Source organism: Lissotriton helveticus, chromosome 3_1 (assembly GCF_964261635.1).
Source record: "Lissotriton helveticus chromosome 3_1, aLisHel1.1, whole genome shotgun sequence".
In the NCBI taxonomy this organism is placed as follows: Eukaryota; Metazoa; Chordata; class Amphibia; order Caudata; family Salamandridae; genus Lissotriton; species Lissotriton helveticus.
Genome location: NC_136061.1, coordinates 737,230,504 through 737,302,592, shown reverse-complemented (window position 1 = coordinate 737,302,592; position 72,089 = coordinate 737,230,504).

Here is a 72,089-nt window from a genome sequence, read left to right as displayed (position 1 = left end):
CAGGAAGTGGAAGACTCTGGGGCACTTCCTTCCTCCCACCGCCCCCCCAAAAATGGACTCCTTGCACAAAAAAGTGCAGTCAAATGTCAATCTGAGGATTATTCTGATCAAAATCATGATTTTCAGAATGTTTATGCTGCCTGCGGTGGATTTCTTGTGCAGAATTGCAATTTTTGCAAGTTTGGGAAAGCGAGCTGTTCAAATCTCCCGCCGGAAGTCAGCTGCGCGCCGCATCTACGTGTTCGGCATTGTTTACTCCCGCGATGCGTGATCGCGGGCCCTTATGACGCATTGTCAAACTCTCACTGTGCAAGATGGCGGACCGCGATGACGTAATTGTCGTCGAAAAACTCTCGTGCGATCACGCAGCAAGATCCAAAATGGCGCAGCACACGCAAACCGGGAGAAAACATCTCGGCGGACTCAGAATCACGGTAAGTCAACGCCGCGCGTGCGATATTGTATTTTTCAAGCGCGACCAAGCAAAAAAATCCGCAACTTGTGAATTTATGGATTTTTGGGCAAATTCGCGGGATTCGCGGACCGCGAAATTGCTAAAAATCTGAAAATTCCGCGAACGAAACGGATTTTACGCCCACGCTTAGAACAGAGTTGTCATGTGCAGTTGTTGCCAGAACTGTTCACTCCCAGTTTAGGTTTAGAGGGTCGAACAGTGGCACTGCGAGCTAGCTGGTCCAAGGGACCACATAGCCTTTGTGGGTGCATGGAATCAGTCTAGCACCATCCTAAGATTATGTTGTCCACAAACGCGCAGTTCCTACTAATTGGTGGAAACTATACCTCCAGGTGGCTTCTGTTTTACGCCACCTCCTGTATCTGTGCTGCTACTCAGGGCTAGAGCAGTCACTGCTTTTCCTTGGGCACTCTCATTTCCTTAGCTTAAAGTGGCCACCGTCCTCTTGTCCACTGCTGCTCCATTCCTATCTGCGCTGGATCCTTTCTTGCCTTCCTCCATATGTGTCAGCTTCCCTCTCACTGCTGCCAACGCCTCTGCCTTTCCCCCGCCAGGGGTGCCTAGTTACCCCATGGTCAGTACTCAGTTCTCCGCTTCTCAGACATCACATCCAGCACCTGTTCAATGAGCCATTGACGGCTGCGCTGCCCGGCCGCTTCCTCAATCTGTGTGATCAGCTGGTTCAGATCATCGTTAGTCGTGCTGGTGTAGCCAGTTGTGACTATGTTTTCTGAAGTCTCGTCACCCGGGCTCCTGGCACAGCAGTAGATGAGCTTGGTGCCAGGCCATCTCCTCAGCCCTCTCAAAGGTGAGCAAGCTTGCGGCATGACCTTTTTACCGTCATCCCGCCCACCTTGCAGGGGTGTAACCCAGGCCCCCGCAGCCCATGCGGTGCAGGGGGGCCCCAAGCGGCCCCCTCGGCACTGAACTCTGGCCAGAGAGCTCATGATTGAGCCCGGAGGGGGCCCCTCTATGTACTGTGCAGGGAGGCCCCCTCAGTTTTCGTTACGCCAGTGCCACCTTGTCTGCCACTATGCTCTTCTGTTCTGCGCTGCACGTAATGAGGACCTTCAAGTACATTAGCAAAAATGTGAAGAGAAATAAGGAATCCATCAAACAATTTCTTGCCAGCAGTGATCATTTGGTTCAGATCTGCAGAGGTGTCGATACAGTTCCTCGCTTGTATTGTCTTGGGCTACTGCATCAGGCAGTGTTTCACACTGCGGTATGTGACATGGGGATCCTCCCTTCTCTTTTATAACCCCTGGACCGCAGTAGAGTGCAACAATCATGGCAATAGATTTAGTGAGCCATCCGATCACTATTTTTATATGTTGCTATTTACACCTCGGGGCTGGGCTCAGCCTGGAGGGGATATAGGTGCGTACGCCACTTGTGGCCAGTTTATGTACCGAAACACAGAGTGTGGTGTGTCTTAATTTATACCTAAAGCTGGTAGGCCCTGTTACCCCCACCACCCTTGGGCAGTGGCAGCTCCTCCACTATGCTGGAGGAGTGCAGCCACACTGCTTTCAAGCAGTGCAACATAAAGGAAATATAAAATGATAAAAACTTTGAGTCATTATCATTTTATGTTCCGGGCGGGTGGGTGGACACGGCTGCTTGGCTCTCGGAGCAGGGCAGGGAAGGAGTGGTTGCCCACTACTAAGCATACAATAACTGTTTGGTCCGCCCTCTGGGGCCACCCAAAACAGTCATGCGCACTTTCCATGTTCTACATGAAGGCTGCTTTACAGAACATGCACAGGCCCCATTCCCTGGCTGAGAGTCGGACCAGGACTCTCAACCAATCTCAATGTTGCATTGCAGCGTTGTGATTGGCCAGGGGAGCCTGGCTGTGCTTCCTGTTCTTCGAATCAAGACAAAGAGAGCAGGAGCAGAGACGAGAGACCCACCACCCACGAGTCATGCTAGCTGCTACTGACCTTGGGGTATTACCCCTCTACAACAATGTTATGCTGCTACTCTCTGAAGCCTTATGTTGCATTCCGACCATGCCTCTTGCGCGGGGTATTGGTTACTTTGAACTCCTATGGTCAGTGCTTAAAATGGGCTGGTACTGTCTGGAACAGAGTACTGGCACTTTTTTATTTTTTGAGAGAAAGAGTATGTGCACTCAAGCAGGTACTCTGGTATAGAGTACCTCTATTTTTCCTCACTGAAAACCGTGACTTCAAGAAACGGTTCTCATCCTCTCTTTCCTCTTTTCGTTTATTTGTTCCCCTGTGAAAGGGATCCAAAAAGGAAAAATACTTTTGCTGCAAATGTCTTTTTTTGACATTATTCTATAACAAAGTACAACCTTTGGATGGAGAGAAATAAAAGGTTCAACTATAAAAAATAAATAAATAACTAAATAAAGTAAGACAGTGTTCACAAAGCGGCCAGATTGATTTTATTCACACCCAAACACATTTTTTCCCTGAATGAGGTAGTGCACCATTCCTGGAGATACTGCATTGCCAGATTGATTGGTGGATTGGAAAACAAAATGCGTACCGCGGCTCAGTGTTCATGGATCTGGGCTTTTTAAACCATACTGCTTGCGTTTTGTAAGGATATAATCAATGGACTTTGAAGCAGGTCCCTTCCGGGTCCTGTAGTCATGTCCTTAACTATTCAGGCACAAGCACTCACTGATTTCTGAATAGTGAGTGTAAATGTGTTAAGTTATCCATGTTGTTCCTGCTTACATTTCACATGCTTAACTTAATCTTGCATTCCCTATGAGTATTTTCTTTTTTCAGGATGTTAAATTTTTTTTAGGCAGCGTATTGCTCTTATCTAGTGCGTAATTGGAACTGAGTCGCATCCAGGTATTTATAGCAGGGCACAATTGGGTTGCAGTTGAAGGCTGTGTGACTGTCTCTCAGTGGGGCAGTATGGTGTTCAGTGTGGGAGAGGATGTGGCACTATGGTCAGAGCTGCTGAATTTGGAACAGGGGAACCAGGTTCAGCCTTCATGACCAGTACCCCAGACCACTCTCCCGAGGGAGCACATTCCCATGCTAGCCCTAAGAAGGCCCCGCAAGACCATAGAAGCCCTGGTTCCTTAGCAACAGCAGGTTTACCCTAGAAGTGTGGGTTAACATTGGAGTCCTGTCCACCGCAATCCATACTGAAGTTCACCTCTAGTCTTGCGGGCAGGATTATGAAGCAGCACTCCCTAGAACAACAGTGATTCTGTCACTGAGGTCACAGGACCATTTTGAGAAGTGCCAGCTATAGGTGGTGCAACCGGTGTGTTTGCACCAGGTGCCTACTTGGGTGGCAAGTATATTATGCTTTTAAAAGTGCTTGCTGCCTCTTTCCTGGCCTCCTATGAAGAACAAGGGAATCCAAATAAAGTTGGTCAGGGACCTTGGTTAATTAATAATTTCTAAAGACAGTGGTCCCTATACAAGGATCAATGAGAGCAAACAATGAATATAGACCCAATCAGTACTATATTTTACAGCTGTCCAGCCGGACAGGTGTTTTTAATATATAGTTGCTTAAAAATACACAAAATTCAGCAAGAAACAAATAAAGTGGGACACAAGCCTGTATCCAACTTAGTGGGAAGGACGTACAACATGAAACAAAAAGGCTCAGGCAGAGTAAATTGTTTGTATGAGACACATTTTGGTAGGACAAACAAATTATAGTGGAGACACCATTACACATAATAAGGATTAAATAAAGAGGTGTATATGGCGTACAACAACTCAACGGCGTTTTGATCCTTACAAAATATATAAGATCATCATCAGGACATTAACAATGGTATGCCTGTATACATTTTGTCTGCAATAAAAAGAACCGTAGGGGGGAATAAAGGATGAAAAAAGAAAAAGAGACATATGAAAGTTAGCCGGTGCAGAAAACAATTTGAAAACAACGTGGGTGCTGGTGAGGCCAGTGTATGTCAGACCAACGTAAGAGGATCACACGTGAGTACAATGATACCGGAGAAGTGAGCAGAACATATAAAATTGCTAAGCAAGAGTAAAAGAATTATGCAATAATGAGCAATGTTTGCTAAAAATCATACTCATACGCGTGCGGTGATAGAACGCGCAATACAGTAGAGAGCTCGGTGAGTGGTGAAAAACCCACGAAATTAGTGGAGTGCCAGTAAAGCAGCAGTGTTGAAAGCAAAATGGGCGTGGGATTGCGTAAAAAAAACAAGGAATAATTTAAAAAGTGGCAAATGCCTGCAGTTGTGAAGCACGTGTGAAAACAGTGCCAGTGGGTAGAGTGCTTGAGGACAGCGAGCAAAAGATAGTTAAAGTAATACCTAGATCCAGGTCAGAGTGATTTGGAGGAGGTTTGTTTCAGGCTTCTAGGCCAAGTATAAGGAGAGTAAAGGATGCAGACAGCCGCGGCCGCGGTCTGTGCAGTTGGATGCTGGGTCAGAGTCGAGCTAAATGAAAAATGGCAAGTGATGTGGATCTAAGAGAAGTTCATAGAGATTGGCGGGGTGCCGAAGGAGGAAAGGAGCTTATCTAATAAAGGCTGTAACAGCTTAAACAAGGCGTTTGAAATGTTCGCGCCGCAAAGCGGTCTGGAAATCAGAGTGGCCTAAATGAAGGAGAGTGGCCAATTAAGAAGGATGAGATCAAGGTGAAACAGTACCAATTGCAGGCGCAACAAGGCTTATTAGTAACCCAGGACACTCGTGAGAGGTTTACTGGTGTTTTAAAATTATTTTAACTGCTGCTATTTGCACATTTCTGCTTTTAACTTCACTGCTTCTTACTAATTCACGCGCGGTGCTCCTCCACCTGGTATGAGCTGTGTTCAATGCTCTGGGGGTGAGAGGGCCTTGCGCTTCACTACCGCTTTTGCACTTTAGACGCACAACGCAGCAGTCTAGTTGCTGTTCCCTGCCCCGGACAAAGCTGCATAAAAGAGCCTGATGACGCAACCGTGATCAGGCTGATTAGTAACCCAAGACACTTGTGAGAGATAGAGTGGTTTACTGGTGTTCCTCTGTTTTAAAAATTATTTTAACTGCTGCTATTTGCACATTTCTGCTTTTAACTTCACTGCTTCCTACCTGATTCATGCGCAGCGCTCCTCCAAGAGCTGTGTTCAATGCTCTGGGGGTGAGTGGGCCAGGCGCTTCACTTCTGCTTTTGCACTTTAGATGCACAGGGCAGCGGTCTAGTTGCTGTTCCTGGCACCAGCCACTGCTTTTATTCCAGGTGAACTGCTGAGAGCCACAGATACCGACATGGGTCTCTGCTCTCCACTATACCCTTCAGCAGTCCCACGTCATCTCTCAGACAGGCAAAGATCCTTCCCACTGTACATTCTGCATCTTATTTAATACAATTTCATCTCCTAACCTTTCTTTTAAATGAGACATTTTATTTCTAACTACACACATAACATGAACTGCAAAAGAATCTTCTTTTAATTAAGCAAGAAACATTAAACTTGGTAATGCACTTTTCGTGATTTTCTACTCTCACTAAAGCAAAGAATTAAATGAGGATTTGTTCAACATTTCCAGCAACTACAGAGATAAAACTCAGACTGAGGTCACAGCTGCAAATCATGCCACTGTTCTCCTCACACAGAGAGCAAAACATTCCTTTAGTTATCTTTAAGTTCGACAGAAACTAACAGAGCAAGCTGAATCACGAGCTGGTTCTATCGTGCTAATTCAAATGCAAGTTATTTTCTTTTTTTTTAAGTTCAAGTTTATTGAAGCCAACAGAAAGTACAAAAGTGGAAATGCATTACGAAATAATAATATACAAGAGAAATGGAATGTCATAATGCCAAAGAAAGAAAGCGGATTCAATAAACAACACACTCTCGTTCATGAAAAAAAGAAGGAGGGTGCAAAAAATATAAAAAGAAAAAAGGGAAATAATAAGAAGAAAATGGAGTAGAGTAGCATATGCACAAATTACATTGAATGCGAAAAAGTAAGTGATCAGATATTTACAGTTGAATGAATAAAACACTGAAATGATAGGTAAAAAGACAACGTCAAATCCTCAAGGTGGTTTACGAACTTCATCAGATGGGTTAATGGGAACAGTGGCGACTGAGGGGGGAGAGGGAGAGGAGGAGAGGTAGTCGGTGAGTGGAATCCAGAGTAGGTCACGCTTGATGGCAAGGGAAACGGGGGAAACATAGTTGGTATCAAGTCTGTGATTAAAACAGATAGCGTTCCACCAGGCAGAGTATGTAAGTTTTGAGGAATCTTCCAGTTGGAGGTAATCAAATGGAAGGCAACTGCAATAAAAAGATCCAATAACTTATAGTGAGAAGGGGATTGAGGCAGCTCTGGGGAGAGGGAGCCAAGGAAAATGGTGGAGAGGGAAAAGGGGAGTTGAAAGTGGAAGATAGTGGAAATACGCAACCAAATTGCATGCCAAAAGGAAGCAACCTTAGGACAGTGAAATAGCATATGAGAGAGGTCAGCAGAGGGGAAGGAGCAGGACCAACAGGCCGGGGAGAGATCAGGGGAGAAAGAGGATAATTTAGACGGAGAAAACAATAATCTTTGATAAACAAAATAAAGGGTTTGAGTGGTGTTGGCAGCCCGAGAGGTTTTGTGGATTTTAATCCAAAGCCTATCCCATAAAGAAACGGGCCATGTAACTGACAAATCCTGTTCCCAGGCCAATTCAGTGCGTGATTTAATGCGTTCAGAAGGTGTTATCAGGCAGGAATATATGCGCGAAGCTGAAGGTGAGGAGTGCAAAAGAGGAGATAAAAGAGGGTAGAGAGGAGAGAAGTCAGAAGAGAGTGGGAGGGAATAAAGAAAGGAGAGGAGAGCAGGGAGTAATAGGTCATACTGTTTTCTAAAGGAGTTAGGGAGAAGAAATTTAGTTTGAAGTTCAGAAAAGGAGAGGGGCACTTTATCATGAAGCAATTGCGAAATCCACTTCAAACCTTTGGAACTCCAGGATTTCCAGCAGAAGGAGCGATTCCTGATACGAAGCAGTTTGTTGTGCCAAATGGATTGATGAGATAGAGAGGTAAGGGAAGGGTAAGTAGAAGGAATAAGGGGAGCGAGGATGTGGCGCGAATGCGCGATAATAGGAGAACGTAGAAAAGAGGTGTGGGCTGAAAAGGCTAGAACTTCCAAAAAATCAAAGGGGGAAATGAGGGATTTCTCCATGGACAGCCATACAGGTGGATAGGTGAGAGGATCCAGACATAACCAACGAATAGTTTGTTTCAGGGAAAAGGAATAATGGTAAGATTTAAAGTCGGGGAATTTTAGTCCTCCGTGAGACTTATCTTTTTTAAGAAAGGAAAGCGCAATTCGTGGAGGTTTATTTTGCCAAAGAAATTTAGACAAGAGAGAGTCTAATCTTTTGAAATAATATTGAGGAATGCGGACAGGAATCATGGAGAGGGAGTATAAGATGATAGGAGCTAACATCATCTTAATTGAGTCCAATCTCCCCCACCAGGAAAGGAACAGTGGATTCCATTTAGTGATGGAGTCAGAAAGTTTCTTGGAGATATAATCAAAGTTAAATTTTAAAGTATCCGAAATGGAGGGGGAAAACCAGAGGCCCAAATATTTAATCTTGGTAGGTTGCCAAGAGAAACCAGTGTGGTCAAAATAGTGACGAAGGCAGGAGACAGTAAGGGGTAGGATCTCGCATTTATCACGATTAAGGCAATAGCCAGATACCAAGGAGAAAGCTTCGACTTGACGGAGATAGGAGGGAATAGTGGATTCAGGGTTGGAGCAGTAAAAAAGAATGTCGTCAGCGTAAACTGAGAGTTTGACTTGATTGGGACCAGGGTTATAACCAGTAATAAGACTGTCCTGTCTAATTATTGTCAGGAAGGGCTCGAGTGCAACGATAAACAGTAAGAAGGAGAGGGGGCAAACTTGGCGGACTCCTCTAGAGAGAGAGAAATAATTGGAAATAATTGGAAACTTTGCCATTGGCGAAGATAGAAGCTTTGGGTCCAGAGTATAGGAGGGCAATGAGAGAGATCAACTTTGGAGGAAAGCCGATCCAGGAAAGAGCGCGAAACATACACTCCCAGCTGATACGGTCGAATGCCTTTTCGGCATCCAGTGCAATAGCTGCCAAAGGATATTGGATGGTAGAAGCCTTACTGAGGACATTAAAGAAAACTCTCGAGTTATCTGAGGACAAGCGGCCTTTGACAAAACCGGATTGTTCCGGGCCAATAATTTCAGGTAAAATGGGATCTATACGTAGGGCAAGTAATTTGGCAAAAATGTTGTAGTCTGTATTTACAAGGGAGATGGGTCGATAGTTTTTACAATGTGTAGGATCTTTATTGTCTTGGGGGATGAGGCAGATCATTGCTTCCTGAAAGGTACCCTGGGAGGAGCCATCATCAACAAAAGAATTGAAAAGAAGAAGTAGTTGAGGTAGGAGTTGTTTGGAGAAGTGGCTATAAAATTCAATAGTAAACCCATCAGGGCCAGGGGCTTTGCCACGTTTAAGCACTGAAACCGCATGGGAGATTTCCACTAGAGTAATGTCAGAATCGAGTGGGGAAAAATCAACATGGGAAGAGGAAGGGGGAGTGAGAGAATGAAAGTAAGATGTCAAGTCATCAGGAAGAGGAGGAGATTCGGGAGTACATAGTTGTTTATAAAAGGAGACGAAATCATGGAGAATATCTTCGTCTTTAAAATGGGAAACTCCATTCACGTCAGTTATGGAGGCAATCCGAGTCCTATCTTGACGAGTTTTTAGGTAGTTGGCCAGGAGTTTGCCCATTTTGTTTTGACCCCCATAATAGCGGGCACTGCATTTCAGTAGGTAAGAGGCTTTATTAAAAGCAACTTTTGCAGAGATAAGATCTTTAAGAGAGGAATCAGAGGGGGATCTATAATATGAATATTCCAATTTTTTAATTTTTGCTAGGAGAAGGGAAGATTGACGTTCAAAACGTTTCCGTTTTTTAGAAACGTAATTAATTATAAATCCTCTAGCCGTTGCCTTGAAAGCGTCCCAGACCGAGACAGGAGAGGAATCAGGGGTGGAATTAGTAATGAAAAAGTCAGTAATGAAAGCATTGAACTGGTCGGTGAACTTGGAATCAGCCAAGAGGGAGTTATTGAATCGCCATCTGCCTGGTGAGGGAGAGAAGGGTAACAGTTCAAGGTCTACTAGGATAGGGGCATGATCGGATATGAGGATGGAGCCAATTTCAGATGCAAGGACACATTGGGTAAGGGATTTGCTAAGGAAGAGGTAGTCGATGCGGGATTGGGTTTTGTGAGGAGGGGAAAAATAACTGTATTCTTGGAGGTCAGGATGACAGAGTCTCCAAATGTCTGTTAGGGAAGTGCGTCGAATAGCAGATGTAAATTGATTATGCATTTCGAATAAAGGTAACTGGGGAGTGTCTGTCAAGGAAGGGGTCATGAATTTGATTACAATCGCCACCAAAAATGATGTAATTGTCATTGAGGGAGATTAATTTATCAGAGATAGAAGGCCAAAAGGTGTGGTCGGCAGTAACTGGAGCGTAGACATTGAAAAGAACAATAGGCCCATTATCTACAGTCAACTTTAAGATTATAAAACTGTGGTATATAAATAATTTAATACCGGATCTATTTTTCGGAATAATCAATAAACAGATAGCTCAATAAATAAGAGTCAAGATTCGAGGTAGCTGGAGTTTACAGGCTTTAATCAGACATAAAGGACAGGAACAGGACAGCCTGTACGGGAATAGGATGGCAGCTGCCGGGGGCAGGATCTGGGAGCATAAGGGAGGAAGGGATAACTTTTAGTAACAGTTCACAGTATATATATCAAAACAATTGCATTACATTCAATACAGTAGGCGTAGCAGTAGGCGTGGTTCGTAGCAGTCGCGAAAGATAAGGACAAAATGAAGTAACAAGAAGGCGTGTACAGGGCGTATACATAGACATGTGATGTAAACGTAACAGAATATGTCATAAACGGGGCGGAAACATGGAGGGGGCTACCTGAGCAGCTGGGACCTCTAACCTAGTGGTGCGCGCAAATGGGCAATGACGTGTTACCAGGGAGAACTGGGGGGCTATGACTTCTGCGCTAGAAGAGGAGACTAAAGTCTGGAGTGTCAGAGCGACATGTACCCAAGGCATATCTAGTATCTGGTGTTTAGAGTACATGTTGATAGAATCCAAAAGTTATCAGGGCAAAGGCTAATAGACTCTAAGACTGGTGCATGCATAATTCTATATGTAGTGCGTGTGCGAGGAATATTCTATGAATATTAATACAGTATTTCTCTTACATGGAGACATAAAGGCTAGACCATGACGGAAACTATTGATGCGATTCAGTAGCTTAGGAATGCAGAGAAGGAGGGCTGGACTGATAACTAGAAGCATAACATATTCTTGGCAGACTGGGAGGCAGAGCCAGGCCGGGCCGGGCACTGCGTGGCAAGAAGTAAGCTAAGGGTCAGGGATGCAGGTGGGGGCTGTATCGCTCCTCGGAGAGGGTTCAGGAAACAGGAGCTGAATCTGAGTCCGGGCCCTTTTGAGGCCTAGAAACGGGGATGATTCAATGAATTAACGTGCACACTGTAAAATGTGGCAACGTAGATTTACATAGGCCTAATATTCGTTGCTTTCACGAAGACTGGAAACTGGCATACTAGAGATGGACACAACTATAATTGCGTCTTTAATCGATCAGAGGGGAATACATGCATATCGATCATACACATATAACATAAGATGGGGAACACGTAGGCACATACAACATGGCAAAATTTACTTTTCCACATTCCCTCCTTGTGCCCTACGTTTCCATCAGGAAACATCAATATTCATGATACCATCTATCATTTCATATAGCATCATTTGCTCGTCTCGAATTGTCTTGGAACGGGACTTAGGACTAGGAATACAAGAGGTAGCGCACATGCCGCAAATCGCAGGGCCACATTGTATACAGAGGCAGCAACTAGATATTATCATTACTGCAATACCTAGGAATGACAATACTTTCCATCCCCAGGCAGATATAATACTCCAGAGCCAACCGGACCATGTCCAGGTGCCTGGATTCTGGTGTAACTGATGGGCAATTTTATGAAGTCTGGTTATAGCTGAATAAACAGACGGCGCGTTATTAGGAATGAAAATGCAGCAACTAGATCCGATGACTCTACATGCTCCTCCTCTATCGGCCAGTATGACGTCAAGAACGAGACGATTTTGGAGCACGACAAATCTCATAGCAGATTGCTCTTCGGTTAGGTTACCTAGAGCGGAAGTAGTCTCATTCACTACTGCTTCAAGGGTTCTGGTTAACCTACGTATTAACTTACTATTCTGGATAGGTCCTATGAAGAAGAAGAAACCTTTATTGAAGTCTTGATACTGTTCTAGAGTAGTTTCAGTTTGATCGACAATTGGGGACTCGATCTCCCTTCTATGTCTGACGTGTACTAGATGTGTGTTTCTGTGATAATCAGATGGGGCTAGAAAAACTGGTGGCAGTAGGAAGGCAATGTAACATGTTCCATCCCAATCGAGGGGCAGACGAACATATGCGGTCTGACCACACACAAAATAAGAATGACGTGAAGCTTTGAAAATAGATTTCCCACTGTCACTATACTCGACAGTAGTAATACAATCACTATGTCCTACATGTGCGGAACCATTCTTTCTGACACATAATTCGCCTTTGACTGGTAGTACTGAAATAGCAGGTAAATCTGGAGTAGTATCGGACTGAACATTCAGGACCATAAAATTCGAAGAATAATTACCTAAATCATATACTTCATTTTCTAGATCTAACCCTGTTCTATGGGAGAGACCTTGCTTGTCTGGAAAACATGTTCTATTCAGAAGGGACATATCATTTGAGGATGACGTTAACGTGGACCATGCTCCACACGAACCATTATGTGAAAACGGATAAGGAAAGAGTGGCAGAACTCCCTTCGGTGTCTGGAAAGGGGGGAGTCGACCACACACCCAACAATTAGTGGCATTGCTGGTCTGGTGTGAATAGTGTAACATTCTAATGAATGTATTATTGCGCATAGCAAGACGATAGGATAGCTCGTGAGGAGGCAGATCACTAAATGTGTGCTCTACTGTAACATTAGAAAACTTGTTTGCATGTGAACTTGGAAAACATAAATGTAATGCATAACTTGTGCAGGTAACCATTAAACTTAGAAACAATAAGAAACTTAGAAAAACGATACATCTTATAGAGTTTTGACTAACTCTCTCACTATGGGGGTCTATCTCATACATGTCAGAAACCTGTCTAACCGTTTCACCCGAGAGGGACTTAGACAATTAAACTGGCTGACTTATTTTACTAGACCGGAGCTTCAATTTATACTCCTGTTGCGGAGTTTTCTCTAACAGGGGTACTTTATGTTCAGAATCAAGTTCAGAGTCTGGTTTCAGGCAGTCTTTAGAAATGTCCTTTGAAAATGTTTTTTTACGAATTCCATGGAACTTCTTTATATGGGACAGATGGACCCACCCCTTGCGGCCCTCCAACTTCACGGCCGTGCGGGTGGTCAGGAGAACAAGTCGCGGCTCCTTCCAACGAGGCTCCAGCGGGCTTGAACGATCAAAGTTCCGTACTAGCACGAGGTTGCCTGGAATGACTTCATGCGGTTTCACCTCGGTATTGTCTGGAAATGCGGCGGCAACCTGTGAACGACAAGAGTGTAGGGCAGACATCAAGGAAGCTAGGTAATCTGTCAGCATATTACTGGAAACATCTGTAATACTGCGGGGTCTAGGTGTACCCCACATATTTGGGGGGCGGCCGAATACGACCTCATAAGGGGACAGACCTGATCTGGAATGTGCAACCATCCGCATATAGAATAAAGCAACTGGCAGGGCAACTAGCCAGTCTACACCTTTCTCTTTACATATCTTGGCAATACGGATTTTCAGGGTCTGATTATGTCTCTCTACGAGACCGGCTGCTTCAGGATGGCGCACACAATGGAACTTCCACTGGTACCCTAACAAAAGGGAAACTTGTTTCATGAGTTCAGATGAGAATGGCTGGCCGTTATCAGAATACACGACCCTAGGGAGTCCATAGCGGGGAAAGAATTCACAAACCAACTGCCTGGCAGTGGTCGCTGCTGTGTAATCTGGAACTGGATATGCTTCTGTCCACCGGGACAAAGCGCATACAACTACGAGGACATACTTGAAACCTCGACATCGCTCCATCTGAATATAATCCATCTGGAGGACTTCAAAAGGGTGGTCAGGGGGTTGGAATCCACCTTGTTCCACCGGGACACTTTTACCTGGATTGAACTGACAACATATCATACAGGTACGGACTTTCTGCTTGGCTGCAGCTCGTAAATGTTTGTTGAACCAAAGGTTCTGAATACTGTCTAACATAGCTTTCTCTCCTAGATGTGCTGGACTTTGTGCGGTATTGATAATGACTTGAACCATAGAGTCGGGGAGAAACCATGTGGCTTTTCCCTTCGTCAACCATCCTTGATCTGTCTGGACCCCTCCTTGTTCGGACCATTTCTTGATTTCACCGGGAGTAGCATGTAACTGTATGTCTATGACATCTTGTGTAGGGTCCTTTACTGTCATACATGTAGTCGGATCTGGAGTGAATGTCTGTGTCGGAATGTCTGGGGTCTGAGCTGTAAGCTTGGCTGTTCGATCTGCTAGATCATTACCTTGGGAAATGATATCAGTAACTTTCGTATGTGCTTTGCACTTCATGATAGCGATAGCTGTCGGTAAATGTATTGCATCTAACAGAGCTTGAATGAGGAGACCATGCTGAATCTTGGTTCCATGAGAAGTCATGAAACCTCTCTCCTGCCAGAGTACTCCAAAGTCGTGTACGACTCCGAATGCGTAACGTGAATCTGTGTATATGTTTACTTTCAGGTTCTTAGCACGTATGCAGGCTTGGGTCAGAGCGACTAGCTCTGCTGCTTGAGCAGACAGGGTGTCAATACGATGTGTCTCTATAACTTCTGTGTCAGTAGTCACTGCATACGCGGCTACTAGTTCTCCTGTACTTGTTCTCATACATGAACCATCCACATAAAGTGTCAGGTCGGGATTAGGTAATGCAATATCTGTCAGGTCTTGTCTTGGCTTTGTCATAGTGTTAACAACTTCCACACAGTCATGTGTGGCAGGATTTGAAGTAACGGACGGTAACAGTGTAGCAGGATTTAGAATGTTGCAGCGTCTGATTTCTATGTGTGGCTGGAACAGTGTCAGTTCATAACCTGTTAAACGTGCAATTGTCAAGTGCTGAGTCTGTGTTCGGTTTAAAATAACTTCCACGGAATGTGGAACTTGTACTGTCAGGGAATGTCCTAACACTATGGAATCACTTTGTCTGATTGCTAGAGCTGTGGCTGCAACTGACTTGAGGCACGCAGGCAACGCCTGGGCTACTGGATCTAATGTGCTTGAAAAATAAGCACAGGGCTTGTACTGTCCTGCTTGATCTTGTGTGAGAACAGATAATGCAGTACCATCACGTTCTGTGACAAAAAGTGTAAAAGGCTTACTGTAGTTCGGTGTAGCTAGAACAGGTGCTTGACATAAGGCTTTCTTTAATTCATTAAAAACAAGTGTATGTTCAGATGTCCAAGGGAGGACAGTCGATACGGCTGCCTCTTGTGTCGTTAACTGTATCAGTGGCTTGGCTAGAAATGCATACTGAGGAATCCATTGTCTGCAATAAGAAGTGAGGCCAATAAAAGCTCGTACCTCCTTCTGTGTCTTGGGCTGTAGAAGACTCGCTATTAACTGGATACGGTCTGGTGTCAACTGCCTACCCCACTTGGACAGTAAGTGGCCTAAGTAGGTCACTTGCTGGACACAGAACTGAAGCTTCGAAGGGGACACCTTGTGCCCCTGCTCGGCCAGGAAATACAGAACCGTAAGTGACGCACGCTCGCAGTCACGTTCAGAACGGGCTGTGATCAGTAGATCATCGACATACTGGAGCAGGGCAGTGTCAGTTGGCATGTGAATATTGTCTAGTTGTCTCTTAAGTGCTTGACTGTAAATACTAGGACTTTCTGTGAAACCTTGAGGAGCTCGTGTGAATTTATAGCTCCTTCCATTTAAACAAAAACCAAAAAGGTACTGGCTGTCTGGATGAATGGGGACACTGAAAAATGCGTTCTTGAGGTCGATAACAGTGAAAAATGTAGCTTCGGAATCAATGGCTGTCAATAGGGATGAAATATCTGGGACTACTGGATACTGGGGAATGATACATTTATTAAGCTCTCGAAGGTCAATCACTAATCGATATACTGGAGGTGCATTTGGATCAGTACGTTTCATGACTGGAATGATAGGAGAATTACATACATTGGAGTCAGTTTCTACAACCACTCCTTGAGCAATAAGCTCGTCAATAATTTTGGATAAGGCTGCTACAGCCTCAGGTGGCAATCTGTACTGTCTGATTCGTGGCAAAACTATACCTTGTTTGAGAGTCACACGATGGGGTGTGATGTGCATACATCCTACATCAGTTGGACCTTGCGCCCATAAATGCTGCGGGACATTCAAGAGTCTTGGATCAAAATCACGTAATACATAGTGACCTTTGAAGTCACGTAAAAACAATCGGATTCCTTCTGGGGAACAGCAAATTACTGCACCTAATTCTTTTAATGTTTTAATGCCTAACAAATTTTCTGGACATGACTTCGTAAGTAACAAATCAGTAGTTCGGGACAATGGACCAACTTCTAGAGTAACTGGTTTTGAAATCTCATTAACAATAGGCTTTCCTGAAAATCCAAGGGAAACATTTTTAGAGCCTGAGAGCGGAGCCCCTGGAACCTCGTCATGACTGATAGTAGTCCTACTTGCCCCTGTATCAATCAGAAACTTTCTGTCTTTCCCTAATACTTGACTGTGTACATAGGGACCCTCTTGATCTACAGGTATCTCGATGAGAGGCAAGCCTACCTCCCTCTCTAGGCTGTTTCATGAATACTGTTGATACTCTGGATACTCTGTCTGGGCATACTGGTACATCTGCTGTGTAACATGCTGTGTTGCAGCGATAGGCTGCGGTGCTGGAACTGTCTGTTGTGCATTCTGTGGTGACTGAGAAGTCTGTGAAACTTGTTCTTGTCTAGGCGGACGTGGTCTTTCTTTAGTTTTACCAGTGGCTATGTTGTGTTTCAGAACTGCACACTCGTTTATGAAATGACCTGGCTGTTTACAGTAATTGCATGTCCCTTTAACGGGAGCTGCAGGATGACTGGCTTGATTCGGACCCCTCTTCTGACTGTCTTGTGGAACAGATTGTGCAACTAATACTTTCATTTTCGTATCTTTCATACGTCTCCTTTCATGTTCTTGCTCTTCCCTGATTCTGTTCTGGTGATACTGGAGCATCTGGAGCATTTGTGACGGGGTATTAGCTTGCCAGGTACTTTCGACTTTCAAAACTCGATTTTTAACTTGTGGACTTGAATTCTCGACTAGTTTAGTAACAAAAAGATGAGGGTACGACTCGCTACTTGTCTTCAAACCACTGTTAATAATAAAACATTTCTCAAATCTAGAATAAAAATCACTAGTGTCTTCATCCTGTTTCTGTTTGCATGCTGAGATTGCATCCCAATCTTCCTTTTTCGTGGCTAGTAACCTTGGCAAAACTTGTATCAATAACTCGGGCAATTCTTTACATTTGTCCCCAAGACCGGTACCTGGTACTCGTATTTTATCTTCAGCTTCTAGAGCTGTCCAATCAATCTTTTTCTCTCCCACCTCCCATTCTTTTTCCTTGAGTTTTTCATATACCCCTGCGGGCAACAGGACCTTTAGCATTTTAATGATATCTGGATACGTGTATTCTCCCATACGGAGCATGTCTTTTAATTCTCGATGGAACCCTGCTGGATCTTTGTCGTGACAGGGAATTAATTTCTTCATCTCTAAGAGTTCCATCTTTGTGATAGGGGTGTAAACAAATACTCGTTGCATTTCACCACCCGCTGTCCTAACTGGGTGTACTTCTCGTAACGGATGCTGTCTATCTATGTAAAATGGTTTACTTTCTGGAGGTGAGACATGAACAAAATGCGGATTCAAAAACGTTCTATATTTGTGACGCTGTTCTAGAATGACACTAATTAAATCGGTACCTAAACCTCTCCATCTATATTGGAGTAACTCGTTCAGAACATCATGTAACGGACCTGGATCAGAATGTTGACCCTCATACAGTGTAATGAGGTGCTGAATCATATACATACCCACCAGTCGCTGCTCGGCTGGGGGCAGTTTCAGAAACATTTGTGCCACTATTTCGTCTGGAAAAGTGGTAGAATCAGTAGTCCATCGGACTGCTGATCGGGCTAATTCTTGTTCATGCATGGTACTAAGTTCACTATAACCGATTCGTGATTTCAGAATGTGATCGGTAGCTTGAAATACTTGCTCAAGAGAACCTTGTTCTGGTGTTGGAAGAGGAAAAACTTTCTTGTGTTCTAGGCATGAATGTCAGTCGGGAAGTCTAGTTTTACCTACATACGCTATTCTGGAGGGATTCTCGTCGTCTACCTCTTCAGTAGGAGAGTCGTCTTCTTTCTCGGACACTTGTGCTGCTTTGCGTTTCTCGTGTAACTTTATTATTTCCTTACGAATTTTCTTGTACATACTCTCTATACTACCTAGTGTCTTGTGTCTTCCCTCGGCTATATGATCACTCCACCTTGTCAGGACTTTCATTTCGGTTGGATCTTTAGTTGGATAATCTTGTTCCCTTATTAAACAATTAATTAGAAACTTTAATAGCATGAGCTGAGTCTCGGCTTTCCTTTGAGACATGGCTTCACCAATACTTTCTGGATCTACTCCTGTACGGATGAAACGATATATTCTGTCTAGGTCTTCTTTCATATTCGGTAGGGTGTCCAAGTACTCGGTCACCCGTCTTACACGCAATGAATATATAACCATATCATTATCACCTGGGACTGGATCATAACGGCATTCGGTAAGGGCTCGCTTGATATCTGCAACGGACTGGGGTCTGGGCGTACGCTGTAACGCACGTTCATGTAGCTCAAGTAATGACAGACGTTTGTGTTGCGGCGGGGTTCCAGGAGAACTTCCCCCCCCCGCGGCTCCTAAACTAGAATCGTCGACTGGTACCATTCGTGCTGGCAGAGTGACTGATGTAGCGGGTACTTGTACTGTGGGCTGGACCGGGGGTACCGTAACAGGTGCTGCAACGGGTGCCCCGGTGGCTGGAGGGACAGGAATTACATTATTTACAGGAGCTGGCGGAACAGTATTTGCATATTCTGGGACTGTGTCATCCAAATAGGACGAGAGAAAAATATCAGCTGCGGTCGGTTTATGACGTAGCTTAATCGGAACTAATGTCGGCGGAAAATTACATGGTGCTTCCGGGGTTGCTTTCGGCAAGAAGAGGATACATACCCTTAATAAGGGCATTTCTCTGTCTGTCGGACTGTTCGGCTTTGACTCGTTCACCTACTTCGATCAATTCCCTTTCTTGGGCTTTTTCTGAGGATTCTCTACTTAATTCTGTCTTTCTGATTTCTTTTTCTGTTCTTCTATGAGATTCTTTGCGCCATAACTCGATGGCATCTTTCTGGGACTGTCTGGATTTCTTTTTCCATAATGCTTCTTCTACTCGCATGATACACTCGGCATCCCATGTACCTGACACGGGCCATCTATATTTCTCTTCTAATTCCTTGGTGTACTCCACCCATAAGTCTAGATATAATATGGCACTTATGCCATGCTTATGGTACATAAAATGACCTGGACTGTCCCTAGGCGGGACAGGAACTGCTTCCTCGAGCAGACCTTTTCTGGTTCTTAACTGACGTAATTTCGAGAACAAAGGCATAATTTAGGCTGGAGTCTGGACACAATACAATACACGATAAACACAATAATAACTGAAAAACGAATCACTCATACCACGACATTGAAAACACATGGAATAACATTTAGAATAACAGTTCGAACAGAATATTACCTGGAATACTGAGAACAGAACCACATGAATTTCTCGAGAACAGAACTTACTAGAATGACTAGATGCACTGCTAAAACAGTACGAAACTTACCGGTCCCATAAAGAGACACGTCAGGACCCGCATCCACCTAGGTGGACACTTCGTGTTGGATCTGTGTACCCAAACCCACGGACCAGAGACAAATTACTTGACCCTGTCTAGATACTACCCCAGCAACGGTACTCACCGGGCAGCAAGAACGGAAGGCCTCGGACTGGACTGGACTGCTACGACGACGGACTGACGAACTTCGGACTTCAGTTACAGGTGGGCCTCCGGATACCTCGGACCTTGGACTCTCGGCTTGGGCTCTGGTCGGGACTCGCCGCGTTCCTCACCGCCTCGTCTGGACGCTGGACCGCAACCTCCGTCTCCTCCGTGGGCCTGAGGGATACTTGAAGCAGAAATATCTGCACGTGCACGGTATGGTTCCGTCACGGCTGCAGAGGATCAGGGGGCCTGCGTGGCTTCTCCGGCGCGTGGGGAAAGGGCAAGTCCCTGTTCGGGCGCCATTATGTGGTATATAAATAATTTAATACCGGATCTATTTTTCGGAATAATCAATAAACAGATAGCTCAATAAATAAGAGTCAAGATTCGAGGTAGCTGGAGTTTACAGGCTTTAATCAGACATAAAGGACAGGAACAGGACAGCCTGTACGGGAATAGGATGGCAGCTGCCGGGGGCAGGATCTGGGAGCATAAGGGAGGAAGGGATAACTTTTAGTAACAGTTCACAGTATATATATCAAAACAATTGCATTACATTCAATACAGTAGGCGTAGCAGTAGGCGTGGTTCGTAGCAGTCGCGAAAGATAAGGACAAAATGAAGTAACAAGAAGGCGTGTACAGGGCGTATACATAGACATGTGATGTAAACGTAACAGAATATGTCATAAACGGGGCGGAAACATGGAGGGGGCTACCTGAGCAGCTGGGACCTCTAACCTAGTGGTGCGCGCAAATGGGCAATGACGTGTTACCAGGGAGAACTGGGGGGCTATGACTTCTGCGCTAGAAGAGGAGACTAAAGTCTGGAGTGTCAGAGCGACATGTACCCAAGGCATATCTAGTATCTGGTGTTTAGAGTACATGTTGATAGAATCCAAAAGTTATCAGGGCAAAGGCTAATAGACTCTAAGACTGGTGCATGCATAATTCTATATGTAGTGCGTGTGCGAGGAATATTCTATGAATATTAATACAGTATTTCTCTTACATGGAGACATAAAGGCTAGACCATGACGGAAACTATTGATGCGATTCAGTAGCTTAGGAATGCAGAGAAGGAGGGCTGGACTGATAACTAGAAGCATAACATATTCTTGGCAGACTGGGAGGCAGAGCCAGGCCGGGCCGGGCACTGCGTGGCAAGAAGTAAGCTAAGGGTCAGGGATGCAGGTGGGGGCTGTATCGCTCCTCGGAGAGGGTTCAGGAAACAGGAGCTGAATCTGAGTCCGGGCCCTTTTGAGGCCTAGAAACGGGGATGATTCAATGAATTAACGTGCACACTGTAAAATGTGGCAACGTAGATTTACATAGGCCTAATATTCGTTGCTTTCACGAAGACTGGAAACTGGCATACTAGAGATGGACACAACTATAATTGAGTCTTTAATCGATCAGAGGGGAATACATGCATATCGATCATACACATATAACATAAGATGGGGAACACGTAGGCACATACAACATGGCAAAATTTACTTTTCCACAAAACGACCATCAGAATCAATGTCAAAATGAGTATCAGTAACAGCAAACTTTTTATGAACTAATATGACTACACCATTCTTTTTTCCCAAGGAGGGGGAGGAAAAAACATGACCGACCCAAAGTCTCTTCAATTTAGAAGATTAAATGTCGTTAAGGTGGGTCTCTTGTAACATAGCAACGTCAGTTTTTAGTTTAGCCAAATGAGCTAATACTCGTTGTCTCTTAATAGGACTATTTAACCCTTTAACATTACATGAGGTAACTCTGAATGATATACAATAGAAGTTTTAAATGTCAACATAACGCAAACAATGCAATAAAAAAGTGCAAACAGAAGAATGTGAATAGAAATAGAATACGATTTATAAAAACCAGATGTAAGAAAGAAAGAGAGAGAGAAAGATATCAAGAAGGATGAGGGAAAGGACAGGGGAAGAGGAGGAATGGAAGAAAGAAATGAGAAGAGAAGCATACGAAAGGAGAGAAGTAGATAAAATGGAGAAGGCAGCAGCTGAGAAAGGAACAAAAAAGGGGTAGGAAGCAGGAGAGAACAAAGAGAGTAAACAAAGAAAACAGAATAGAACAACCAAATAATAACATGGAATTGAGACATACCTACAAGGGGGAAGATTCAAGATACAAGGGGAGAGGAGGAGCCAGACGGACTGACGACGCGAGCAGGATCAAGCAGGGCGGGAACTGGGAGGCATCACGTGAAGGGAAGGGATGAACTGTGGAGAAAATAAGGAAATAATGGTCACAAGAGAACAACAGAGAATACATGTGGCAACAATACGACTAACGAACGCAACAAGGCGAGGAAGTCAAACAATTAAGGGAAAGAACACATAATCAGCCAGCATTGGAGGATGAGGCCTCCATGGGATCCATGTGATGAGCGTTGATGAAGCTGCGAAGGCGGAGAGGGTCCTCAAATGTCGTAGTCTTATTATTATAGGTTACTTTGAACAGGCACGGATGAAAAAGTCCATACCGAGCACCCATGTCTCGAAGAGCAGGTCTTAAGTCCAAGAAGGCCTTCCTTCTGTTTGCAGTGGCCTTGGCGTAATCCTGAGCGAAGGAAAGGGTAGAGCCGGACCAAGTAATCCGCTGGGAGGATTTCGCTGCTGAGAGGACTTTTAACAGGTCCGTGTATTCTAGGAAATACAGGATTACCCCTCTAGGCTTCTGTGAGGGGGAGGTCGATGAGGGAGGATGACCCAACCTGTGAGCTCTTTGAATATTTAGCATGGTGCCTTCTGGCATACGGAGGACCTTGGGGATGAAGGATTTGAAGAAGGTAATGGGGTCAGACCCCTCCTGTCCTTCCTCAAGGCCGTAGATACGGAGGTTGTTGCGCCTGTTGCGGTTTTCAAGTTCCTCGACTTGGCGCTGAAGGGTAGAAACTTGAGAGTGGAGGGGAGAAATCTTCGCGCAGTCAACCGTTAGTGAAGAGAGTGATTTCTCCACAGTAGTGACTCTGCCGTCGAGTTGTGACCAAGAGTCAGTGAGAACTTGAAGTTTTGCATTAGTGTCCTCCATGAAAGGACGCAGAGCTCTAATTTCCTCCAATAATAATTCCATCGAAACAAGGGAAGATGATTTTGGAGGTGAAGGAGGATTTTGTTTGAGGCGTTTAGCGAGAGATTTTCCGGTAGCTGCTGTTGAAGTCTCAGACGCCGCCATGTTGTCCTCAGGAGGGGAGGGTGGAGCAGTTTGAGTCCGGGAAAACTCGGAAAATATCTTCGAGTTTTTGATGAAAATACGCTTAGTAGGAGGAGTTGCAGATAAGGTGCCTTTAGACCGACCCATAAAAAGCGGCAAAGAGATAGAGGGCGACAAATGTCGAAAAAATGTGAGAAAGACAAAATGGCCGCCGAAGTAAAAGTTAGTCAGAGTAGGCACATAAAGTGCTCAAAAATGAACATAGAGTGAGCACAGACCTGCAAAAGCGGAAAGGATGGCGAACGTGAGAGCCAAGTCGCCACAGACTTCCAGGAAAATCATCGGTGCGATGACACAGTGCAGCTGGGGAAAATACAAAATGGCGGTCGCAAGGCAGCGACGCAGCTGAAGAACTTACATAACTCGTAATTCCAAAATGCTGCCGCCAAACGAAACACAAAGGTCGGAAAGGGAGGAGGAGATGTTCCGACGTCCTCACATCCCAAAAGTAGCGCTTGTCAAACTCAGGAAGGATGCCGTATTCCGGGCACACCGAGGAGCTTCACCCAGACGCCGCCATTCACGTCGGGCGCCAAGCCACGCCCCTGCAAGTTATTTTCTACTAATGCACATTTAACACTTTCACAAGTTAGAGTCACATTTTCATAGTGAGAACAACATCTAACTAAATACATTTAAATCAAACTATGAACTACTTGCACATGGGTTACATAAATTGCTAAATAAAAGTGTCTGGCTGAAGTCTGTGAATTTCAAGAGCTCATGTTTTCAACCTGTGGCACAGAAATGTATGTGTCACATTTCAAATGCAGTTCATTATTTCTGAAGCAAAGGCAGGGTTTCCATTAGTAAAGAAAGCACAGGTTTAGGCTCTTTCACCATTATTGAAGTGCTTATTTTTACGAAAGAGCCTGCCTCACTCTTTCTAAGAGACTGAATCCAGAAGTATTGCGTTATTTGTGGCTATGGCTGGGCACCTGAGATATATGAGCCTAATCTGTCCTGTCATAAAACACACACAAAATAATAATAATAACAGTTCACTGCAGAGGCTTAGCCATCATTAGTGTGCAGGTGCAATGGCGCAGAGCCTCAGGAATGTGAGAGGCCAGAGCACCCAAACTATGGGCCTCATTTATGAGGTTTTGCAGTAGGGAAGCGCAGAAGAAAAGGCGCAGGAATGCGCCGTATCTATAAGATACGGCGCATTCCTGTCCTTTTTTCCTGGGCTGGCGCACAATGGGCTGCCTGCGCCAACGCAGGCACCTTTGCACAATGGTGCAACGGTGCCTGAAGTTGCGGAGATGATTATTTTTGTAAAGGAAGGGAAACCTCTCTGTAAAATAATAATCACAATAGGATTTTCCTCTTTCTATGTGTGCTGCAGAATGCAACGAGGAGAAATAAAGATATTTCTCCCCGTTGCGCCTCCCTTACGCCTCCCCTGGGGATGCGTAAGCTTTTGGCACTGCCTCAGATTCATGACCTCATAAATCTGGGGCAGTGTCCAAAGGCCATTGATGTTGCTGGGAACGCCCGCAGTAACACCCATTACATGCCCCTTTAACGCAGAACACTGCGTTAAATGGCCTGATATTTATCAGGCAGCATTAAGCAAAAAAAAGTGGCTTAGTGCTGCCTGATAAATATCACGCAGGCTTCTGCGCCACGGAATGTCACAAAAAGTGACGCTCCGATGATGCCCTGTGTCTCTTTTTTACTACCCTACCAAGGAACGGGGAGGGGCATTTTCTTTCCTTGGATTAGGTCCTATGTCACGCTTGCTATGCAATGGTTTCAAAAGATTTAAGTGAAATATAAACAAGGACCAACAAATATTCAAAGCTTCAAAAATTAATAAAAAGTAGAGTAATCCTGAATCCACACTGCACCTTTCAGCTGCAGAGAGCACGATTCTTCCAGGAAGCATTTAAGGCATTCAACTTTTTACTTCACTCTTAATAATATAGTCAAACCTGTGTGCAAGGTAATTTAGCTTATGTCTTCAGAGGTTATGTGTTGTGCATGATGAGAATGTCAACAAAAATCACCTTGGAATATTCCTCTTTAAAAATTTGATAAATGAACTTTATTGGTCCTAATTATTAGTACACGGAGAGCGTATATCCATTTCCTTATTGTGTTGTCTTAAATTGTTCTGTGACTGCTTAAGAGACTATTACCAGTCGGCCAGTTTTCTGTCTGGTATTTCCTTCTCTACATTATCCACACCAGGCGTATTGGTAAAAAGGAATAAATAATCTAGGTGACAATATTTTCAGGAATGAAATACAGAAACAGCCACCTTGAAACCCTCCACACCTCTAAGAAATGAGACAACTCTCTAATAAGGGAGGTGCTTTCCAAAGTATTACCAATAGGATCAGGCTTCAGGAGAGCCTCTAGCATAAATTTGTCACACCCAGAGAGAATCAAACCACACTTTCAAGGGCACAAAACCATGTTAAGCCAGTCGAACTGCAAAGACTATTGTTTATAGCCCAACTAAGAAACCCCCTTGTTCTGTTGATAATATGAACCAGTTCCTCACGCCTCCAAAGAGGAATATCCCGAACACATCATTTTCAGTCAACCCTGATCTTCTTAAAGGCAACACACTCGAATTAAAATGATATTGCCTCACCTTCAAAGCCAAAGTCATTGACTATATGGAACAAAACCCATTCACCACAATAAACTGTCTTACTTATTGAAATTGCTCACAATTGTGAGTGGGATCGAGGGTTCAGAAGTCCAAGCTCCCTACAACTTGATATATCAAGATTTAAGCCTACTTTCCCGTGAACCTCTCCTTGATTGATGCTACAATTCCTGCTTGCAACTCTTTGAAGGTAGACATCAGAACAAAAACCGCCCATCTCACTTTAAAAAAACACCTACAAACTTAGTGCCAGATGTACACGCATTAGGAATACTGATCTCCTAATTGATATTCTCTCCAAATTGCAATTAGGAAATTGGTATTCCTAATGTATGAACCTCACTGAGTTTCATTTAGGGATTTCTTGTAGGTTGCAATTCGACCTACTTCATGCATAATAATGAGGTAGGTCACAGTTTGGATCCATTAGAAATCCCAACCATCACAAGGAGGGTGACATGCTGAGGTCAGCTGACCACCATGTCTGTGATTGTTTTTTAATAAAACTTTTTTTTTATGCAGCACATTTTCCTTAAAGGAGCACAATATGCGTTTAAAAGAAAAAAATGAAACCTTGAAGTTTCCGTGGGACCACTGCCTGCTCTTTTAAAATAATATTGCTTATATTTTGCTCCAAAACATTAATACATAACATACCGATTCAGTATTTGGATGGGACGCAATAACCACACCCCTTCCAAACACCGAATCGCAAATGTAAATTGCAATTTGGTAACAAGTTACCACATTGCACTTTGCATTTTGTAACTCTGAAAAGGCATTTTTCGGTCAAAAACTGCATGATTCTGCAAATCAGGCCATTTGAAACTGTAAAAATGCTTTGTACAACTGGCCCATAGCTCTTTCTAAGCTTATGCTTCACGTTTTATGACAAATCAGTTAAAGTGTCTTTTCACTGGATTTCATGTTTCCTTTGTTCTTGTACAAAAAGTTCTGGTGAGCTTTTCATTGGCTCTGTTGGGATTTAGGGGTCTTTAGAATCCCTTTTTCTTACCTTCTCTTCACACTGCATGTTTGACCACGTACACATGCGGTAGTTGTTAGCAGGCTGGCGGCCGGTATTTAAGACGCCACCTGCTTGGCATCATTGCTTGGTTTCTCTTCCGGTTCTGGTATCCAGAAGGTCTTCGCCAGCGGTCTCCTGCTACGTTCGTGTCTCCAAGACTGTCAGTCACCAGTGGATTCATGCATTAGGATAGTGGGACTTTGCAGCATCAAGACTCTTGTTCAGACGTTCCTTTCTTCCCCTTCTCATCCTCCGGTTATTTTCCAAATAGCGTTCTCGCCTTGAAGTCACGGATTTCAGGTCAAGAAACGCAGCTGCGTTCTCGTTTTCCCTTTCAGTAATTTCCTGCATTTGCGTAACCTATCTAGGTTGGTATGGGCATTCTCGGGTGATTTCATGAGTTGTCCTGACCGGTGGTCTAAGGGTTCTCTATTTTCTATATTATTGTTTTTTGTTTTTTTTTTTGTCTTAGTTAGCCTTTTTCCCCCTTGGGTTATTTTTTTTTTAACTAAGAAGGTGTTGTTGTTATGGTACCAAGGAAATTGGACTCTAATTCCACTTCCTCTATTACGCAAGGATATTCAGCACAGCTTCCTGGATCCAATTGTTGTGTTGAGACTTGCCCATTTCATGTGATCACCCTCTCCAGGCTATACATCTATCGGAAAGGGGTAAGAACAACATTATACCTGCAATAATGTGTACCTGATCAGGTGTGTTTGCTGTGTATACTTAGTCTCCTGCTAATCTGTGTTTTTGCTATTTTCTCCTTTGAAGGTCGACAGAACCTTCCATATATTTTTTTTTTTTTTTCTTCCATATCTGGAGCAGACAGAGAGGGAAGGTACGTCAGAGTAATGATTTTTCTTGGTTCCCTTGTTTCCCCCACCTTCTCCCGGCACCTTTGTTAGCCATCACCTTTTTTATATTCGGGTGGTGACAGCCAGGGCAAGGGCAGAGGAATAGGACTCTCTTCGCTCATGCAGTGTTGGGCAAAATCTGTGATTGATCCTCCGGATGTCTGTACCAAACTAATTGATTTGGTAGTTAAGCTGAACCACCGGTTGTCTGAAAGAAGAGGTGAGAGCAATCGATTTCAGGCATTTTGTGTAGTGGTCGTGAGAGAGGATTCAAAGGAAACTGTTGAGATGAAGCTGTAGTGTAGTTCCTATTATCCCAATAGGCTCTGCGCATTGGAATAATACCTTCAATAGTATAGGCCTAGACCAGACGTTAACTAGGTCTACTACTGTCGATATTAGACTTAAAGTTTTGGGTTTGCCAGCTAGCTCAGAGTTCACTAGAAACTTTCTCGAATGTTCAGGAAGGAATTAACTTCCCTGATTAGACAAGAAGGGATTTAGTTTCTGACAAACATAGAACATGACAACTTTGCTCTCCCCTAATCAAGAGTGTATCTCGAGAGTCGTGTGAACAAAAGGCAATTTATTTTACTCAGTCAGTACGTGCATTCTTAGTCTCATCAGATTGTAGAGAAAAGGAAGAGACGGGCGTGTTCAATAAAAGATGTTATTTATTGATCAGTCTCTTTTCTCGTACAAGAGAAATGGATCGATATTATTGCAATACTTATCGTTAAGTAAAGTGCATACATTAAAAGCAGAAGTATAAAATAATACTGTAAAAACATTGATATGGTTTCTAAGCCATATGAAGGTTTAAAATGAATAAAATATATTACATACACATATACATTTGACTAAACGTACTCAACTGGTGTTTCTAGATACGCCTACCCCGTGTACCTGACCTGAGCCTAATACGTGGGCGGGAATAGAAAGTTACAGTTTAAGTTAAGTTTGTTTTTGCCAAGTGACTGACTAAAGAATTCTCTGTGAGGGGTTATTCAGTTCTGTACCTGGAAGTTAGGATGAATGAGGGATGGTATCTCTCTCTCTGCTCTCGATATTCCAGGCTGCCTGCGAGGGTTACCCGGAAACGCCGGTGCTGGATTTCTCGGCAGGAGAAAGCAGCGCGTCTCATTCTCAGCGCGTCAGGAAGGCGGGGCTGTGCCAGCGGGGTCTGCTCTGATCTGGGCTTCGGCAAGTATGGCTGCTCCGTCTCGTCACCACCGCGTGTGTTTGCATAGGGCAATATCGGTAATATTTATACCTTTAAGGTGCCGAGATTGACGTAAGGATGGACATAGATACGTCAATAAGGATGTCACACGACCAGGTCGTTAGCACATTCTTTTGCTGAAGTTCTTGGTGAAATCAAAACAATGGCCGCAGGGGTTTTTCCCAGGTTGTCATAGGTTTGATTTGTTATGAGAACTCCGTATGCCTTATCAGGGGCTGGAGGAATATCGCTTGTCTAATTAGATCGCAAGCGTTATGACCTAATCAGATAACACGTTCCTGTGCCGTAGTGTGGCTTCGTCAGATAACGGTATCTGCATCATGGGGGTTTGCTGCCTCATGGGCTGACTGCTAGTTAACTTGTTGGTTTGTTAACCAGAATAGGGTCAGGAATAGGGGGATCGATTCAGAACCTATAGGAATACATCACACCCACTCCACGCTAACTATGGTCATATTTACTAATCTATGCATAGTAAAACATAGTACAATCTATTTATAGAGTATTGTGTATACCTTACCACCCCAAAATACATATATGCATTTTGAAATTTTCAAATATACGGAAGAAATGCAGTCATATGTATAGTATGCACTCAAGCTGTAGAATAATGCTAAAGTAATAACGCATTTGTATACATTAATGCTATTTGGTATATGAGATTTACACATGAAATGGCTCTTAATACAGAAAAAAGTTCGAGACCACTTCATCACAGTATATAATACAATGAACATACCAGCGGGCAGCTAATGTCTATAAGCTGTCTAAAAATAGAAATCTTAGTTCTCTAGGAATAGTCTCTTACTTTAAGCAGAAGATAAGTGACCCGAAAAAATTGTAAAAAATAATTTGGGGCTGCTGAAAAAATTGCTGTCCGTGAACTGGAGGGAAAGCTGTTCATGTGACTTTGTTATTAAAGTTGAAGGCCAAATTCAGGGAACGCCGTGTACGAGTTTGTTCAAAGGTCCCTATTTCTGTTCTGGTGAGAACATCATATCATTTAGGCTTTCGAAAAAGTTGTCAACAGCTTCCTGGGAGAGTTCCATTAACTCGGAAATAGGTGTAACCATGCATTCATGTGCATGATTGTCTCCATTGACATTCTGATTTGGATTGCTGACAGAAGGTTGTACCTGATCGATGCTGCTTTCATCTTGTACTTCACTACCCCTTAATCGTAGTGGTGAAGCTTCCACGAATGCTGTCATCAGGATTGGTAGCCTTTGAGGGCAGCACAAAGCATGAGCCTTGATCGGACTCAACAATGTTTCTGCATCCATTGGCGCATCCGATTGTAGCGTCAGACAGGTGTCTAACACGCATTCTTCTCCGCATAGCAGGCACCTTAATACAGGTAAAACACATCGTTGCCACATAGGTCGAAAGGATAGAAACCAAGTCATGTTCAGGTCTCTAAGCCGGGATAGTCCCAGGATTCTTGATATCCGGTCCCGGTATCCAATGGCTAGGATTGTTTCTTCCCTTGTCGCAGGTGTTTTGTCTGTGACATGGTTTGCCATAACGAAAAATAAGGACTAGGAATAGGATTCCTGCAATCAGTCCTAAAATGAGGGGGAGTCCGCCAAAAATCGAATGGACGAAGTCTGGAAAAATACCCAGTATGGCTTTGAATGGTGTTAATGCCATCGAAAATACTGTCTTAAATACTTGTGAGACCCCACTGGTATCAGAAATATTTAAGATTTCATTCAGGATTTCTGCGAAATGTATGGGGGAATTAGTTGATAACAATGAATGTATCTCTGCAGTCGTCCTTGCGACTTGTAGATCATATGTTTCTTTTGATGACGTGAGCCTGGTCGGCGTCTGAAGAAGCACTGTTTTCATTCTGCTTAAAGTATCTATTCGAATAGAAGTAATTTTCAAGTTGGGCCATGCCCTTGCCTCCCTGTCTGGAAAGGAGCTGGGGAACAATGAGTGTCCACAGCACTTGACCTTCGCAGTCGTAGTTACGAGATAAGGAGTCCCGGGCATAAGACTACAACATCTTTGATCTACAATTAGAATGTAACTCCCATTATAGAGTCTTTGAAAGAATGGTTCTATCTCTGTTGCAGGTGCGCCTTGCTGGTGACATGAAAGGTTATTTGAGTTCCCTTCACAGGCTCCGTGCAAACTAATTCCGTTACACAGAAGTGTACCGCTTAGTGACATTGCACAATTATTGCCACTAAGAAACACTTTCTGTCCTTTATTACTGACACATGCATGTGAATAGGGCAGGTCCCATGTTGTTTTAATGTACCCCTTTCCCAATTTTTCGTACATGCCAGCCTGTATATATTTTTGGCAGTATTGAAACCTGAAGGTTGAAATTGGAATATTTATTATCCCATGTATTATCCATTCACTGACAGGTCGTTCTGACATTGTCATTGGTAATCTCTCAAGTTTCTCAATGTTCAGGATTGTATAATCAGCTCCCTTTTGGGCCATACTGATTTGTCTATCAGTAAGGTTAAAGATATAGAATAGTGACGTTGTGTTGATTAAACGCCAAGGCACATAGCCTGAACGCAGATTTTGTAACGTCCAGCCAAGCTGTACAATAGAACGCAATTGGGACTGACCGTGTTGTAATAACAGTAAGTCTTGCGATAATATGTCGATTGCTGAAGACACAATGCTGTCCAAAGAAAAAATTCTGGAGGACAGAGTCATTAACCCATTGTCCACTACAGAAAGTGATTTTTCCAAATTAATACGGTCAATTTCCCGTATTCTCTCTGCTGTTTCAATTTGAGTAACCTTCCAGGCCTCATTGTATGCTGCATATACAGAGGCTGCTATGAAACGCTTTTGATGCTGTTTGCGTGGTCCCATAGTGAAATCACGCAAGTCAGCACCATCAGTAAGTAAAGTTAGGTGTTGCTTAATTTCTGCCAGTGTGGAAGTTTGTAGCCATTGAAGGCATAATTTGCCCACACTGTAGGTGGTTATTATCCCTGGGTGATGTCTTTGAGGATATCTAGGGTCTGGCCTGGTCATTTTGAACCCCTGTGTTTTGTTCAGGAATCTGTCTTGACAGTTATTAGTATCTGTGGGCCAGATCAACCACTGTTTCCAATCTGGATTTGTTCTGTTTTGGTTTAATACATAATTTACGTCTATCTCTTCTTCTGTAGAACTATTGCTGTTCATTGTTGGTTTTGGAATAGACGGTTTATTTAAGTCTTTGATTTTGGCTAGGCCAAGACAGGTGGTTTGTTGAACAGTGTCATTTAAAAATATAATTTGTTCTGGGATCATGCAGGCTCTAAACAAAGATTCTATCCCCTGTACTTGCCATTCTTTTGTACCCCAAACACTTTTCAATTCAACATTTTTGTCCCAATAATCAAAACCAAAAGTATTCATTTGTTCAAAGAATGAGTCTGAATATATCAATTTCGTGTTGGTTATCATGGTCTTCATCCCTGTCTTATTTGACAATTTGAAATAAAATGTTTCAGCATTACTTAAGTTAAAACCTGAAAAATATGAATATTTGTCGTAAACGGTTCTTGAGCTTCCTTTTGGAGGGGTTGCACAATGTTCCCATTGATTATAATTTAAAACATTTCTAGGTTGTGCAGATCTATGTAGAAAACGATTACCATAGTGGTTATAACAGTACATACTATCATAATTTGTAGAACCCTGCAAATAATCATGTTTGGTAAATTTAGCAGACATTACTAAGTCAGACATCATATTATTAATGCTTTCGAAGTCCCAATCATCAGCAAATGAGCTTGGTTTTACAAAGTCACTCAATGAGATCTTAATTTGGTGTGGATATTTCAGGATTTCGACCGGACCATAAATTTCATAGTCAGTGTTATCCCATGCTACCCCACCCGGTATAGGATTGGCTGTGAAGTTGGCTGAAGAAAGTTCTCTTTTCTCGAATTGTGAAGATGTCTGTGGTTTGAGGATCAAGTTGATTTTCTGACTAGCTGTGTCCATTTTAGCATATTTTCCCTCAATGAAGCGTCCCAAAGTTAGTACCATGATGAGCCAAAGTATGAGGATAAATGCACCAAAACCCACCCAAAATTCAAGCCATGGAGAAACCAGATATGTTTCTTTCAGTTGTTTCAAAAGTTCTTTAGCTTTATCTTTAAAGGTATTTGATGATGGCTGTGTCTTTGATTCACTGAAGCCTTCAGAGGAATCATCGAAGTTTATGAAGTAGCCGGATGCAGTTCTGTCAATTGTTCCAATTGGTTCAGGATCACTGTTTCTTGCATTTGCACTTGGTACTTCATTATAGATTGGTGTGTCTCTGCTAAATGTTTTTATTTGGGTTTTCAGAGGTCTAAGTTCCATTGCATTGTTGCATAGTCCTTGTTGTTCTTTTGTAGGCGTTTCGAATGTAATAAGCCTCTTAGTTAGGACCTCTGTACTGGTAGCAAACCTTGGTGTTCTGCTACTTATTGGGAGTCCACTTGGCCTACTATTTGTTATCGGCCACATGATTGTGGTTTTACCAGGTCGATAGATACAACTCGGTTCTCCTTTTTACCAGCAAGCGGCGGTAGTACAACTGATCTTGTCCCGTTGACAGACAAGACAGGAACTGCTTTTCTGTAAGAAGGCCCAAATTCCTTCTTTACCGCAATCTTTTCTCTGACCAGATCCCCGACTTTTGGAATCCAGACAGGTCTTGCTGGGACAGGTGGTGGTTCTTCAGTGGTTGTTGGCTGTTGTTTCAACTTTATGTTGCTCAGGTCTTTTCTTGTTTTGTTTAAGTCCTGCAAAATAGCCAAACGGTCTTTGATATCAAAGCTTTTTTCTTTCACCACTGAAGTCTGACTATCAAGGTCAGAGATCAACATCCTAGTTCCAAATAATAATTCGTACGGACTAAATCCCTTCAGAGAATTTCTTGGCAAGTTATTTAGACTACGTTGGACACTTATTAGATGTTTGACCCACCCAGCTCCCGAACCTAATACCTTTCCATTATAGATTGCTTTATGCCTTGGTTTTTTCTTTACACCATCCCGTATCCCTCAGGAAGGAAGTGAGAAGATTCCCGCTGTGCTATGCTCATTTGGCCATGTGTCCCCTCAGGCTGGAGGGCTAGAGTGAAAACAATGGTCAAACGTAGCATGCTCTTAGCGTATATGCCATTTAGACTCGCAAATCTTTGTATAACAGTCCAGACGTCAGCCGAGTGCTGGTGGTCTACATCATAAGTGGAAACTAGCCTGTATATGTTAATCGCAAGCCTTGCTTTTTACTCTTGATTTTTTCTGGAGTAAAACGACGAGGTATTAAGCTGTTTCTCTCCCCACTGCGATCTCTGTTGCAGTTTGGGCAGTTTTTTACAAACATGGTGTGATGCAGGCTCATGCCTGGCCACCAGTACCGTGATTGTAATTCTTCCAGAGAATCTTTTAGTTTGAGGTGTCCGAGACCCTCACCCATATGTGCGTCTGCGATTAACCAATTTCTCCTGTCCATGTTTGGAATCACTCTATCCCCCACTCCAGGGATTCGAGCAAAAGGGACGGAGTTTGCATCGATTATGTATGTATAATTGAGTGGATAGTTGATCGGTAGCGCTGAGCAGTCGCCTTTTAATGACGTTTTCACCGCCAGCACTGTTTCACCGTCAATGTATTTTAATGTACGCTTTTTTCGAACTACGGGAGCCGATTTAGTTGCTACCGCTGTGGCTGTGTCAGCCAATGAATTCCCTGCAACGTGAACGCCATCACGCTGATGACTCAGTGAGTGTGTCACGTGAGTCTTTGGTAGTTCTTTTTGTAAAAGAGCTATTTGTTCCCAGAGCAGTTTCTGCTTTATTGTTGCATCTGTGTCATCTTTGTAACCGTTTTGAATCCATGTCTGCAAATCGTTGTTATATGATTTGACGCAGTAATATGAATCTGACACTATAAGTGTCGGGAATTCGCGATCCGCATTATCTAGCGCCATTTTCAATGCTAATATTTCAGTTTGTTGTTCTGAATTAGTTTCTACTGAGTGTGTTTTTGTTAATAGAGGTCTTAGTTTACCTCCGCGCCACACTTCTTTTGTAATCCCACATGTGGGGTTGTATGCTTGTTCTCCCCAAACGGGGGGTTGAGCATGTCCGTCTGTATAAATTACACAGGCGTAATGTCGTAAAGGCAGAATATCGCTTGGCAGAGGGAATGTTCTTTCATATTCTAGATTTTTTAATTCCTCTAGTTCTGGATCAAAGTAGTAGTATACTTTGTCCGTTGTGATTGAATTCACCCATTGTATCCATTCCGGATTCAATGTTGTTGTTGGTAAATTACATGGTGTTGTTAATGCCTCAAAGGCTGATTCAGCTGTTCTGACTGTGATGTGTCTACCATCCGCTTGATCTTTTTCTCTAGCTATTGCGGTTTGAACTGCATGAACAATTTTTTCTTTAATGCTGAATTTCTGTTCAGCTTCTGTGTACAAGTGTGATTTGAATGCAATTGGTACCTTTTCTCCCTCATTAGAGGTCAGGTATGTGAATCCGCATCTCCCTGGGATGACTCGGATCACAAGATTGCGTGTGTTATCACGTGTTTCTAATTTTGTTTTAATTAGCATGTCTGTTTGTAAGGATCTCAATATTTCTGTGTGTATTTGAGTCCAATTAGATCTTTTAAAATCTGGTTTTATTAGATCATAAAGGGGTTTGACCCTTTCTGCGTAATTTGCAATATATGTTCTTCCGAAATTTAGGAAGCCTAGAATTGACTGTAGGTTTTTTTTAGTGTTCTAGGTGCTTGGAGTATGGCACATTTTTCTAGAAAATTGTCAGCCAGGCTTTTGCCTTCACTTGATAATTCATATCCTAAGAACAGGACTGTCAGATGGGCAATTCTGGATTTTTTAAAGTTGAATTTGTAACCCTCTGCTGCGAACCCAAGTATTATGGTGTTCACTCTCTTCAAGTGAGTCTCCAAGTCATCATCTGTTAAGTATATGTCGTCGACATATGATAATGCTTCGTCGTCATATATTTGTAGTAATTCTGTTACTCTCGCTGAGAATACTCCCGGGCTGTTCTTGTACCCCTGGGCTAACCGACAGAATTGTTTTTGAGTGCCATTTATTGAGAACGCAGACAAATATCTGCTCTCTGGTGCTATGTTTTGACAAAAGAATCCATTAGAGATGTCTAAGGTTGTTTTGTATTTTTTGCGCACTATGTTATTCATTAGTGCAGCACTATGTGAGTTTTGTACTGCAAAAGTTTTGCAACATGAGTTAAGGTGTCGGTAATCCAAAACTAGACGGTATGAATTGTCTGGTTTGGAGACCGGAAACAAAGGGTTGTTCATTTGTGAGGTGCAAGTTTCAATCACCCCCTGGTATTCTAGCTGATCTAGAATATATTTTACCTGTTTTTTTGCTTCTTGCTTAATTGGGTACTGCCTATGTGCAGTAGGTTGTGATTTTAACTGGATTTTATGAGGAGGAGAGTCCTCATCCCATCCTACGTGATTTTTATATAAAGCAGGAGCTAGAGCTACTGCCCACTTTCTAGCAAGTGTGTATTTTTTATGAATTGGGATGTGGTTTGAGAAGGCAGGCATAATTACTTCTTCGCCATGAGGGCACTCCCTGACAAATTCTGGTGGCCAGTCTTTTTCAGCTAGAAGGATGTCATAGCCCTTGGAGAGATTATCCCAAAATAGTCCCCTTATTTTTCTAGTCTTATCTCCCTCTATACGTAATGTTATTTCGTATATTTTGTGAGGTTTGCTAACTCTGGTGTCTGCAGTTTCCACTTGAAGATATTCATTCGTGTCCACTGTCTCCAGATGATTCATAAGGACTTTGCGAGCTATGCTCACTTCTGCTGCGCTGTCTAGCATTGTCTGAGCCCATTCTCCGTTTTTCAGTTGTGTCCTCAGTATTCTCGGCATTGTTAACTACCTTGATACTGGCTACCTTCTTTTTTGGAAATTGTAATTTCTTTTTTAGCTGAGCAGGTTCCTTGTCTTTGGACTTGGCGTGCTCTTCTCTTTGTTCTGATCGTCCTCTTCTTTCCGATTTCTGCGAGGAAGTCTGAAAAGATTGAGAGGGACGTGTATCAATGTCTTGATATCTATCAGGCTTTTTTATATTATCCCTATTTCTAAGGTTATATCTTTTCCCAGAGGGGTCACTCTGGGGTGACCTGTGTCTTTGGTTCGGAGATTTTTCTCTTCGCCTTGGAGACCTGCCTCTGGACTGGAATTTCTTTTCTTTAGGATTGGATTGTTTGTTTCCATCCCAGCTCTTTTTCTGTGATGTTGAATTATTATTAAAAAATATTTTTTCAGGACTTTCAATCAGTTGTTGTTTTACTGGTATTCCACCTAAACTATCTCTACCTACTTCCTCATAGGATTTTTCTATGATTCTGGCAATTTCAGCTGGTTGGTCTGCTATATCTGTCTCCTTTAACCTCTGGCGGATCGCCACGTTTGCTGCTTCTCCCTTTATGTTGGCTAATAATATAGCTGAGACCTGCTTGAAGTCTTTTAGTAATTTCATACCAAGAGTTAAAGCGGGTTCTGGACCATATTCGTCTTGAATTTGTTTTAGCACATCTGGTATTACCGAAATGGATGGAACACCGTGCGTTTTTGTGTAAATGGAAGCAAAGACTGTACCCCAAGTGTCACAGTCCTCAATGTGTGGTGCGATTCCCATTGGAAGACAGATAGTCAGAATCCTGTGTTTTTCTAACGGGGTGGTGTCAGGAAACACCGCCTCTATTTGGGTTATTTTCTGTGCCAACCAGAATGGTATTTGTTCCCGTTTAGCTGGTACTTTACCTAGGCAGGACTGTATGTTCTGTGGTGTAATTTTTTTTGTATTTCCCTGGTGAGGGGTCAGCTGTGGAATTTTAATTGCTGGCTGAATTGTAGAAGTCCGCATCACATACTGGACTAATTGTCTATGTATTTTTATTAATTGTTTTAGCTGTGTTAAAAGGTTTGCTGCAGACATCCCGTCGATGTCTGGATGTGGTGTGTATCCGGCTAGGACCGGCCACGTTGCTCCTGGTCTACCTAAGGGACCGAGCCTGGTGATGTGATTATTATGTTTTAGGGCGCCATCAAATAAGAGCAGGTGCTCTTGAAATTTGAGTGGTACTTCCACCTCCTCGAAAGGAGTGTACGTTTCAGGAGGTTCCTCTATTTTGTAATAGTGGAAGTACTTTGTTACAGCATTTGCTGCAGGAAAATGTATCCATGAATAGTATACCTCTGTCTGCCGATATTCGTGTGCCTCAATTACGAATATGACTGTACCACCTCTAGGTGTCAGTCCATTTTCTATAAGTTTTAAAGTTATAGATTTCCTTTTAATGACCGGGATGAGTATTATATCCGGGTCTGCGTCTTGCAGTGCAGTATCAGCTGCTGCGAGTTCAGTGGCTAATCTAACTGCCTCTCTTTCATCATCACTGTCTACCATTTTACCGACAGGATGGTTACTTTGTTTGTTTGCAGATCAGGTTTCTTATGGAAACAAAGATTAGATGCACAATATTTTGGAACGGTTTATCCTTCAACGTTGACTATACCAAGTACCATACATAGGAGTTTCCTCCTGCGATGTTTGGCGGATATTACCTTTCACCCACTCCAGACGTCTTTGGAGTATTATGGGAAAAAGGGGTCTGAGTGAGAAAGCACGACTGAGTTACTTTAAATGTCTTACGTTAGTTTTATCGCCCTTTCCAAACGCGTTGGGCGCCATGTAGTGTAGTTCCTATTATCCCAATAGGCTCTGCGCATTGGAATAATACCTTCAATAGTATAGGCCTAGACCAGACGTTAACTAGGTCTACTACTGTCGATATTAGACTTAAAGTTTTGGGTTTGCCAGCTAGCTCAGAGTTGACTAGAAACTTTCTCGAATGTTCAGGAAGGAATTAACTTCCCTGATTAGACAAGAAGGGATTTCGTTTCTGACAACCATAGAACATGACAACTTTGCTCTCCCCTAATCAAGAGTGTATCTTGAGAGTCGTGTGAACAAAAGGCAATTTATTTTACTCAGTCAGTACGTGCATTCTTAGTCTCATCAGATTGTAGAGAAAAGGAAGAGACGGGCGTGTTCAATAAAAGATGTTATTTATTGATCAGTCTCTTTTCTCGTACAAGAGAAATGGATCGATATTATTGCAATACTTATCGTTAAGTAAAGTGCATACATTAAAAGCAGAAGTATAAAATAATACTGTAAAAACATTGATATGGTTTCTAAGCCATATGAAGGTTTAAAATGAATAAAATATATTACATACACATATACATTTGACTAAACGTACTCAACTGGTGTTTCTAGATACGCCTACCCCGTGTACCTGACCTGAGCCTAATACGTGGGCGGGAATAGAAAGTTACAGTTTAAGTTAAGTTTGTTTTTGCCAAGTGACTGACTAAAGAATTCTCTGTGAGGGGTTATTCAGTTCTGTACCTGGAAGTTAGGATGAATGAGGGATGGTATCTCTCTCTCTGCTCTCGATATTCCAGGCTGCCTGCGAGGGCTACCCGGAAACGCCGGTGCTGGATTTCTCGGCAGGAGAAAGCAGCGCGTCTCGTTCTCAGCGCGTCAGGAAGGCGGGGCTGTGCCAGCGGGGTCTGCTCTGCTCTGGGCTTCGGCAAGTATGGCTGCTCCGTCTCGTCACCACCGCGTGTGTTTGCATAGGGCAATATCGGTAATATTTATACCTATAAGGTGCCGAGATTGACGTAAGGATGGACATAGATACGTCAATAAGGATGTCATACGACCAGGTCGTTAGCACATTCTTTTGCTGAAGTTCTTGGTGAAATCAAAACAATGGCTGCAGGGGTTTTTCCCAGGTTGTCATAGGTTTGATTTGTTATGAGAACTCCGTATGCCTTATCAGGGGCTGGAGGAATATCGTTTGTCTAATTAGATCGCAAGCGTTATGACCTAATCAGATAACACGTTCCTGTGCCGTAGTGTGGCTTCGTCAGATAACGGTATCTGCATCATGGGGGTTTGCTGCCTCATGGGCTGACTGCTAGTTAACTTGTTGGTTTGTTAACCAGAATAGGGTCAGGAATAGGGGGATCGATTCAGAACCTATAGGAATACATCACAAAGCAATTGCCTGAGCCTATGCAAATAGGTGGGGTAAGGGGTCCCTTGACAAGTGAGGAGAAGGGAAGACTGCAAGCTTAAAATTTGTGCATGTATTGTGGGAAGAGTGGTCATTATGCACGCGAATGTCCCATGAAACCTTCCAGTCTTCCCTCAAGAAAGGCAGTGGCTTTTGTTGGAAAAAATATTGGTGAGATAGCTAAGGATGACATTATTTTTAGTAACTGGCATGTGATTCCAGGGGTGGTTCAAAGGGTTCCACAACACTTTACCATTTCCGTATGTTTGGTGTTGTGTAACAGCAGCAGATCTACTTTGTCAGTATTGCTTGATTCTGGAGATACTGGGAATTTTATGGACATTCAGTTAGCTGATAAATTGAAGGTTCCGTATGTGTATAAAGAACAGCCGGAACCAGTGAGAGCAATGGATGGGACAGAACTATCTTCTTGGTCAATAATATGCCAAACTGAACTTCTTTTGTTGCTCTGTGACAATGGGCACTCAGAAACTATTAGTTTTGATCTTATAGACGCTCCTTCTTTTGGGGTTATACTCAGAGTGCCCTGGCTGCAGATACACAACCCTAGGATTGATTGGGTAAGGCGGACTGTGACGTTAGCCTCTGTACACTGTTTGCAACATTTTTATCAGTAGCAACAGATTAGGTTGTGCCTTTAACATGTGCAGCGGGCATTAGCGGAGATCCTGGTGATATTCCATCTCCTTATGTGGAATTTTGTGATGTTTTTGATAAAAAAACAAGGTAGTGTGTTACCACCACATAGGTCTTTTGACTATCGCACTGATATGCTGCCTGGTGCTACGTTATCATGCAGCCGTATCTATGCGTTGTCTGAACCGGAGGAGTGATACTTGCGGGGAGTATCGGGATGAAATGCTGGCTTCTGGATTTAAACGACCATCTTCCTAACCAGTGTATTCATCTATATTTTTCATCCCCAAGAAGGAAGGTGATCTTCACTCATGTGTTGATTATAGAGCGCTCAATAAAGTGACAATAAAAAATAAATATTCACTCTCTTTGATTCCGGTTTTACTGGATCAGTTGAGGCATCCAACCGTTTTTACGAAGCTCGATTTAAGGGGTGCTTAACATCTCATTTGTGTCTGTGAAGGAAACAAATGGAAAACCTCATTTCATACAAAATTTGGTTCATTTGAGTATTGCGTTATGCCTTTTGGGTTATGTAATGCCCCTGCTGCTTTTCAGTTCTTTATAAATGAGGTTTTGCGGGATTATCTGGATGTGAGCGTGATTGTCTATATTGATGACAATTTGATTTTTTCTAAGATGACTGTGGAGCATGAACTCCATGTATCACAGGTGTTACAAAAATTAGGAGAGCGTCGTTTGTTTGTGAAATTAGAGAAATGTAAGTTTCATGTGTCCTCTGTGAAGTTTTTGGGGTTTCTGGTTTCTGTTAATGGCATTAAAATGGAACCCTCGTAAGATTGAGGCTGTTGTTACCTGGCCTTCTCCTACCTGTGTAAAGGATGTTCAGGTTCTCTTAGGGTTTGCAAATTTTTACAGGTGGTTTATTTCTGATACTATAACGCCAATGGCAGCCCTATTGAGAAAAGGAGTGCCAAACTGCTTTAGAGCAATTGATAGCTCAGTTTACCTCTGCTCCTGTTCTTGTTCATTCAGATCCAGCCTTGCCTTTTTTGTGGAGGCTGATGCTTCCCAGTATGCAGTGGGTGGTGTATTGTCACAAAGGGATGTAGATACAGGGTTTATGCACCCTATTGCAATTTATTCTAAAACGTTGTTGCCAGCTGAGCAAAATTATACGGTGGCAGAAAGAGAGTTGCTGGCTATTAAGTTGTCTTTTGAGGAATGGCGTCATCATTTATGGGGGGCTAGACATCCAATTACAATCTACACAGACCATAAAAACCTGGACTTTTTTCTCTCTGCAAGGGCGTTAACCCCAAGACAGATGAGGTGGGTGCTATTCTTTAATGAATACGATTTTATCATCACTTATAGACCTGCTGCACAACAGGTAAATCAGTCTCGTATTCATGTGGTTCCCTTTGTTGAGTTGTTGGGTTCTGATGTTAGACTTATGATCCCAGCTGAGAAGATTGTGGGGTGTGTTTCTGAGGATGAGTTTCTGGCATTTGTGAAACAAGAAGTGGGAAATCTGGCTTTGACCCCATGGTTGACAAATCCATTGTATAAGATGCAGGATGGGTTGTTATACCATGATGGACAATTATTCATACCGCCTGAGTTGAGGAAGCAAGAACTTACATAATGTCATTCCTCTTCTCTTGTAGGACATCCTGGGATGAATAAGACCAAGGAATTTTCTTTAAGGTGGTTTTGGTGGGATATGGTAGGACATGTTGTTCAGGTGTTTGTGGCATCCTGTCCTATTTGTGCTGTTGATAAATTTACACACACATGCCTTTCTGGGTTGTTACATCCGCTACCTGTGCCTCCTACCCCTTGGCATACTGTCAGTATAGATTTTGTTATGGATCTTCCATCTGAAGCAGGGTATACTGCCACATTGGTGGCTGTATACCAAGATAGCACATTTAATTCCATTACAGAAAGTGCCTACTGCCAGGGAATTGGCTGATGATTTCATGGCAGAGGTAGTGAGGTTACATGGTGTACCCGCTGCTATTGTGTCAGATATGGGGGCGCAGTTTGTATTTCATTTTTGGACTGAGTTGTGCTCGTCGTTGAAGATGGAATTGTGTTTGTCCTCCGCTTACCATGCACAGACAGATGACAAACGAACGAACGAATCAGACGATGGAGCAGTACATGCGATATCTACTGTCCTCCTTAACATGTAGTTGGGTAACTGCACTCCCCTTGGCTGAGTTTGCGTATAACAACAGCATGCACTCAGCTTTAGGTATGACCCCTTTTTTAATTTGATGGGGTTCCATCCTAAAGCCAAACCTATTCAACCCTCTGGGCGGGCTCCTGCCGTAGATACTTTGAGTTGTATATTGGTGGGGATTTGGGAGAAGGATTCAGGAACAGTTATTGGCCACCAAGCTTAGTATGAAGAAGCAAGAAGATAAACAGAGGTGTCCTGCCCCCTCATATGCAGTGGGTGATAAGGTATGGTTGGCTACGAAGAATTTGAGACTGGATGGTCCTAGGAAGTTGCAGCCTATGTATGTGGGACCCTTTAATATCCTTAAGGTGGTGAACCCTGTAGCCATGAAACTAGCTTTACCTGATGAGTATCGCATTCATTCTGTGTTCCATACATCCTTCTTAAAACCATATAGGAGGACTACACAGGCATTGCATCACCCCCCCCCCTATGGTGGTTGATGACCACGAGGATTTTGAAGTTAATGCTATCTTGGATTCCAGGAGGTGGAGAGGGAGATTATATTATCTTGTTGATTGGAAGGCCTATACATCTGATGACCGTACCTGGGAGCCAGCTAGTAATGTGCAAGCTCCCCGGTAGGTGCGTCTGTTCCACTTACGTCATACTAGTAAGCTACGTCCGGTGGGGAGGTGTTTGGGGGGAGGTACTATTGGGATTTAGAGGTCTTTAGAATCCCTTTTTCTTACCTTCTCCTCACTCTGCATCTTTGACCAGGTGCACTTGCGGATGTTGTTAGCGGGCTGGCAGGTGGTATTTAAGACGCCGCCTGCTTGGCATCATTGCTTGGTTTCTCTTCTGGTTCTGGTATCCGGAAGGTCTTCGCCGGCGGTCTCCTGCTACATTCGTGTCTCCTAGACTGTCGTTCTCCAGTGGATTTGTGCTTGAGGATAGCGGGACTTTGCAGCATCGAGACTCTTGGTCCCCTTCTCGTCCTCCGGTTATTTTTCAAATAGCGTTCTCGCCTTGAAGTCAGGGATTTCGGGTCAAGAAACTGGACTGCGTTCCCTTTTTCCCTTTCCGTAATTTCCTGCATTTGCGTAACCTATCTAGGTTCTTATGGGCATTCTCAGGTGATTTCAGGTGTAGTCCTGAACGGTGGTCTACTGGCTCTCTATTTTCTATATTATTGTTTTTTTGGGGGGTGGGTTGTCGTGGTTAGACTTTTTGCCCTTTGGGTAATTTTATTTTGACTAAGAAGTTGTCATTTTTATGGTACCAAGGAAATTGGACACTAATTCAACTTGCTCTATTACGCAAGGATATTCAGCACAGCTTCCTGGATCCAATTTTGGTTTTGAGACTTGCCCATTTTATGTGATCACCCACTCCAGGCTACATGTCTATTGGAAAAGGGGTAAGAACAACATTATACCTGCAATAATGTGCTACTGGTCATGTGTGTTTGCTGTGTATACTTAGTCTCCTGCTAATCTGTGTTTTTGCTATTTTCTCATTTGAAGGTCGACAGAACCTTCCATATCTGGAGCAGACAGAGAGGGAAGGTACGTCAGAGTAATGATTTTTCTTGGTTCCCTTGTTTCCCCCATCTTGTCCCGGCACCTTTGTTAGCCATCACCTTTTTTATATTCGGATGGTGACAGCCAGGGCAAGGGCAGAGGATTGGGACTCTCTTCGCTCCTGCAAAATCTGTGTGGTGCCATAACAGGCTCCTATGATTCTGTAGAATCTGCAACAACAAAAAATGGATGTTGCCCAAGTCAAAGACTTCCCTGAAAGTTACTGCGTCCTTGACCAATGTTAATTGACCATCCTTTTCAGACATGTCATGAAAGCTGTTCTTTCCATTGCCTGTGAAAACATTCTGATCAGGTGAAAAAGCACTTTTAATCGTCATTATTCTAGACCTGTCTTCTTCCAACCTCACCCATGAAAGACTATACAGGGCAACCAGTTTCCAGGATATGTGGCTGGGGGAAAATATGATTACCACTCATGTCGTTGCCACCTCTGCAACAACTTTGCCACAATTAGTATTACCTTTTTAGTCTATTTTACCATTAAAATTATCTTTGCCACCACACCATCTCTAAGGGAGGGAAACTTTCCTGAGGAGAGAAACTGAGAGGAGACCTGGGGAAGTACCTACGCAGGAGGATAGGCAGTGGGGGTCAGGACAGGGTCTTATAATACTGGAAGAGACAGGGCCTAAGTGTTGCCTTTCAAGTATTGAGGACTCTTGTAACCCCCCCACTGACCTAACCCCGCGGCAGGGAACCCCCAGGGACCACTTGAAGGGATTGGCTGAGAAGAACTTGGAACACCAGCCACCAATTTATTCCCCCTTTAAGGAACAAGTAACCAAGCAACTAAACTAAGGGCGCAAGAAACATCACGCCAAGAAGAAACTAAGCCTCTATTTACAAGGGCACAAGGAACCTAAAGCGCTAAAAAGAAATTAAATCATCACAGGACTTTTGAAGAAGCAATCAGGTATTGGCGCGGTACTGACCCTGCATTTCCTGATGTCACCTGGGGACTCCTTTGCTAACCTGCTACTGGGGTGTCACCTGTCCTGTATATCTAGCGCTGCCCTTGCTGACCCTATGAAGAGCGCTAAAGTAAAGAGGGGGGTTGCTGCCTTCTGAAGCGCTATATTTGCCTGAAGTGCAGCACCCTGAACTGAATGTTATTTGGTTGTCTCATTAATGCATTTTTACAGGTGCTGTCATGAAGCAAGGCAAAGGACAGGCCTATGGATTTCTGAAAATGTATTTATCTAATATCTGATATTTATTGAGTATTTACTATTTATCTAACTAATATTTATTGATCCAATATTTAATAATTATTGATTATTTAATATCTGTTCATCCGATATTGATCGCAAGTTTTGAGACACATGTATTCTAAATGAATTTATGATTTCCCTGATCCTGCTCTATTTAACTATCTATCTTAATACAAATTACTTGTTTTTATACAAGCTTTGGAGTGGAGTCGTTTATTGCGTGCCCAGGTTCTGTCTCAGTGTGAGTGTGTGCTGCATGATCGCTTAACACATGTGCTTTCGGATGCCTACCCGCTCGTGCCATGCTACCCTAGGGGACTGGTGACCCCAGTTCCAACACCCAGCAAGTAAGTGTGTTCAGATAATCATAATCCTTTTTAACCTTCATACCCTTACCCACCATAACCCCTGACCAGTGACTTGAATTTGATGGTGCTATTACCCCTTTCGAGATCCAGGAGGCCATACGAGCCCTAGCCATGGAGAAGATGCCAGGTTCGGACAGTCATCCAACCAAATGTTATAAGGCTTCTTCCACACTTTTGGCCCCAGCATGCTGATACTGTACAATGAGGCTCTTCGGTCTGCCTGTCTGCCACCCTAGCTTCATAAGGCACTACTCCTTGCCCAAGACAGACCGTGATCACACCATCTTAGGTTCATACTGCCCTCTCACACTGCTCAACACAGACTACACATTTCTTGTTAAAATATTATTGGCCTTGCTGACCCCTCTGGTGCCTGCACTGATACACCCTGTTGGAGTATTGTTTTTGATTATTATGTACTCTTACTCTTATTCTCCCTTATGTCCGCCCTTCATTCAGCAAACCCCCACAGACCCAGCGGTGTGACATTTTCCCTTGTGAGCTCTCTCTCACCTTTCTGACTCAGAATACGAAGGGAACACTATGGCATCACTGACTTGTGTGACATGGAATGTTTGTGGATTGAATGATAGGCATAAGGCTCGTCTCATACTGATGTACTTGCAGCAGCATGGCGCAGACATCTGCTTCCTACAGGAACTGCACCTAGCAGAACATCGATTGGTGCACCTGCGAGCGGGCTGATTAGGAAGCGATACATAGTACACTACTCAAATTATGCATGAGGGGGTGCTATACTCCTCTGGAAGGGCATACATTGGCCTAAACTCCAAACCCTCTGTGATAAACTACGTTGCTATGTGATACTTTCAGGCACCATACAAGTTCACCCACTTAAGATAATTTCTATATGTGGCCCGGAGGTGGACGATCCTTTTTTTTTTGCTTGAGTTTGGAGACTAGCGATCACTTTTACACCTGGGGCAATACTATGGGACGGAGATTTTAATGCAGTGCTTGACCCCTTGGTAGAGATGTTGAGCGACACTCAGGGGCCCCATCCTCGTGCAGCTGCCCTGTTGTACTCCATCATGGAGAATAATGACCTCACTGGCCTGTGGCGTGCCCATCACGGAGACAGACACCAGGGAACATGCGATACCCCTGCCTACCTTGCTTGGTAGTGTATTGATTATTGGCTTGTAACCTGCGATGCTGATGAGTGGACCACCAAGGGTTTCCACATGCCACGTACATTGTCAGATCATACCCCGGTTCTGCTTTTGTCCTCCCCTCCGGACTTTAAATCTTGCACTTGCGCGTGACGCCTCACGTCAGGCACATGACGCCATCAGGTGTTCCGGGAGTAGGCGATTGGTGAATTCTTTGCGCATAACTTGGGCACGTGGATTCTTGTTTCACTCTCTGGAAGGTGTTTGAAAACTGTAATCTGCGGGGTGTGTATGACCAAACAGGCTGGGTTACTTCATGCACTGCAGGGTAACCTGAAGAGCCGCGCAAAAGTAACTCCACGCCAGCTAGCATTTGAAGCAAATTGAATGACTTTGATGACCCTGCAGAGGGAAGCGCGTTATCTGAGCAGGGAGGCCCTTGGCTGGCAATAAGGTGAGAGTGACAGAGCAGGCAAAACACTTGCAAATAGACTGCATTAGCCCTGGGCTAATGATTACATCGTGGATCTGAGAACCGAGGGCGATGAGGTGGTAGCAGAGATGGCAGCAGTGCAGACGGACATGGCTAATTTCTACTCCTCACTGTACCAGACGCCTCAGACGACTGAACCCCCACTAGGGTGACCAACCGTCCGTAAATTTCACGGAGAGTCCGTAATTTCGGCCGTCTGTCCGTTATCCGTGAAGGATTCTTTAACGGACGCCATTTGTCCGTCATTTTAACAGGGCACCGGTTGCCTCACCCTAAAGCGGGCACAGCTTGCACCCACCTCCCTTCTTCACTCCGATGCTGCACCGAAGCTCCTCAGATACTCAGCAGCATTGGAGAGGCACAGCGGGATGGCAACCCTCCCACCTCCAGCCCTTGATGACCTGTTAAGAGGTGCTTCGAAGGTGACTGAGAGGGAGGGGCTGCAGGTTCAGGAGCAGCGACATCTATTCACATGCAGACAGCCCTGAATGCATCATGTCTCTGCTAATTAGAAGGGGGCTCACACATTCCATTTTTACCCAGGGCCCCAAACATCCTAGACTTGGCCAGATTACACCCCTGATTACACCGAGGCAGCATGTGCTTCTCTTCACCGAGCTTAATTACTGTCACTAAATTGTAAGCAAACCTCGGTTCTTCAAACATGCAGTCTATAATGTAATACAATAAAGAAATGGCACAATCGCACCCACACTGATTAACAAAGTATGGAGGACAATCAGTTCAATCAGTTCTCTTAGAGTATCTCCTGTAAGTACTGTACATCACAGTGGGGGATGGCATTTTGGACAGAGAGCCTGTCTTCTCGTTGTCTTGTGCAGGAGGGGGCGAGGAGCCCAAGATGATACTAGAATACTGCATGCCCACCCCTGTGCCCACCCTGGTGGATCCTGTTCCCTCTCCTGTGATGGCTCCTGTCGCCCATGTGGTGGCTCCAGTCCACCCCCCCCGTGATGGCTCCTGTCCCCCCATGTTGTGACTCCAGTCCACCCCCGCCTGTGATGGCTCTTGTCCCCCCCTGTGGTGGATCCTGTCTCCGCCCTGGGTGGCTTCTGTCCCAGTCCTGAACGGTCCCTGCAGCGAGGGTGAAGTTCTTGATGGGCCTCTTCTCAAAATGGCTCCACTCAAAATTAATATGGAAAGGTGGGCGAGTAAGTAAGTGAAGGGATGGGTGAATGGCTGGATGAATTAGTGAAAGGGTGAATGGATGAATGAAAGATTGAATAAATGGATAATGAGAGAGGATGGATGGATTGATGAGTGAGGGGAAGGATGGAGAGAAAATGTAAATAGCTGGATGTATGGGTGGAAGGGTAGCTGGATGATGGATGAGGGGAAAGATGGATGAGGGGAAGGATGATGGATGAGGAGAAGGATGGATGGATGGATGGAGGGGATGGATGGATGGAGGGGAAGGATGGATGGATGGGATGGGTGAGGGGAAGGATGGATGATGGATGAAAGGAAGGATGGATGAGGGGAAGGATGGATGGATGAGGGGAAGGATGGATGGATGAGAGGAAGGATGGATGGATGAGAGGAAGGATGGATGGATGAGAGGAAGGATGGATGGATGAGAGGAAGGATAGATGGATGAGAGGATGGATGGATGAGGGGAAGGAAGGATGGATGGATGAGGGGAAGGATGGATGGATGAGGGGAAGGATGGATGGATGAGGGGAAGGAAGGATGGATGGATGAGGGGAAGGATGAATGGATGAGGGGAAGGATGGATGGATGAGAGGATGGATGGATGGATGAGGGGAAGGATGGATGGATGAGGGGAAGGATGGATGGATGGATGAGGGGATGAATGGATGAGGGAAAGGAAGGATGGATGGATGAGGGGAAGGATGGATGGATGAGGGGAAGGATGGATGGATGAGAGGAAGGATGGATGGATGAGAGGAAGGATGGATGGATGAGAGGAAGGATGGATGGATGAGAGGAAGGATGGATCAGGGGAAGGAAGGATGGATGGATGAGGGGAAGGATGGATGGATGAGGGGAAGGATGGATGGATGAGGGGATGGATGGATGGATGAGGGGAAGGATGGATGGATGAGGGGAAGGATGGATGGATGGATGAGGGGATGAATGGATGAGGGGAAGGAAGGATGGATGGATGAGGGGAAGGATGGATGGATGAGGGGATGGATGGATGGATGAGGTGATGGATGGAGGGGAAGGATGGATGGATGGGTGGGTGAAAGGATGGATGGATGGATGATGAGGGAAAGGATGGATGGATGGATGATGAGGGGAAGGATGGATGGATGGTGAGGGGATGAGTGAAAGGATGGATGATGAGGGGAAGGGTGGATGGATGGATGATGAGGGGGTGGGTGAAAGGATGGATGGATGATGAGGGAATGGATGGATGATGAGGGGGTGGGTGAAAGGATGGATGGATGATGAGGGGGTGGGTGAAAGGATGGATGGATGATGAGGGGAAGGATGGATGGATGATGAGGGGAAGGATGGATGGATGATGAGTGGGTGGTTAGAAGGATGGATGGATGGATGAAGATGGGAAAAGGATGGATGGATGATGAGGGAAAAGGATAGATGGATGATGAGGGGAAGGATGGATGGATGATGAGGGGAAGGACGGATGGATGGATGGATGATGGGTGGGTGAAAGGATGGATGGATGGAGAGTGGGTGGGTGAAAGGATGGATGGATGGATGGATGGATGGATGATCAGTGGGTGGGTGAAAGGATGGATGGATGATGAGTGGGTGGGTGAAAGGATGGATGGATGTTGAGTGGGTGGGTGAAAGGATGGATGGATGAGTGGGTGGGTGGATGGTGGGTGGGTGAAAGGATGGATCAGTGGATTGGATGGTGGGTGGGTGAAAGGATGGATGAGTGGGTAGGTGGGTGGATGGTTGGGTGGATGATGGGTGGGTAGGTGGATGAGTGAAATGATGGATTGATAAGTGCAAGGGTGAATGAATGGACATATGAGTGAAAGGGCGGATGTAAGGATGGATGAGTGAGTGAAAGGGAGGGTAGATGGACAAAAGGATGAATAGATGTGTGAAGGAGTGAAATGATAGATGGATGAGTGATAGGGTCAATGGATTGATTCATGAGTGGATGAGTAGATGGATGGATGGGTGGGTGGATGGATGGATGGAAGGAAGGATGGCTAAGTGAAAGGGTCGATGGAGAGAGAAAGGGAGGATGGACGGATTACTAAAAGAGTGGATGGGTGGAAGGATTAGTAAGTGAAAGGATGGCTGGATTGGTGAAAGGGTACATGGCTGAATGGATGAGTGAATGGATGGATGGGATGAAGAGTGGATGGATAAGTGTACAGATGGATAGGGTGAAAGGGTGGATGGATGAATGGATAATGGAGGATGAGTGAAAGGATGGATGAGGGGATGGATGAAGGGATGGATGAGTGAAATGATAGATGAGTGAAATGATAGATGGAAGGATACATGATGGATAGGTTTGCAAATGGTTGAATATGTTTGGAAATGGCTGGGCTTACTTATATACTATTGCGCGGCCTCTGATGTGTCTGTAAAACGTACCTATTGTCCTGAAGTTTTGTCCTGAATTTTGACCTCCTGTCCTGAATTTGTGTCCTGAATTTTGACCCTTTGTCCTGAATTTTTACACTCACCATCCTGAATTTGCACCAATGCCTGTTGGTCACCCTACAGACCTTGACTCCTTTTTTGATTCGCTACAACTCCTCTGGCAAGAGATGAGCTGTTTATAGTAGAAGAAGTTGCACTCTCCCAGGAGATTGGACCCCGGGTTTATGTGGACTTACCACTGCATTCTATTAAGAGTTTTGCTCCCCTCCTAGCTCCTCATTCTCCTTGCCATGTATGAGGAGTTCCTGATGCAGGGTACTGGGTACATTACCCCCAGCCCTACTGGAATGGCTGATCATTACTATTTTAAAACCCGACAATGATCCACAGAGATGTGATTCCTATAGACTGCTATCCATGATTAACATGGATAATAAAATCAGCACCGATTAGATCGCCTCCCGGCTGCTCCCGTTGCTTCTGCTCATTGCCAGACCAGATCAGTCTGGATTCGCCCCTGGGTGCTCTACATCCCAAAATCTTTGGACCTTTTTTTGCTCTACTGCACACCATTGAGCCCAGCCTCAGTGCTGCAGCAATTTGTTTAAATTCCACTACGGCTTTTGATTTACTGTAATGGCCGTACCTCTTCGCATTGTTATCTTGGCTCACTATCAGCCCTAGATTTCTCAAACTTGTTAATCTCCTATATGCAGGTTCGGTGGCCTGCCTTTGCATTATTTGAAAGATTGCCTCCCCTTTCCCAGTAGCTAGCGGCATGCACCAGTGATGTGCCCTGTCCCCAGGGCTTGAAGTGGGATGAAAAAACTGGGGGGTCTTTCAAGGGGGCGTGGCCAAGGTAATTAACCCCTCCCATGCTGGTGACGAACCCCAGCCGTCACGCCCCACGGTGGGCGTGTGCTGATGACGGCTGGGGTTCGTCACGGCCCCGCCCTGTTAGTTTGTTTACCGCACAGCGGAAAAATCACGGCCGCAGCGAAGGGGTTAAGGGCGTGCCTTAAAAAGACTTAAACTAAAAATTTGTGCTTAGCATTGTGTGCCGCCCGACTGCTATTTTGTTGTTTCTGTCACTGCATCCAGATATGTGACACAAGTAACATCATACTTACAAGTCAGGACTATTGGCTTTGTCAATGGTTGTTAGTTGAATAAGATAAACAAGCAGCAACTGTGGCTTGTATATAATATTGAAAAAGCTTCCACTTAGAGCCCCGTGACATCACGACAATGTTGCTGCTTCTTAGTTCCGAGAAGAGAAATCCAGAGAGAAAATGACTCTCTGTAAAGGATTTCCCTTCCCCTATAGCGCTCGGAAAAAAACGGACCTCCTGTGCTAGGGCACAAAACAGAGCCCGATAGAAACCCGTTTCGAGGCCTCCTTAAAAAAACTGCCGGTGCTCAGACCCGGTGAGACCCGGCCCACTTAAAGCCCTGCCTGTCCCCCATCCTCTTTACCATTGCAATGGAATCACTCACGGCTAGACTCAATCAACACCACTCCCATCCTGGCCTGGCCTTTACGCCCAGATTGTTTTGGTCTCCATGTATGCAGGTGATGTCACCCTGTATGTCAAACACCCGCGAGATAATTTAGACCCCATGATTAGAGAATTCACCGGATTTGGGGGGCTCTCCAGATTTTCTATAATTTGGGAAAAAACAGTGATTCTTACACTCAAAACAGCAACTCAGTAGGTTGCCTCAGAGTTTCCTCTGTGTTGAGCAGGTTAAATACTTGGGGGTGTTGCTGAGCAAACAATTTGCACACTCTCTGACACTCCAACTATGGCCGACAGATGAACTGGCTGGAGGGGAGGGGGGAGATGTGGAGGAAACTCCTTCTTTCCATGGCCGGCAGGCTAGCTTTGACAAAGATGGTGATACTACCCAAATTCTTATACCTGCTCATTAACTTTTTACTCCTGTTGCCACAATACTTTAGACACCACAACCGCTCCCTTCTTGTAGCCATTACATGGGCTGGGAAGCAACCCCGAATTGCCTGGGAAAGCCTTATGCTCCCATGTGAGCAGGGCGGTCTGGAGGCACCAGATATGGATCTTTACTACTATAATGCGCAAGCTCAATTTGCACACTATTGGCTATGCCCTGCCCAATTTCTTGCTCACACAGCACCTGAACATGACCATGGAGCTCCGTGCTCCATTCGGTTGGCATAATTTATTTAATGCGATTTTATATAGCGTGAAATTTACCCGAAGGTGTCAGAGCGCTTTAATAAGAACCAGTTGCAAAACATAAGGATTTAGGATTACATGTGTTACATAAAATATACACACAGAAAAAAATTGCAAATGTACAAGATGTAAAGTCACACAAAGAAGAGACTGGTGATTATAATTATCTCTATATACATAGGGAAGGGATATGAATGGATATACTCTAAGAGTCACATAGGAATGGTAGAGAGTACAAAGGTCTACTGCATATACTAGTGATTAGAGTTATCTCTATATACATAGGGAAGGGATACGAATGGATATACTCAAGAGTCACATAGGAATGGTAGATATTACAAAGGTCTACTGCATATACTAGTGATTAGAGTTATCTCTATATACATAGGGAAGGGATACGAATGGATATACTCTAAGAGTCACATACGAATGGTAGAGAATACAAAGGTCTACTTCATATACTAGTGATTAGAGTTATTTCTATATACATAGGGAAGGGATATGAATGGATATACTCTAAGAGTCACATAGGAATGGTAGAGAATACAAAGGTCTACGACATATACTAGTGATTAGAGTTATCACTATATACATAGGGAAGGGATATGAATGGATATACTCTAAGAGTCACATAGGAATGGTAGAGAGTACAAAGGTCTACTGCATACACTAGTGATTAGAGTTATCTCTATATACAGAAAATCAGAGTTCTATTAAGTGGGGTCGGAGGGGGGATGCACTCACAGCACCAAGGGAGGGACAGAGAAGGGCAGGAAAGTGAGATAAACGAGAGAGGGAAGCAGATAGTAATAGGTAAGACAGTGAGGAGTGTGTCAGAGGCAACAGGAGAGACAAAAGAAAGGTTGCTGGGACAGAGGGGTAGGTCAGAGATCGCTAAAATGGCGGAGGAGAAAGGTAGAAGAAGAAGCGAGTCATAAAAAGAAAATGGCGGGGAGCATAAAGGTCCAAGTCCGAAAGTCCAGGAAGTGGGCTGCCATAGCCAGCACGTCCGGGGGGAAAAGGCAGTCCGCAGCAAAGTCACAGCCTCATCGTCCATGAGGAGCTGGGGCAGAGGAGTCCAATCTGGAGACCAGGGGTCAGGGAAGAAAGACCACAGACGCCAAGGCAGCTGATCGCACAACGGGAGGCAGCAAAGTCTAAAAAAAAGTTTAAAGGGAAGGAGGAGGGGGCCTCTCACCAGAGGCCAGCTAAACACGCTGTGGGTGGTGGCGTTGTGCGTGGGGGGCTCAGCGTCAGCCAAAAGCAGGCTCTCGGTGTTCCAACAGACCTGCAGTCTGCCCCCGAACCGACCCGGTGAGCCCCCGAGCTTCTCCCAGAAAATGGCACCCACCCGGTCGCTGAGCTGTTGGTGGTGGAGGAGAGAAGTTGTCTCTTGCATCCACTGCTGTCCCGCTTTGCCCGGTTCGTAGCCGGAGCTGAGAGCCTCCTCTGCCGATGTCTGAGTGAGCTGGGGGGCCTGCATCGGGCCTCCGGACCTGAGCTCCGATGTCTGGGAGGGCTGGGGTTCCTGCATCGAGCCTCCGGCCATGGCGGAAGCGAAGAGGGCATTAATAACGGGAGCCGCTGAAAAGATCAACCGCCAGCTGCGCAAGTCCGGTAGATAATTGCTGAGGCACTGAGGGAGCTCCTGCCCTGCGGGCGGTCAGAGAGCGGCAGAATTCGGCGGCTGCACAGCTCAGGATGTCCACCCTGCCTCACCCCTCACAGAGGATGCTGTTACAAGCAATAGATCACGCAAGCTGAACCTCACAACAATGGGCGACATATATCTAGAGTGCTCCTTTATCACATTATAGCAAGCTCTGCAGGGTCCAGTCATCTCCATATTAGAAACATTCTCATATTTCCAGCTGAGAGCGGCGATACCTGGACTCCATATCTTATTAACTGTGGCATCTCCCATGTTTCGAGCTTTGAGGCTTTCCAGGTGAACCCTTCCCCCGCAGGCTCATCACTAGAATACACGCTGATATGCAGGGTACTGCTCAGGTGCGTGTACCCCGCGCTAGGCAGGTGTGGGCTGATGCACTTGCCATCCCCATCTCCGAGGAGCAATGGCACTTCCGCTGCACCCAGGCTTCAGCTTTATCACCCAACTACCGGCTGAACTCAGTTCTCTTTAAATACTTACATATGCTTTCTCGCTAGGGTGACCAGCAAAAAAACTGTACATTTCACAAAAATAGAAGAAGGGCTATAAGTTTACGTCAAGTGAGCGCACAGAATGATAGCGCTCCTCAGCAGAGAATTACAAAGCAGACAGTAAGACATATATAAGATGACATTTTTAAACCCAGTACCTTACCGGTGAATTAAGTTGCTTTCTTGAAACAACTGCTAACTATCCCCACTTTGTAAAACATAAAAAACACCTCTCCTCGGTTCTAGTCGACCCGCACCAGAAACCGGGACCTGAGCTAAATTTATTGAAATCTGCCCGGACAGCTGGTGAAACAAGCATAGAAAATGCAATAAGTCTTGCCTTTGATTAAGTTAAAGCCATTTGCTTTGTAATGGTATTGTATTGTAGCTTTGCATTATTTAGTGTATATTTGTGAGATGAGCATATATTTGCATATATATGCATATATGTATATGTGTATAAATGCATATATCTATATATGCATATATACATATGTATATATACATATGCATAGATATATGTATATATATATATATAAATATAACTATATAAATATACATGTATGTATATGTATATATATGCAGATACGTTGCATATATATATATATATATATATATATATAAATATATATATATATATATATATCCAAGCTCCAAAACATCCAAGGGTATTAACCCATAAAGAAAGTAGCACTCTCAGGGGTAGTTCCACCAAAGATTTTATTTCGGGAACATTACAGCAACGACGCGTTTCGCCATAGGGCTTCTTCAAATTGTATATATATATACTAGTAGCCCGTCCCGACCTTGTCCGGGTGCAACAGGCTTCCCCGACCCCCGCCCGCCCCGACATTGTGCAGCAGCCCGTGCCCCCGCCTGCCCCGACCCCCGCCTGCCCCGACATGGGTCCCCTTACCTGAGCCGCTCCTCCCGCCTGCCCGCTGCTCGCACCGCCGCTGGCCTGTCCGCTGCTCCTCACATCACTGCTCCTCCAGCCCAGGCCCCCGCCCGGCCTGACCCCCGCCTGCCCCGACCCCCGCCTGCCCCCGACATGGGTCCCCTTACCATACCTGAGCCGCCGCTCCTCCCGCCTGTCCCCTGCTCGCACCGCCGCTGGCCTGTCCGCTGCTCCTCACGTCACCGCTCCTCACCTGCGCCATGTCCGCCGCTCCTCCCCGTGCTCCTGGACGCCGCTCCTCCCCGCGCTCCTGACGTGAGCACGCACGTCGCGGCCGGCGCTACTTCGGAGGGATCTACCTTTTTTTACCTTCAAATTTTTTAAATAATGTTTTTTTTAATTTATATAGCCTATAACCATCTACACACCATGACGATTCCAACGTTGTATCGGGTGTGTGGATTGGCGCTGTGGTTCCCGAGTTTACCCGCCACAAAGGCTGAAAGTTCTTCCTTTATTATAGTACTATAGATGAATGAGCAAATGCACTTGTGCTTTTGAAGGGACTCACCACGGCACTCCAACCATCCGGTTTTCCTGGCCCCCATGCAGCTTCACAACCTCTCATCAGGATTATTAACAGGTCCGACGCGTTTCGGGGCCAAAGCGCTCCCTCCTCATGGACTTAACAAAGAGGCATGCTAGACTCGCTTTCGTAATTTCAACACCATCTTTATTGAAATAGTCCGCCCTTATAGGGGGTGGCTTGTCTTGTTGCATCTGCCAGGATTGCTGGGAGATGTAGTCCGTGAAAGCGAATGTGAATATTATCCTTGAGTAGGTGACATGCCTTTTGTCACAGTAGTCATTAGTTCATTAAAACCTTAAGTAGGCAATGAGAAAGGTTTTGAAGCCACTAATTTTGACGGAGTGTCGCGCTGTCAGGCAAGAGAAAGTAATCTCGCCACAGTCTTCTCCCATGTAGTGCTTGTTGACAGCCGATTGACCACATGTAGAAGCGGAGCTCCCTCCCACGGTCAGAGCTAGCCATGTAATACAGCTTCACAACCTCTCATCAGGATTATTAACAGGTCGACGCGTTTCAGGGTCAAATTGCCCCCTCCTCATGGACTTAACAAAGAGGCATGCTAGACTCGCTTTCGTAATTTCAACACCATTTTTATTGAAATAGTCCGCCCTTAGTGGGTGTGGCTTGTCTTGTTGCATCTGCCAGGATTACTGGGAGATGTAGTCCTAATACAGTCATTCCTGTATTACACGGCTAGCTCTGACCGTGGGAGGGAGAGCCCCTTCAAAAGCACAAGTGCATTTGCTCATTCCTGTATTACACGGCTAGCTCTGACCATGGGAGGGAGAGCCCCTTCAAAAGCATAAGTGCATTTGCTCATTCCTGTATTACACGGCTAGCTCTGACTGTGGGAGGGAGAGCCCCTTCAAAAGCACAAGTGCATTTGCTCATTCCTGTATTACACGGCTAGCTCTGACCATGGGAGGGAGAGCCCCTTCAAAAGCACAAGTGCATTTGCTCATTCATATATATATATATATATATATATATATATATGTATATATATATATATATATATATGTATATATATATATATATATATAATTTGGTATTTCCCAAGTTGCTAAGTCCAGCAAATACGCACTCAGGGACAGAAGTCTGAAGAAAAAAGGGTGTTTATTCCCAAATTACGCTACGCGTTTCAACACAATACTGTGTCTTGCCCACATGAATTGCTTCGATGTTACCAGCATTTAAAAGACATCAACAACATAGACAAGGGCATGTTTGTATGTGAAAGTCACGTCATCATTCATGTGAATGGGTCCGTCATTTTTAAGTGGTATAAACATAGGTGAACTACCTATCTGATTACATCAACTCATGCATTGTTTAGAAGACGTAAAGTCCTTCAATGTAGCAAATAAAGTGAAACAATAATCCATAAATGTTAAGTTTATATCAAAACATGTTGCAATGCTCATAATTAATTATTTTCTTAATTATTTTCAGCAACCTGGAGTATAGACCTCATATCATATACTTTTATGATTTTATATGTTTATAGTTTTATCATTTTATAATTTTATAATTTTATAATTTTATAATTTTACATTTATAGTAAACACATTTCATTCGGTATAGTACCTGTAAATACAGTAGGATCTTCCCAGCAGTTTACAGAGATAGCGAAAACATGTATAGGCATATATGGAATACTACAAATGTAATTAAACCAGCTTTGTCTAAGGCAACCCTCATGTTATTTCCATGTCGTGCCTCATATGCCGAATTCCTTCCGACGACTAGTGCTTGAAAAAGTGCAGAATTTAAACTTACAAGGAGTGTCTTCCATCCCCCATAGATTAAAAGAAGAAGAGAGAGTTCAAAAAATAGGAAAACCAGTGTTGTGCCCAGGGTAGTGATTGAGAAGTCCCTCTCGTGTCCTAAAAAAATAATACAATATAATATTAAAATCTTATTGCACAAAAAATATACAATGATCACATTTGGAACAATGAAATTGCTGGGTACTTCAACATATCAATCACATAATAATTTTTTATATCATGTTTTTGCATGTACACATTCACCGTATTATGTACACATTTATATTTCATTATATTTTCTTATTTATTATGTTACCATGTCCTTCCTGATTTACTCATGTAAGTGGGTTGCCAGTTCCTCATCGAGGTTGTGGCCTCCAGGAAATCTAGTCTCCAGATCTAGGATCCACCTAGATTCCCGTTTCCTGAGTGCCAGTAATCGATTCCCCCCTCTTTTCCCGATATTAACTTGTTCTACTAGAAAATATCTCAACAGAGAGTTATTCGATTGCTGGCATTCAGAAAAGTGTCTTGCAATGGGATATCAAACATCTGTATGGGTAATAGCTCTAAGGTGTTCTTGTACTCTTTTCTTTGCCATACAGATTGTGCTTCCCACATATTTCTTGTGGCAAGGACATTCCAAGACATATACAACGTATGTTGAATTGCAGGTGAGAAACTGTTTAATCTCCCTAGGTTTTGGATTTCCTGGTATTTCCACTTTTTTGACCATAACTCTAGCTTTACAGGTTCGACAATGTCCGCATGGATGAAATCCTTTCAGACCTTGTATGTGTTGTTTTTTATTTTCCGTGATATCTCCTTTAACCAGGATATCACGTAGGTTCCGCCCTCTCCTATATGTAATGCGTGGTCTTTCTCCAATTAGTGGGCCTATGATGTTGTCTGACTTAAGGATGGGCCAACTGTCTGTTAGTATTTTGCGAATTTTATCAGATCCCTGATTGAATGTAGTTATTATCCTGGTACTTCCTTCCTCCTCCCCTTCGTTGTTTTTCACTTTGGGTTTCAGGGTATCTGCTCTTTCTATTTCTGAAACTTTGGAGACTGCCTTTTTCAGAACCCATTCCGGATATCCTCTCTCACGGAATCTCGATAGCATGGTAGTTTGTTCTGAAATAAAGCCTTCTGGATTACTACAATTTCTTCTTGCCCTGAGAAGTTCCCCAAATGGAATGCTCCATTTGAGCGGTTCAGGGTGAGCACTGCGGGCATGCAATAGGCTATTGCCGGCCGTCTCTTTTCTATGAAGCCTTGAGACCAGGGTCCCCTGAACAATATTTATTTCAGTATCAAGGAATTCCACATTTTCACTACTGATTTTGTGAGTGAGATGTATATTGTATCCATTGATGTTAAGTTTTTGGATAAAATTCTCAGCTTCAATGTGGGTACCATGCCATACAATAAACAGATCGTCTATATATCTGATCCAGGTGCCTACCTTTGCAAAATACTCCCTCAGATTGTCGTCACTCCTTATTTCTTCCTCCCACTTCCCTAAGAAGAGGTTGGCAAAGCTAGGAGCAAAGGCAGAACCCATAGCCACGCCCCGGGTTTGTTTGAAAATGTCCCCATCAATCATAAAATAATTGTTCCTGAGGCATATTTTCATCATTTCCATGAGCATGCTAGTGTGGTCAAGGTAACATATATTTCGGTTCTTTAAGTAGTGATAACTGGCTTCCATTCCTTGGACGTGGTCAATGATAGTATAAAGAGCACTTACGTCCAAGGTGATGAGCAGAGAGCCCTCTGTCCATTGTAAGGTGTTAATTTTATTAAGGAAGTCTGTGGTATCTTTGATATAGGAGGGTAACATACATACGTATTCTCTAAAGAAGTGATCGATATATTTCGATAGATTTTCATTGATACTTCCAATAGAGGATACTATGGGTCTACCTGGGCGTTCAAAAGGGTCCTTGTGGACCTTTGGCAAAAGGTAGAAGATAGATAATTTGGGGTAATTCTTTTTTAGAAATCTGAATTCATGCCATTTTAATACACCTTCATTCTGCCATTCAGTAAGTTTTTCCCAAGTCTCCATGATACTTTCATTGTAGGTATTGATGTTACTTCTACAGTAGAAAGCATTTTCGTCCAGTTGTCTTAGCGCTTCTTTAACATACATATCCCTTCCCCATAAAACAATGTTACCCCCCTTGTCTGAGGGTCTCAAAATAACATTGCTATCCGCTGCTAATGAAAGGATGAACTCTCTTTGTTCCTGAGACAGGTTCAATTTCTTTTGTGGGTATTTGTGCTCCATCTTAGAGTCCCTAAATCGGCACTCGAATAAACGTGCAGCAAATAAATCAATGCCCCCGAATCTTCTATACAATATACAATAGAGTGATAATGCCCACCGATGGGCTAACAAAATCACAATCAGCGCTTGAAACCAAGAAATTTACAATCATTGGTTTCAAGCGCTGATTGTGATTTTGTTAGCCCATCGGTGGGCATTATCACTCTATTGTACATTGTATAGAAGATTTGTTTATGTTGAGTCTGGAATGGATTGTAATCTGTTTAAGTCCATTTTCGATTTCCACATCAAGGAAGTGGGTGTTTAAATAACGTGTCTATACGGCACTTCGGTAAACATGGAGAAAGGTGTTTACCGAAACGCGTCTATTGTTATTGTTGTGCGAGTTTGTGGTCAATAAAAAGACTCAAACAGCCCCCGCGAGTGCTTTTCTTTATGGGATGGAAGTCCTGGATTGTATGGAGAGCGAAGCGGCAATTGATATGCGAGTGCACCCCCGCATTTGAAGCACCCCTCTGAGAGTGCCCCATTCTGGTGCTGTTGGAGCTATCATATATGCAAATGTATACACACAAATATAGTAACATATGCATATATGCATAAGTACATAGGCATTATATATTCTTATTACATTATATATAAACACCAGTTCGACACGGGCAGCACGGCACGAGTCGAATATACATAACTGCTCAATTCCATGAGCGATGTGTTTTGTCGTGCTTCGGGACAGCATGCAAATTCACACTCAGTGCAACAAATCCAAGAAGCTAAAAGCCAGCCATAGGGAACCAAAACTTGTAGAATCAGGAGAGGCTCTTTAAATGGAGTTGAAATAAGGAACACCAGGACCCAGCTAGAAAGAGCTCTGCAGATTGCATTAGTCTGGTGGGTTGTGTTATTGTATGTTGTGTTGGGACATGGCAATGTTTTGTGTCATGGCATGATGTTCTTTGGAATGGTGTAGTACATGGTACCTGAGCTGTGCACAGCAGCAGCATACCCTTAAGTGAAAAGTCAGGAGTTTGGCCCACTCAAGGCTAATTCCCATGTTCTGTCGGCTAGTGCCAGGCTTGCTTGCAACAATTGGCATATTTTCAACCATTTCACCCTAAAGATGTGTGCTTTTTGCAGTATAGTTGTGTTGCAGGGATTCTGCTCACATACAGAACTGTGCACAGAGACCCAGGACATCAGTGAATTGTGGTGGACCAAAAAACTCACCTCAGTACCTAGAACCCCTAACCGACTAGCATCAGTGTCACATTAGCTCTTCGTCCTATAGCAAAGGTACCAATGATTAGAACCCAGAACATGCGATTTAGGGTACTCTCAGGAATGGTAAGAATCAAGAACACTCTTTCGTTATATTCTCATACCAGTCCACAACATGGGTAAAGAAAGAGGCATGATAAAGGTTAAAATATTAATTTTAACGCCGTGCTCTAAGATTCAGTATTTTTGCGAAAATAAGCAGCCATATGATTTAAAATAATACGATCAGCATTGTTACAATTCCATAAAACACAAAAGGAGAAATCATATTATAATGATGGTGGGAACAGGTTATTTAGCACTTAGTATTCCACCCTCCCTAGCTAGGAACTATGTTTTTATAAAATATAGCAGGTCTCTTAGGCTTGAATGGGGAACCCCATACCTCCAGGATCAGCAGAAGTGAATCACATCAGGATCTGTCTCTCTGGAAACAGGTTTCCTTCAGAGTGTCTAAATCATGCATGCAGTGTGATATTAAAGACGCCAGGATTTCAGCTAGGTGCGTGCATGTTACGTCTAGTGCATAAGTCGATCAGCCCGAACAACACCGAACATTGTTTTGATAACCTTGGAGGCTTCAGCTGTGCAGCTGGAGCTAGGAGGACTCACTGTGCAGACTTGTAGTGTAGTTCCTATATTCCCATGTGCATTGGAATAATATATCCTATAGATGTGAGGGAGGACTTATGTCTACTAGGTCTCAATCGAATATATTAGACTTAATTGTGAGTGCCAGCTAGCTCAGAGGTCACTAGAAACTTTCTCGAATTCACAAGAAGGGATTAGTTTCTGACAACCGCATAAACATGACAACTTTGTTTCCCCAAGATAAAACGTATCTTCAGAGTCGTGGAAACAATAGATAGATATTTTGCTCAGTCATTCGTGCATGCTTCGTTTCACCAGAGGTGCAGAGAAATAGAGAGACGGGTATTTCCAATAAAAAGTATTCATTTAACAGTCTTCTTTCTCATGCAGAAGAAATTAACTGCTACAATCGTAATACTGGCTGTAAAGTATAATGCATACAGCAAGAAGAGTATTATAAAATAATACTTAAAAACATGGTATGGTTTCTAAGCCATAAAATACATACATAAATAAATAAAGACTAAAAGTACTCAACTGGTACTTCTAAAATACGCCTACCCCGATGTACCTAACCTAAGTCTAGTACGAGGGAAGAAGTAAGTGAGGTGCAGCATAAGTTTAGTATTCTTTTGCCAAGAATCTATCCAAGATTTCTCTAAGGGTCTTATCAGCTCCATACCTTGGTTTAGAATGAAGGAGGTCTGGTATCTCTCTGTATCAGGACTCAATTTCCGAACACCCTGCAAGGGGAGCTTGGAAACAATGGAGCTGGATTTCTCGACAAGAGAAAAGAAAGCGTCTCTCTCAGTGCGTCTGCTGGAGGGTCAGCTTCCTTCGGCACTTGCTGTAGCGAGATGCGTCGGGCAAGTAGATAGTCGGACTGCTCCAAACTACTGTGTGTTTGCTCGGGCAAGTGTGGGCATATTTATATCTTGAAGGTGCCGAGTTTGACGTAAAGGGGGACATAATAACGTCATCAAAGAGCCTCAGTTCTTTGAAAACTCCATGAGTTCTTGGACAAATCAATATTCAAGCAAGGGAAGTCCCTAACTGCTGAATCCGAGTTTTCCAAGAAATCCTTGTGGATTTTCAGAACTAGTGGAAGTAGCCATGCCGTATTTGGACTGCATGAGCTAGGTCTAAATATGGTTATGATTTCTATGCCTATATAAGGACAAGGTTCTCTATACCTATACAAGGGCATGAATCGGGAAAATTACACTAGGTTCCTAAAATGCTGTACAACAGACTAAGGTTGAGCTGTAAGTCTAGGGACTTTGAAAACAAGCCATTCTCATGTGAAGCAATTCACGCAGCGTAACTTACAACAACAGTTACATATAGTGTTGTGTGCAAAAGCAGCAAAAAGGTTAAAATGGCGTTTAAACTTGTAATAAGCCTATGCTAACATACAATGTGCACAAGTAAGGCCCAGCCCTCACTACAGTTGTTAGTGCCCTTCAGGTGTGTGCGCACCACGCTATAATTGTCCGACCCCTGGGGGACAGACATAAGGCACTGCCCTCTCTGGACATCTCGGCTGCGGGAGAAGGCCTCTGTGATTTAATACTCTTGTTGCACATCCCTCCGTCAGTCAGGCGGCCCTTTAAAATGGCGCGCCCCCGCACGCGCAGCAGAATGGAATGGAGCCGAGAAGAATAAATAACTGAAGCACGCCACATATCCATCTTTAATATTTGTTTATTGCCCAGCTGGATCTTCTATTAATCTGTGTTCCAACTCGCCAGACTCGTTCATACACACTCAGAAATGTATCACCCAAACGTGAACTGACTCACAAGGGTAGCAGGCACTGTATTAAACACGTGAAAAATGAAAGCTGAAAATCTGTGCGGGCGGGGGAAGAGCTGGGGGTGGTGAGCAGTCATCATCCAAATGCTTCCCTGCGCACACCCTCCCCTGCAGCTCTAGGCCTCTCCAGGGCACACGTTGACTCATTTGCATACTGGTTCTTTCTGCGCTTTTGTGGATACTGCCCTTCTTTCTTCCAAGGCAAGCTGTGATAAGCTCTAACAAGAGTAAACAAATAGAAACAAAATTAGGGCCACTTTTTTTTGTTTGTTTACTTTTGCTACAATCGCGGCATCCACGGTTTATTTTAACATGGTTAAAGGTAAAGCGCGGGTACCGCGATTGCGGCAAAAGTAAAGAAATAGAAAGAAATATCTATTTGTTTACTTTTTCAACAATAGTGGCACCCGCGCTTTACTTTAGTTAAGCGCAGGTGCTGTGATTGTTGGAAAAGTAAAGAAATAGATTTTTTTCTCGTGGAAGAGGTGTGGCACAGTGGCCAGGGTGACTGACACTGGACGCTGGGGATCATGGTTCGATCCCCAGCTCTGGAGGCAGGGGTCTGCCCAGCACCATGTGACTCTAGGCAATAGCTCGCTTAATCTTCCCGACGGCCCCCAGCGCCTTTACACCTTCGGGTATTGTTCGCGCTTTACAAATATTGGGCATTTAACCATGTTAAGCTAAAGCGCAGGTGCTGGGATTGTAGCACAAGTAAAGAAATAGATGTTTTCTTTTTCAACAATCGCGGCACCCGCGCTTCACCTTTAACCATATTAAAGTAAAGCGTGGGTGCCGCGATTGTAGCAAAAGTAAACAAATAGAAAAAATCTATTTCTTTACTTTTGATACAATCAGGGCACCCGCATTTTAGCTTAACACGGGTGAAGGTAAAGCGCGTGTGTCATCAAAGTAAACAAGATTTCAACAGATATCAAGAAAACATTAAGTTAAACATCACCCAGTAGTCGTAAATGCATCCCACACACAAGACGCATGCAATAGTAAAAAAAAAAAAGTGCAGATAGTAAATATAAAACCCACCGTCTCACGCCGCCAGTAAAACATCCAATCCCGGTGGGCGTGGCCAAAAGAGGACAGGGAAAGGCTGACTGCGCTTCTGCTGCTGCTGGCTAAGAGATGAGTGCAAGCATTGGGGGTGCCGAGAAGTTCAAAGATCTGAAGCACTGTCAAGTTAACCTAACAGCATTCTGGGAGCTGACGCCACTGAATTCGTGCCCTGAGGACATTTGGTCCCCCTTGAAGATGTACTTGAATGCGCAGGCGAGTGGTGGCAGAGATGAACTGGCGACGGTTTAGGAGATGTTATGCCTGTTGATTGTAGTGCCTTGAATGGCTGTTGTTCCGGATCTGAGAAGTCCTTCTTGTTGTGGCTGGCATTGTGCTAACAGGGCCCTGACCTGCACTGACCTCGCTGAGTAGCTGACTCTCCGCCCTCTGCTCCCCATTCCATTCCTGTACACTCACTATTATTATTAGGAGAGAACATTTGCCATTGTATGGAACCTAGAGACATGTTATGATGTCACAATCTGAATGCTGTTTAGATATTCATTGTGTTCTGCTGTGCCCTTTTACTCTCCATTTCTTTATTGGTTTGAATAAAAAAAAAAACGTTTATGGTAGATACTAAGCATGCTCTTAAACTTTATTGTTGGTCGTCACAATAAATTATAATAATATTACAGAAGGAAGGGCCATTAGCAGATTAGACTGGCCCAGCACTTGTACGTACAAACATGTTTATGTATGTATAGAATACTGCACTGCTTCATAGAATGCACTTTACAACCATATTACTGTACTATAGCTGTACTTGAAAACATCTGGTCTCCATAACCTCCCGGTCGACACGAACCCTGATATATGCAAGTTAACACAAAGCCGTGGCTCACAGAAGGGTAACAAAAACAAAGGCAGAGCTCCAAGCGCTTTGATAACATAGAGCGCTTGAATAAGATAATCACCTACTGGCAGAATAAAATGAATTCAATTACTGCCAAAGATAGCGATGATGCACGGGGGCTGAAATGCAGATAGATGACTTACGATATTCAACTCAGCAGAAATTGGGTAAAAAAAAATATCACATGATGCACAGTTTGTAGGCATTGCCTTGAGCCGGTGGCTGACCGTCAGGACTGGAACCACTGTGCCAGTTATGTAGACATTAGATAAGTGTGAACTTTGATAACCCACTCGGCGATCCATAAAAAACACATTAAAGCCACTGAATTGAATAGTTTAATCTCAAACCTTGTTTTTCCGGTTTGAAATTAAGTAATAATTACAATGCTGCCAGCCAGGAACACTTTATATCCATTGTAAAGGTTATATGGCCACACTATTTTGCAAATGATTGCAAACAGTCTGCACTTGTTTCATGCAAATATTTAGCATTTGAAATAGTTTGTTGCGTCACAATTTCAGCATCGAGTGCCATTGTGCAGTGACCTATATTCACCACACATGGTCTGCAGGCGACTGCAACTAGTGTGCAGTTTGATCGCACTCGTCACATCTCAGAGTTGCTCAGCTGGCGCTGAGGCATTTGTAATTGCAAAGGTTTTGGTCTGTTGCCTTGAATGCTAAGATTGATCTAGAAAGCCTCACCTGTCCATTTTCGTTCAGCTGCCTTGTTCGCCTCTGCATGACAGAGATTAGTGCCAGCAAGAGCTAGGTATAATGTTTCATTTGAAACCCTGGTTAGAAAGCAAAGCCTTCTTTGTGTCATGCTAATAACTACACTGGGGACATGTATTATGCATTAGTTCAAGTATCTTAGAGCCTTTGAATTTTAAAGCCTTCGAGTGTGCCTTTCTTAAACTGCCTTTGCAGAGTAAAAATAATACCAATGGGAACCAATTCACATAAAGATTGTGGTAATACATGACTTGTAGATTTCCGTCTGAAAACTGAGTAGATGTCTGCATTTTTAGGGAGTTGCACAAATCTTCAAGAGTACATTCAGAATTTATGCAAGTCGTACACTTCAAGGCATTCTCCTTTTCGGCTATACTAACTCCTACAGATTGGCACATTAATAACAATCCAAAACCTAAATATTACCGGAAACTGCATTTCCACAAGTTTTTACCCTTTTTTTCTCTACATGGAAAATATATTTACATCTGGGGAAAGGGGCTTTCCCACACTGAAAATATGGCAGTCTTTTGGGAACTTTCCAACATTTGATTGTGCACTGAGGCCCTCATTACAAATAGAGGTATTTCACCAAAAGTGATAACTCGTAGTGAAGTATCCCAAGTCATGATACCAAGATTGTCTGATAACTCTGGACCTGATAATTCCAAGCGTGAATACACTAAGGGGTATATTAACAGGCCCCTAAAGCCACCAGCATGTCACTTTTTCTGACGCTCAGGTGGCGTTGCCCTCTACCCCATATTTACAAGGTGGCGTTAAGCCACTTATCGTGTCTTAATGTTATCTTGTAAATATGCCCCTTACTGCAGCAGTACACTGCAGCAAAGGGGCGGGCAATGGGTTTTGCTGTGGGCATTCCACCGCAACAATCATTGCTTTTTTAGACTGCCTCATATTTTCAAGGATTGGGCAGCGCCAAAAACTAAGATCAGGTAAAACCTGGTCTTAGGATGGCGATACAAGGAGAAATTATTAATTACTCCTCGTATTTTGTTCTTTCTATGTATGCTACATTCTGCAGCACACATAGAAACAGCAAATCTCCTTTAAAGATTGTTTATGTGCTGAGTATGCGTAACAAGCAAAACATAATGGGAAAATACATAATATGAGACAGGGGGAGAAGGCGACAAGTGACATGGGGGTAGGTAAAACTACTCAGAGTCAATCAATCAATCAATCATTTGTAAAGCGCACTACATACCCGTGAGGGTCTCAAGGCGCTTGGGGGGGCGCTACTGATCGAACAGCCCGGTCTTGAGTATCCTCCTGAAGGTCAGCAGGTCTTGGGTCTGTCGTAGGCTCAGTGGGAGGGTGTTCCATGTCTTGGCGGTGAGGTGGGAGAAGGATCTCCCACCGGTGGTTGTTCTTCGGATGTGCGGAACGGTGGCGAGTGAGAGGTCAGCGGAGAGTAGCTAGCGGTTGGGGATGTAGAAGGAGAGCAGTCTGTTGAGGTAGGCTGGGCCAGTCTTGTGGAGTGCCTTGTATGCGTGGGTGAGGAGCTTGAAGGATATCCTCTCGTTGACGGGGAGCCAGTGCAGGTTTCTCAGGTGGGGGTGATGTGGCCGTGGCTTGGTATGTGGAGGATCAGTCGCGCCGAGGCGTTTTGGATGCATTGTAGTCGTTTGATGAGCTTGCTGGGGGCTACCACGTAGAGGGCGTTTCCGTAGTCGAGTCTGCTGCTGACGAGGGCCTTGGTGACTGTCTTTCTTGTATCTGTCGGGATCCATCTGTAGATCTTGCGGAGCATGCGGAGGGTGTTGAAGCATGAGGAGGAGACGGCGTTGGCTTGCTTAGTCATTGAGAGCGTTGAATCGAGGATGATTCCCAAGTTGCGTGCTTGGTCGGTGGGTGTCGGGGCTGCCCCCATTGCCGTGGGCCACCAGGAGTCATCCCTGGCTGAAGGGTTGGAGCCGAGGTTGAGGACCTGCGTCTTGTCCGAGTTCAGCTTCAGATAGCTGGTCTTCATCCAGTCGGCGACGGCCTTCATTCCTTCGTGGAGGTTGGCTTTGGCTGTGATGGGTTCCTTGGTGAGGGAGAGGATCAGCTGAGTGTCGGGCTGAGGGAGGATCCCTGGGGTACGCCGCAGATGATCTCGGAGGCTTTGGAACGGAATGGGGGGAAGCGGAAGCTCTGGGTTCTGCCGGAGAGGAAGTAGGTGGTCCAATCCAGAGCCTTGTCCTGAATCCCTGCGGCGTGGAGGGATGCGCGTAGTGTGCGGTGGCAGACGGTGTCGAAGGCGGCAGAGAGGTCTAGGAGGATGAGTGCTGCGGCTCGCCGTTGTCCGGCAGGGTCCTGATGTCGTCGGTGGCAGCGATGAGGGCAGTCTCGGTGCTGTGGTTGTTGCGGAACCCTGACTGGGAAGGGTCCAGGATTCTTTTTTCTTCGAGGTATCGGGTTAGCTGTCTGTTGATAGTTTTCTCGATGACCTTGGCCGAGATGGGCTGGACGTTCTTGAGGTCTCTTGGGTCTGCCTTAGGTTTTTTGAGTAGGGCGTTGATCTCGGCGTGTTTCCAGATTACTGGGAAGGTCGCGGTCTTGAGGGAGAGATTGATGACATTGCGCAGGTGGGGTGCGATGGATCTGCTTGCTCTGTTGAAGACGTGATGCGGGAATGGGTCCGACGGAGAGCCGGTGCGTATTGAGCGCATGGTCTTGATGGTGTCATCGATGCTCACGCTGGCCCAGGCTAACAGGGGGTCGTGGTCGATGGTGTGCAGAGAGTCTGTTGTGTTGCTGTCTGTTGGGGTTGTCTGGGTGTTGAAGCTGTCGTGGATGTCTGCTATCTTGTGGTGGAAGAAGGTGGCGAGGGAGTCCAACAGCGCTTGCGACGGCGGATGTCGTTGGTGTTGGAGCTGGGGTTGGAGAGTTCCTTCACGATGTTGAAGAGCTCCTTGCTATTGTGTGCTTTGTTATCGAGGTGGTCTTTGAAGGAGGTCCTCTTGGCCACCCTGATGAGGTGGGGGTGGTTGCGGATGGCGTCCTTGTGTGCTGCGTGGCTGTCTGGAGTTTGTTCACTGTGCCATTTCTTCTCTAGTTTATGGCAGGCTTGCTTGGAGGCTAGGAGTTCTGGGGTGAACCAGCTGGCTCTCTTGCTGGTGTCTCTGTGGGGGGTTTCTTCAGCGGGGCAAGGGTGCTGGCGCAGTCCTCGATCCAGCGTCTGAGGCTGTGGGCAGCGTCGTCGGTGTTGGAGGGTTCGGTGGGTGGGCTGAGAGCGAGGTTTGCGTGTAGTTGGTCTTCGGTGATTTTGCTCCAGCAGCGGCGGGGGATCTATTGAGTATGGTGGTGTGTGGTGGGTTTCTGGAAGGCAAAGTGGATGCAGCGGTGGTCGGTCCAGAGGAGTCCGGTGGTGTGTCTGATGGAGACGTATGGGCTTGAGCAGAAGACTGGGTCGAGCGTGTGGCCGGCGGAGTGGGTGGCGTTGTGACGAGTTGCTTCAGTCCGAGGTTGGCGAGGTTATCGATCAGGATTGTCGAGTTGTTGTCGTTGTTGTTCTCAAGGTGAAAGTTCAGGTCTCCGAGGAGGATGTAGTCGGTGGAGGTCAGGGCGTGCGTGCTGATCAAGTCGGCGATGGAGTTGCTGAACTGGGGGCAGGATCCGGGGTGTCGGTAGACGAGGGTGCCTCTGAGGGTGGAATTAGGGTCTGGATCTGGAAATGCATGTGTTCGGCGGTGCTGAGCGCGTCGTCGGTGCTAGTCGAGACCCTGATGCTGTTCTCGTTGATGATGGCGATTCCTCCTCCGACTCCATTGGTGCGGTCTCTGCTGGTGAGCTTGTAGCCGTCTGGGTTGACTATGGCGATGTCGGGTGTGGAGGAGTTGTTAAACCAGGTCTCTGTCAGGAAGGCGACATCCGGCATATGTCGTGTCAAGCAGGTCCCAGAGCTGGATGGCATGCTTGTGTGAGGAGCGGGTGTTCAGTAGTATGCATCGGAGGTGGTTGGGGTCTTTCTTGGCGGGTGGTTCGTCGGCTCTGAGGATGGTGTAGCTGCAGTTCCGGCAGGTGAAGGGGCCATGTGTGCGTTTCGGGGCGGCCTTGAAGCAGGTGTGGCTCTGTCCAGATGTAGGAGTGTGCAAAGTGCTGGCATCATAGTGGCGGCAAGTCGTTGTGGCGGGTGCGGGGGCCAGGGGTTCTGGCACTGGGCTCAGTCTAGGCGCGGACGGGCATAGACTGGCTTGCCTTAGGGACGCCTTCTGTGCGCCAGCGGCGCGGCTGCGCAGCAGCTGGCATATATGGGGAGGTGGGAGGGAGGAGCATTTGGAAGGCGGGGGCAGCAAATATGCAGTGGGCAGTCAGGTGGGCAGGGCCGCAGGGGACGTAGCGGCGAGGGACAACGAAGGTAACAGGAGGAAAAAGGGGCACAAAAATCAAGGGTAAAACGAGTGGCACAGAAGACAAAAGGGCACAAAAAACTAGTGGAACAGAAAGCAAAAGGGGCACAGAAATTAGGGAAAAATGAGTGGCACAGAGGTCAGAAGGGCACAAAAAAACAAGTGGAACGGAGGGCAGAAGGGCACAAAAAACGAGGGAAAAACAAGTGGAACAGAGGGCAGAAAGGCACAAACGACTAGGAAAAAAACGAGTGGAACAGAGGGCAGAAAGGCACAAAAAACGAGAGAAAAACAAGTAGAACAGAGAGCAGAAAGGCACAAAAAATGAGGGAAAAACGAGTGGAACAGAGGGCATAAAGGCATAAAAAACAAGGGAAAAATGAGTGGCACA